Here is a 72,089-nt window from a genome sequence, read left to right on the forward strand (position 1 = left end):
TCCTAATAAGGACAGAATGCCTTATAGAGACATAACGCCTTATACGGACTGACGCCTTTTATGGTCTAAACCTTTCACCTCGTTCCATGTAGAGGGTGGGTTTTTCCCAATCGATATTGCTAAGACTTCATCCTTAGCACATATGAATAATTTATGAGAACACTCTCCATGGGGTCTACTTCACCTCTCCTATCTACGCACAATGTTTAATCCCCAACGTCGTCCTCATACTAAACAATGGCTAACACACGCACATGGACTGTATAAATACAGCACCTCTTGCTATCAGTAGGCAGGAGGGAACCGAGACTTCAAGGCCGACACACTGACCAGAGATGCGGAAGCTTCGACATGCAGTCGCTCCAGCTGACAGTGGTCTAACCATCCCTCGGGGGTGTCCAACTCGAGTCCAGGACAAAGTCTCACACTTTCACTATTCAGATAATGGGGTTCGACTAAATCCTAGCGGGATTCCTGGCTCTTAGGCTTATTAGGTCTTTCACACCTACTCATATGCTAGGTACACTTAGGTACATCTAAACCGGCATCTTAGGAGTATGTGCTTTATTTTATAAATGCATTTTATATTCATGTATATGTTCATGAAAATTGCAAAATGGTAGAACTTTACTATTCCTTTTTATTCACTATACTACTGATCCTATATCTCTGCTACTGTGTAGCAGTTGTAGCAGCGCATATATTTTACACGAGAAGAACAACGGTACAATAAATTATTATTGTAAACACGCTCGACCCTGAAGGAATTTCTGATGATAGCGGACTTAAATGATTACATTACGGTGGAAACACCAGACACCAGGGTGAGAGTCCCACATAAGTTTTATGAAATAACACTCCAGTTGGAGGGGGACAAGCCCAGGAAAGTAAAAAGCCTTTTTTGGAACAACTTATCATCTGGTTATGACATCCTGTTAGCAGAACAAGATTGGCTGCCTGCATTTGTAATAGAGTGCCCCAGGGGAGAAATTATAATTTTTCCTGCATTTTTCAACCACGTTCCAGTTCACCTTAACCCCTTCAGTGCCCATGACGAGCTGGACTCGTCATGGGCTGCGGTGGCGCTGTGCCCATGACGAGTCCAGCTCGTCATGAACTCCGCCCGCTAATGTTAAGCGCGGCACTGGGCGGGGAAAGGGGCGGGCATGCAAGGGGTTAAACATACATATGCACAGGAGTGGGCGGTAGCTCAAGCTCCAGCATTGTAAAAAAATCACGCTGAGTGGGGTGAGAACTGAACCTACCACGTGATCCCATTAAAAGTTTCATCTAATGCTCAGAGGCAATATCCAATAAAGCAAGAAGCTAAATAACAGGTCAGGGAGATCATAGATCAACTTGAATACCAGGGGGTCATTGAAAAATGTACCTCTCCAATGAACAATCCATTGTTTCCCGTCTCTAAACCAGATAATACATATCATCTAGTTTTAGATTACAGACATTTAACCTCATGCACAAAGACATTTGCTGTCCAAAATGCACATAGTGCCGCATTAATAAATAATATTGTGCACAAAAAAATACAAAACAACACTTGATATCTCAAATGGATTTTTCTGCCAAAATAATGACTGAAAGCAGGTATCTGACCGTATTCAGAGCGTTAGGGTCCCAAAGACAATTTTGTCGACTAGCTCAAGGATATAAGAATAGCCATGGGAAATTTTCAGCAAGAGTAACAGAGTTACTTTAAAAATTTGATAAAGAAGCGTTGTCCTATGTGGATGATATTTATCTAACGGATGATGACTTAGTGAGGCACTTGACCAGGGTAAGCACCATTATTATGGGATTTGCCACAGAGGGCTACAAATTCAACTTTAAAAAATCCAAAATAGCCCACCTCAATGTCCTATTTTTGGGATATGAGCTGTTAAGTGAATGCAAAAGTCTGGCAGCTAACTTTTTAGTGTTACTCCAGCCTCCAAAATCATTACAACATTTACAATCAATACTGGGATTCCTAATTTTCGGCAGGACATACATTTTAGATTACGCACAAAGGGGAAAACCTTTCTACGACTTAATAAAACCTGACTTTTCAGCCATAAATTGGACAAAAGAACATACAAATATTCTTCGTTCACTCCAGGAACACATGATTGCTTCCAAACATTTATAAAACACGCGTAAACGTATGCCACTTGGTGATCCGAATAATTGCGGGTCAATGCGGGTACACTTATTTGACCTTCAATGAAGGAGAAACTGTACCAATCGCATACAAATCACACCTGTACGCAAATGCAGAAATGCGTTTCACTTCAACAGAAAAAATCCTGACAGCCGTTCAGACTGCTGTAGCAAGAGAAAGAGCTCTGGCTCAGGGGAAACGCATTATTGTCGTAACTCCGGTACCGGCTTTAGGGAGCTGTTACAAAGGCCAGCATCCCAAATGCGAAAGCGTTACATGCAAAATGGATACAATGGGCTAATTCTCTTACTGCAACAGACGTTGAATACAGATTTGATCCAAGTTTAAAAACACAATAATTCCTGCAATATGAACAAGAATATCCACTACCAAATGAAATCTTGCCTCAAGATCAGTATGAATATATTATTTATACTTGACAGATCTGCTCAACCGGCCGTAGGAAGTAGGCAGCAATATTTTTCAGCGTGTGCTATCGTTAAAGGTCGCATGCGTGATGGCAAGTTCCATCCTAGTTGCACAAAAAAGCAATCTCTAGGAGACTGCACGGCTCAGTTGGCAGAATTAAAAGCACTGATACTGGCACTTGTAGATACGGATCACGAATTCTCCACGCTAATCGCGTGTGATTCCTTTTACTGTGTACAGTCATACAATGAGTGCTTACAGCATTGGGAACAAAACGGGTTTAAGTATGCAAAAGTTTGCACAATTAAGCATAAAATGCTATGGGAACAGGTAGCAGAGTTGAAAGCCGATCTACCGAGGACTCACATGATTCACACACTGAGTCATCAACGTGATGGGGTTCACGTTGCAGGGAATACATTGGCTGATGAAGCCGCAAAGGGGGCTGTTCACACGGCTTCCGTAGCCGCACTCACTCATTCAAAAACGAGAATAGACGGAGATATTATGGTAGCTGTCAACGCTTCACGCAAAGGCAGCACAGCAGTACCTAAAAAATGTCCACTCAAATACTCCTACAAGTTAGATGCACAAAACATTCCATATGCTCATATTCCTGGAGTGGGGGATAGAGTAATACCAAATATGGATTGTGGCAAAGGTTTAATACTAGCTGCAAACGAGGGTTTGGGCTCTGCGCACACAAGCGTTACAGAGACTATTTCTTTACTGTAACAGCGCTATTGTTGGCCAGGGTTAACTAAGCAAACTAAAGACTATGGGGTCTATTACGATGGAGGGTGGACAAAGTCCGCCCACCACCGCAACAGCAAAAGGGACCGCCCGCCATAGGTGTAGTGGTCCTGCCATTCAAATTAGCATGCGCCCGCCACACTGACGGGCGCATCCCGTATTTTTTACATTGCGGCAGGCGGTGCTGTAAGCATCACCCACGGCAATGTAAAAAATGCATGCAGTGCATTTGCAAGCACAACGTGACAGGCACCGCGCAGTGCCTGCCACCTTGTGCATGCAAATGCAGGGGGGTACCATAGGTACCCCCATGTGCACCCCCACCCCCCCAACAGCAAAAACCGTATCCCTTTCGATGGTGGCAACACCGTCATGGAAAGGCTGCTCTCCACCTACATCATGATATGGATGGCGTTGTCTTGCAGACACTGCCACCATATTCAGGTCCTTTTCCGCCCGGTCAATGAGTTGACCGGCGGAAAAGCGGTGAATGGTCTTCCCGTCAACCACGGACCCTCCAGCCATCCTAATGTGCCGGCGTCATTCTTGGAAGGATGGTGGGCGGATCGCCCCCACCAGGGTGGTGGTGGATACCGCCGGCCTGGCGTTGGCGATCCACCCGCCATCCTAATGGGCCCCCATGACTTGAATTGCGACATCTGCCAATAGATGAAAGGCTCCACCATTACACGCACAGCACAGATGCCATTACTAAAGTCGGACAAACCTCTCGCATGTTTGTACTTGGACCACTGTGGCCCCTTACAAATGGACTGGGCATACACATATATCATGTTTGCAGTGGATTCATGCTCGAGATTCCTATGGGTATGGCCTCTGCGCTCGTCTGACGCTCAAACTGTTATCAGAGATTTGCGAGTTTTATCGGCACATTCGCAGTTAGCACGTTACATTCTGACCGCGACCCTGCATTTAGCTCTCGGTTTACAAAGAGGCCATGGAAGGAATGGGCTTTGCATTGCGGTTCTCCTCTCTGTGCCATCTTGAGGGAAATTTGGTTGTGGAGAGAAAAAAATGGGACTTAAAGCAGTCTTTAACAGCTAGGGTATTAGGCAAGGGTGGTAGTTGGGTCACACACCTTTATGGGGTACAGCAGGCATCAAACTGCACCAATCGCGTACAAATCACACCTGTACGCAAATGCAGAAATGCGTTTCACTTCAACAGAAAAAATTCTGACAGCCGTTCAGACTGCTGTAGCAAGAGAAAGAGCACTGTCTCAGGGGAAACACATTATTGTCGTAAATCCAGTACCGGCTTTTGGAGCTGTTAAAAAGGCCAGCATCACAAATGCGAAAGCGTTACATTCAAAATGGATACAATGGGCTAATTCTCTTACTGCAACAGACGTTGAATACAGATTTGATCCAAGTTTAAAAACACAAGCATTTCTGCAATACAAACAAGAATATCCTCTACCAAATGAAATCTTGCCTCTAGATAAGTATGAATATATTATTTATACTGACGAATATGCCCAACCGGCCATAGGAAGCAAGCAGCAATATTTTTGGGCGTGTGCTATCGTTAAAGGTTGCATGCGTGATGGCAAGTTCCATCCTAGTTGCACAAAAATGCAATCTCTAGGAGACTCCCTGGCTCAATTGGTAGAATTAAAAGCACTGATACTGGCACTTGTAAATATGGATCACGAATTCCCCACACTAATCGTGTGTGATTCCTTTTACTGTATACAGTCATACAATGGATAGAGCCAGCAAACCTGGAATTGGTGGCCGGTATTTGCCACAGGTGGAAAAGGTGAGAGCCTAGGGATTCACGTTTTCGACGCCAGGACCGGGTGGCTCTCGGCTCTCAGCAGCCCACTGGCCCGCTACGAGTCTCCCGGAACAGGTCACCTGCTACGAGTCTCCCACCTGCTCTCTCTCTCACTAACCCGCTGGGCCCTAGCTCCACCCCGGCCCCCATTGTGGATGACAGTCTATCTGCCCTCTCCCTCCTGCTGAAATCAGGAGTTCCAGGGCGGGGGCACGGACACGGACAAGGAGGGAAGGTGAGCTGACTTCACCTCTGTTGCACTCCCGCCACCTGGAGGAGGAGGTGCCAAGGAGGCGAGGGCCAAGCACCGAGCAGAGTCGGGAGAGTTGTGTGAGATCGGCAAGGAACGAGGACGAGAGCCGACTGAACTGTGCTGAGCCGTGCAGGAGCAGGCAGGCAATACTGGGAATTGGCGGCAACCCAGCACGGAGTGCCGAAAGCAAGAGTAACAAGTAAGCGGGCGCATTACCTGGGCCGGGCAGGGCAGCCCTAGTCACCTCCTCTGTCCCCCGGCCCGCGGTCCGTTCTGATCATACCAGCTATAACTTGCTTGCCTGCCTGTTTGCTTGTGCCCCCTGTGGTGTCTTCACCTGCCTCCCCTTTGCCGTCCCCACTCATGGCCCCCATAATTACCCCATAATTACCCCACTATTTCTCCTATCGTTGGGACCTCACCTTACCCAAGCTACAGAGATTTACTGAAAGATTCGGTCAGGGGAGTGGGACATTCCAGATTAGCCTTTCTAAGGCTCAAAGAGAGAGAAAAGACAGACAGAAAGAATCCTTGTATGTGTTGGGAGGCAAACACTGCATATTCTCTCCTGGATCAACAATCACCTAGGACCTCAGAGATAACAGCAAGGAGGAGGGGGGCTCTGTTTGCTGTGTCTGCAGGTCGCCATACCCTGCTATACTTCCCTGGTCTGCTCTCCTGCCACCTATCTCCCCTGCCGCCGGCGTCGTACCTGCATACCAGCGTGGCCGCATGGAGGGGAGGACTACACTTCCCGGCATCCCTTGTGGCAGAAAGCCGCTCACGCCTCTTCCGCGCCCGGAGGCGCATTTAACCAGAGGAGAGCCCCCGCGTCGCGGGAACGTGCACGGGCGGCGCCGGGCTAAGCCCGGGCAAAGGGCAGGCCCTCAGAGGCCTGAAGAGACTGGACTGGGCCTGAGATTTGGGTCTTTTTAGTGCCGGACTTCATTCGCAAAGTGAGACTTTATTTGTTTTATCTGCTATTAGTGTATAGTTTTACTTGTTTTGTTTATTAACCTATTCATATCTGTCATAATGTCTAAATCGAAATTTGATAAAACTGCTCCCGTGCTGGGGACTTTGGATAACTACCTGGTGAAAAAAGTAAACCGTATAAATAACGACCGTAGGGCCTCCTTGGGACTGGGGAGCACATTAGTGGTACAGGAAGATACGCCCCTGCTAGTGGCAGACATAGATGGGGGCACTAACCTGGACATTAGAGATAGGGCTGAGATACTGGTTGTTGCCTAGGTGCATGCAGAACCACAGGAAGACCCGATGGATACCTCGATTGAGGAAATAGTGAAGGTACCATCAGCCCCAAGGCCGGTGCATTCCTGCAGGAAAGCACAAATAAAACGGGCTGGGAAGCATAATAAAAAAAGACTAGACCCAATTCAGCCAGTTTGCAGTGGCTCAAGATCCTCTACACTCAGTAGAAATAGTGAGGGTGATGTTAATTCAAATCTAGAGCAATTTACTCTATTGATTAACACTTTGGAAGTGAAGATAGAGGCTAAACTAGAGGAGATGTTAAGACCTTTGACAACTAAGCTTGACACTTTGGCATTGGAAGTAGATAGACTCGGTGGTCTGTTAACTACACACTTGGCATCAGCTATTACGGCTGGAGCTAAGGTTGTGGAAAAGGGGCAGGAAATTACGATAGGGAATGTACAGCGGATTCCTCAGCAAGTCGCTGTAGCAGTACCTGTTCCTCCTGTGACACTAGCCATACCTCCCCTGTCTACATATCCCATAATAGCCCTGGAGGGTAGACATGATCCCAGGCATATGAGGAAAAGCCGCTATCTTCATCTCCCACCTGATTGCGCACCACATGTGGCGGTGCTGACAAATGTTCCATCTTGTGATGACCACTTAGCTTTACCATATGGGGAATCCCATGCCTCATTAAAAAATAAAACAGTCGCATGGCTTAGCAAAAATTGTGGTTTTCCTGTTGCATATTCGGACCAAATAATAGCAGTAAGAAGGGTGAATTGGGTTGGTCCGTCTAGTAAGACAAGCAGTGGGGACTGTATTGTCGTTAATTTTAAGCATCCCCAAAACGTGGCAACAATTTTACTAAGAGCATCCACATTAATGTGTAATATGAATAGTATATGTGTTCGCCCATTGGGCTATTTTTATGCACACTTGAATAAAGATCCGCGTCCTCAAAAGAGAATTAGGCCAGCAAATCCAACTCAGACCCCTGCCTTGGATGCACCATATGTGTACAATGTTAATCAAGGTCCGCGTGGGCTCTCTGTAGAAACACAAAATAGATTTAATTTTGTTGGCCATTGCAATAATGGGTTTAACGTGGACATACAGAATAGATATGATGATCTGTCTGGTTTGGAGGAGTGCGACTGACGGGAGGCGTCTGTGGGTCTGGGTAATATAATACCAGCTGAGATATCACCCATCAAGATCACACAGGCTAAAGCTAGTTGTAATAATGTTATTTCCTGGATCATTGCAGGCCTGGCATCAAAGATGGCGGATGACAATTGGATTATGTACATTAAGCAATTGATGATCATCTGCCTGCAGGAGACATGGTCAGTGGAATGTGACTTTTTCCTCGAAGGGTATAAGGCCTTTTATGTTCCTGCAATAGCATCAAGTAGAGGCAGGCCTAAGGGGGGACTGGTGACTTTTATTTCCGTTACACTCTCTTGTAAAATTCGTAGAATTTTAACAGCAAATTCTGGATTTATGGGCTTAGTATTGAATGGAGAAAATTGTCTGGCTGGTTTGGTTAACTTCTATAATGCTGTCAATGTTGACACAGGTTCTAACCAAATATCTGCTCTAAATGTATTTATTAATTCTTCACTGAGGGAATGCCTCCATAACCTTATAATTATGGGAGATTTTAATGTTCATCCTTGCGGTGACCCCCTGTCGAAATGTTTAATGGATCTGCAGTGTGACCGCCTCGGCGGTTTGCATTTGGAACATACGATGGAAGGGGAACTTTTTAATGACTTACTGAGCTGTTTAGATCTTTCTTTGGCTATGGCACTGAGGGATCCCACAAAGTGTTTTGATACCCCAACTTTTAAAGGTCATGGGAGGGGTACTTTCATTGACTATGTGTTACTATCCTTGCCTATGCAGTCATTTGTGGACTCTTTTACTATCGAACAAAGTGAATTCAGCGATCATAACCCTCTCACTGTTCATTTGAAGGGTCCCTGGATAATTAAAGAAGATCGGAAATGCATCAATGGCAGGTTGAGCACAATCGACGGGAGACGGCGCCTTAGATGGTCAATGATTACTCCTGACCTATTATATACAAATATTAGGGAGAACTGCACGCAGGAAATTAAGAACTGCATTCAAGAAGGGGCAGACCCGAATCAGGTTCTTAGTGCTTTTCAAAGCTTGATGGAGAAGGTGTCAGAGTTGATGATGGTCCCAGTAAAGAACACAGAGAATGAGGGACCGAGATGGTTCAATCATGTTTGCTCCAAGGCAGCTCGTAATTTAAGGATAGCCTTGGCAGCCAACCCTAGAATAAAAACGAATGTAAAGTTGTGCCGCAAAGAATATAAGTCTGCCATTGCTTCACGCAAGGAGTTTTTAAAAGTGGAGGCCTGGGAGGAGATTCTTGACCCCTCTACTTTAAAATGTAGCTCTAGATTCTGGGCGGTAGTAAAAAAACATTTTTGGTCCAGGACCCGGGTGTTGGCCTAGAATGCTGCATAAAAAAGGAAGAATGGGAATCACACTTTAAACAATTGTATAGTTGTGTGGTGACTGAAAATGTCAACTTGCTCCCTGGTAACAGTGGTGGAATTATTACGTTTGATAGAGGCGAGGTTATGGAGGGCATAGAGGGACTCACAGCCAGGAAAGCTCCTGGCCCTGATGGGATCCCACCAGACTTATATAAGTCTGAACCTAGCTTTTGGGCTCCCATTTTAGAGTCTGTTTTTAACGCTGCTGCTGAAATTGGCTGTCCCCCTTCATGGGGAGTTTCAACGATTGTCCCTGTCTTCAAGAAGGGGGATAGGGGCAGTCCTTTTTGTTACAGGCCAATTTCATTAATAGACTCTATGGTCAAAGTTGTGGGGAGAGTTCTGCTGCAGAGATTGTCAAACTGGGTGCTAGAAAATAACATCATGTCCATTTCCCAGTATGGCTTCTGCAGTGGTCGTTCTACTATAACCCAGTGCCTTAATCTTTTCTTAATACTAAGTAAATACACTGTTGTCCAGAAGGGCACTGTCCATCTCGCCTTCAGAGATCTGTCATCAGCCTTCGACTGTGTTAATAGGGGAAGACTGTGGCAGTCCATGAGGGAGAAGGGTGTGGATAGTGGGATTGTTAATTTTCTGGTAGACCTACACAGTAACACTAGTGCTAATGTCAGGTATTCGTCGGATCTGTGCACCACTGGCAACTTTGATATTAAGAAGGGTGTGCGCCAAGGCTGTATTCTCGCCCCCTTTCTTTTTAATTTTTATATTAATGAGTTAGATACCGTTTTGCAGAAGGTACAGGCTGACTGTCCCAGAGTCGGTAGGTGGGGTATTCCTGTTCTTTTGTACGCAGATGATGCGGTTTTAATCTCTAGAACCGAGAAGGGTCTCCAAGCCTTATTAAATGCTTTTAAATTGTTCATGACAGAAAGAGACCTATCGGTCAACAATTATAAATCATTTATTATGCAAGTTGGCCTACAGCCAAAAAGGAACTTTGTATTTAAATTAGATGATGTATCCATCCCCATTTCGAAATCGTTGTCATATCTCGGGGTCCTATTTGATACCAAATTAAGTTGGGGCCCCCACTTGGTCAAAAAGAAAGGGGAACTGGCAAGGGTTAAAGCTTCCATTTTTAACTTTGCATCAAAATTGGGGAAGAAGCCCAACAATGCCATGATGAAACTTTACAATACAAAATCAGTGGCAACTGCTGTTTATGGCAGTGAATTATGGGGCTATGTGGCTGGAGAACAGCTACAGGTGGCTGAAAACGCCTTTATGAAGCGTCTTCTATGTGTTCCAATTGGTACATCTAATTTGGCAGTACATGAAGAATTGGGGCCACAATATTTATGTGACATTTTTTCACTGCGCCCTTTGACCTGCTGGGCAAACCTGTGGCTGAACCAGGACATTCCATTAACCCACTTGATTGTGAAAGATCTTTTGTCCCATGATAAGGCAATATGCACCCCCTGGTTAAAATATCTGAAATCCCGTTTCTCTCGACTTGGTTGTCTGGAGTTGTTTGAAAATCCAAGCGGGATTGTAAATGGGGATGTGGAGGCAATTAAGCGCGCCTTTAATATGGGGAGAAAGGTTCAACGAGAGGGAGAGGAGCTCCTGAAACCCAGTATCAGGAAATATGTCATGTTAAAAACTTGCGAGACAATGGAGCCATATTTGATGGGCTCATTCAGTTCCCATGAGAAGTTCCTGCTGTCAAGGTTCAGGTTAAATATCTTTCATCATCTGTTAATTAGACCTAAAAAAGACATTTTTAACAGGGCTGCAGCTCCCTGTGGCTGCGACAGAAAAGTCTCCACAGGACATGCTGCATTTTATATTTTTATGTAAATTTTATGAATACCCGCGCAAACGCTATCTGGTAGCTCTTTTAAAGAAACTTAATTTTAACCAGATCAGACCAGCACTAATGTATTTACAACTTTTGCACAGTGACAGTGTTCTCCATGTAACTGAATTCTTAAAACTGTCTGTTAAATTGAGAACCTGTATGGACCAATGAGGTTGCTTCTTCACTGTTTGACTGCCTCATCTACCTCAGGCCCTGCGTTTAGCTATCGGGCTTACAAAGATGCCATGGAAGGAATGGGCGTAGCATTGCGGTTCTCATCTCCTTACCATCCCGAGGGAAATTCAGTTGTGGAGAGAAAAAAACGGGACTTAAAGCAATCTTTAACAGCGAGGGTATTAGGCAAGGGTGGTAGTTGGGTCACACACCTTTATGGTGCACATCTGGCATTAAACAACCAACCAAGAAACTCTCTTGGGGTGTCACTCTTTTTTTTTTATTGAGCAGAGCATTAAGAACATGATATACATATTACAATCAGAGCAAGCATAAAAAACAATTTTTAACAATTTTTAACATTGATATGACAGCTTCTTCTTTCCATGACAATTCTTTTTCTTCTTTTTTTCCCTTTAAAAAAATATGGCTAAAGCAGATGATCAATATATAATCAGAAATAGTTGCAACATAGCAATGTGCAAAAAGTGCAATAGAAGAAAAGTGTGAGTGCTTTTTATATTACACTGCTGAATAGCAAAATACGAGTATTGGACTACTTAAAAAAAAAAAGAAATAATGTGACATATAAGCTATTATCACAGGCAAATAGTATTATCACTCCTTAGGTTTTCTAAGTTGTTTATAAACTTCCAATTTTTAGTAAATTTCCTGATACCTCCCACCCGTCTTGCATAAGCTTCTTCAAAATCTCATGTCCTTTTAATTTTATTAAGCCATTTTGCACGGGTAGGAAGATCCCTAGACTTCCAATTTTGAAGAATTAGAGAACGGGCTACAATACAAGTAATAAAAGAAAATCTGCCTCGGCCACTGCTAAATTCATTTTATTTTTACATAATCCAAACAGAGCCGCCGCAGCCTCATTCAATTCTCTTCACGAATGCCTGACCTAGGTCAAGAAAAATTGCCTCCGAAAAAGGCCTCAACCTTGGACATGTAAAACAAATATGATGCCAGCCCCCCTCTCCATCCACCTGGCATTGGAAGCACCTATTTTCGGCATCCGGGTATCTTTTTTCCAGTGTCACTCCATATGAAGTCCTCTTTGGGTCACAAATGTGGGTACCTGATCTTCATTGTGAAGGCGCAGTGGCGGATGAAAAACCATTTGATATCCATGATCGTTTGGCTGTTTTACCTGATCTAAATGATTCCAGGACAAAATGTAGCAATGTCCATCTAAAGCGGGCAGCCACTGAGGAAGTCAAGGTAGTCACGGCAAGACCTGTCTGGATTTCAAAAGTCAGGGATCTGGTCAGAGAGAAAATTGCGGACAAAAAGGAATTCGGACCTTCATACAGAAAACCTGTACCAGTCCTTGCAGCACACAGAACAAGAATTGTGCTGCTCCAGCCTCTTGCTGGAAAAAAGGAGAAAAGATTTGTCTCAATAGACTTAATCAAACCACACTATGTAGCCGATACTTAACAGTAGTCCTCGTGGACTCTGCTGTAGCAGACGCCCTTCTCTAGCTACAATCCAAGAAGTTCAAACAGAAAGACTCATCACGATATGCAGTTGCTCCAGCTGACAGTGGTCTAACCATTCCTTGCGGGGTGTCCAACTTGAGTCCAGGACAGGCTCGCCAAATTTTATGGCTATTTTTATCCTGATGAATGAGGGACCTGATTTTTTGGTTATGAATTTTTATAACTCTTATGATAGAGTTGCCACGACCGATCATCTGGCCGCGTTAAATAGTTTTTTAGCTGACTACATGGAGACTAATAAACTCAACAGTAAAAATTGCCTCACTATAGTGATGGGTGATTTTAACATCCATGGCTGTCCACACTTTTGTCTTTCCTCGGATCCTCTGGGACCGATTGATTCAAGTGCTGTACACTTTGAACATTCGGCGGCGGGACTTCTCCTTGAATCCATCTTGGCAGACTACGGTCTGTTTCTCCCGTCTATGGAGGGTGAAATTATTCCCACATTTAAAGGTACTGGGAAAGACTCGGTTATTGATTACATTTTTGTTAGTTCTATTTTGGGGGCTAACATTAAAAAATATGAGACTACCTGGTCCCATTTAAGTGATCATAACCCTGTAAACCTAATACTCTGTAACGTCTTCGAAAAACCGGCTAAACTCCCAATAAGAGTGGATAAATCCGATATTTGCCCATCAGATCAAGCACGTAGAATCAGATGGTGCAAAGTAATCCCTGGCGACTTTTATAACAACCTGAACAGCAAGGTTGGCTCTGAGTTAAAAATCTGCCAGGATCTCGAAGCAGGGGATAATGAGGTCCTTTTGGCTTACTCAGCCATCTGTAGTCAGATCCTTGCCGACTTGAGCCGTCCTGGGAAACACACAGATAAGGCAGAGCTAGGTTGGTTTGACAAAAGCTGTTCATCTGCCAACAGAAAGCTAACGGCCGCCCTGAAATCGAACCCAGTGAATAGGATTCTGGTTGCGGAGTTGAGAAAAGAATACAAGAAAACCTTGGACGCCAGGAAAAAGGTGATTAGGGAGGAAGCATGGGAAGAACTTTCCAGTGTGGACGTAATAAGTAACAGTGCAAAGTTTTGGTCTGTGGTGAATAAACCCTTCTTTTCCGATATAGGAAATGATCAACTAGACTGCGGTATCGGGAAACAATCGTGGCACTCACATTTTAAAACAGTCTATGAAATGGGATCTAGTGGTGAATCGAGCATATCTCCCACCACTGTGAACCCTTATACTTTATTAGTCTCTAAGCAAGAGGTGGTCGAGGCCATCAGTAAGATGACAAGCAATAAGGCCCCGGGCCCTGATGGCGTACCTGCGGACCTCTTTAAATCTGATCCTGAGACATGGTCCATAGTATTAACCAATGTTTTTAACCGGGTATGTGTTGCTGGGATTCCTGACACCTGGTCCAAATCAGTAATCATACCTATTTTTAAAAAAAGGTAACAGGGGGGATCCTAGTTGCTACCGACCTATCTCCCTTATTGACACAGCTGTGAAGGTTCTGGGGCGTGTGGTCCTGGGCAGACTAACTGATTGGTTAGAAGACACAGCCTCCCTTTCGTGTCTACAATATGGGTTTCGAAAAGGCCGCGGGACCATAGACCAGAGCCTGAACCTCCAACTTTTAATAGGCAAGTATACCATTGCTAAAAAAGGGGCCTTGTATTTGGCCTTTATGGACTTGTCTTCGGCGTTTGACCGAGTGAATCGCTCAAAATTGTGGGGGTTATTATTAAACTGTGGAATAGATGCCAACATTGTTTATTTTCTTGCAGATTTGCATAGAGACCTCTCTGCCACGGTCAGATATGACCGGCAGGGCAATTCCACGGATAAAATTGGAATTACCAATGGCGTTAGGCAAGGATGCATTTTAGCCCCCCTGCTTTTTACTTTATATATTAATGAATTGGGCACTACATTAACTAAGTCATGTAAGGATATTCCTAGGGCAGGCAAATTTGACATCCCAGCATTATTGTATGCTGATGATGCCGCTCTCTTAGCACGTACGGCTGTAGGGCTCCAAAAGCTTTTAGATTCTTTTGCTAAATTTATGATTGCACTCGATCTTGGAGTGAACTTCTCCAAATCCCATGTGATGTTCGTGGGTTCTATCCCAAAGAGAGTTAAAACCATGTCTTGTGAAGGTCATGTTTTATCTCGGGTCTCAAGATTCCCTTATTTAGGTGTCATTTTTGATGACAAGTCTACTTGGGCCCCACAATTGGCTGCCAAACGCAATGTATTTGCTAGGGCCACACTCGCTGTCCTAGAATTTGGACGCAAATTGGGGGTGAAGCCCATGCAAGCCATGTTGAAGGTCTATGTAGCAAAATGCACCTCCATCGCATTATACGGGGCAGACTTGTGGGGTTTTAAAAACATTTCTGATCTACAAGTTGTAGAAAATAGATTCCTAAAATCACTATTATCCCTCCCATGTTCTACTTCTAGCTACATAGTGCATCAAGAGTGTGGGATTGACTATTTAACTGATCGTATAGTCATTGCCCCACTTTTGAAATGGCTCTCGATTTGGCTAAATCCTGAACTAGAATTTAACCATGCCATTTTAACCCCTTCGGTGCTCATGACGGAATGGTTCCGTCATGACCCACGGTTGAGCTGTGCTCATGACGGAACCATTCCGTCATGACCACGCCCGCGCAAGATTCCGCCAGCACAGCGGCGGAATCTGCGCAGCATCGAAGGGGTTAAAAGATTGCCTATCCTTAGAGTATGGCAAAACCATACCGTGGCTGAACCATATTAAAATTCTAGCAAGGTATTTGGGCCGACCCGAGTTATTTGAGAACCCAAGCACCATAGTAAGGGGGGATTTAAAATGGGCAAAAGACACACATAAACAGAGGGCCATGTTAACAAGGGAGGAAAGAGAATTACTTAAACCCACTGTAAAGGCACATCAGCTGATTACCACATCTAACGGTTTAGAGCCTTACTTGGGTATTGTCAATAAGATGGACCATCGTTTTTTATTAATTAAGTTCAGATTGAACAAATTCCATCTTTTATTGACTGACTCCCCGGGCTGGACTAAGGAGAAGGATTTGGGGATCTGTTCGTGTGACGGATTCTCAATAAAAGACACTATGCACTTTATCTTTTTCTGTGAACACCTGTCTTCAATCCGTAAAAAATATATCATTCCTCTTTTAAAAAATAAAGGCTTCAGACAGGCGAAACCAGCTCTCATGCATCTTCAGATGTTGGGTTCTCCTTGGGAAATATTTAATATTGCCACTTTTTTAGTAATTTCAATGAGATTGAGGAAAAAGATCACATGGTTATAGTGTATATCTTTTTATTGTCTGAATAATTATTTATTGTAATTTTATGTCAACTGTTTTTTAAATGGCTGTACTGTTTTATGTTCAATGTACTTTTATGGTTTTTGCTATGAACCGAATAAAGTAATTTTGACTGACTGGAGTCCAGGACAAAATACCACACGCTCACGATTCAGGTAATGGGGGTTCGACTAAACCCTAACGGGATGCTTGGCTCTTAGGCTTATTAGCTCTTTCACACCTACTCACATGACAGGTACACTTAGGTACATCTAGACAGGCATCTTAGGAGTATGTATGTGCTTTATTTTATAAATGCATTTTATATTCATGTATATGTTCATGACTATTGCATAATGATAGAACTGTACTATTCCTTTTTATTCACTGTACTGCTGATCCTATATCTCTGCTACTGTGTAACAGTTGTAGCAGTGCATATATTTTACACGAAAAGAACAGCGGTACAATAAATTCTTATTGTAAACACGCCTGACTGTTTCTTCTGTGTATCTCTTGAGAGAAAATTACCAGACCCACAATGTATGTTATCCAAAAGCACAGGTCCTGCATGAGGGTACTATTGGAACAACACTACACCAGATCACGATATTTAAAATTTCTGAGACCCCCGCTTCAATGCAGGCCTTGATATGTGGCTGAAAGAATCGACGCATCACCAGTCTGAGGCTGAAAGAATCGACACAGCGCCTGTTTCGTTGCCACTTTATCAACCCTAGCGAGTACGGATTTCCATGCATCGCTCCTGTGCACCAAGTTTCTAAAGCTTTGCCCCGCCAAAAGGAGTCACCTCTGGAAATTGACGCACCGCTTCTCCTCGCAGTAAGGAATTGATGCAACACTTCTCCTGCGTGCAGCAGAACTGACACCTCCATTCCCCTGGGACTTAAGAACAGACACTATACTGATGCATTCTTCCATTGTGGTTGTTTTTTGTCTTGGATTTTGATGCATCATTGGTACTTTGTGATTAAATTAGTGCATCCCTAGAGTTCTATGGACAGAATTGCTTTAACCTTTTCAAAGTGATATTTTGAGTTATTTGTGTTGAATTTTTTTAGTTTTTAGTTTTGTTTAGTTTAAATAAGGATTGGTCATTTTTATAAACTGTTGTGGTGTGCATTTGTGGTGTTTTCACTGTATTACTGTATGTGTTATGTGCAACTGCTTTACACATTGCCTCTGAGTTAGGCATGCTGCTCGTGCCAAGCTACCAAGGGGGTGAGCAGAGATTATCTTGTGTGTGCAACTCTCTTACCCTGACTAAAAGGAAGGGTCTCTACTTGGACAGGGCGCATACCACTCCCAGCTAGAGACCTCTATTTTTCCATCAAACAGCCTTATCTGGCTTCTTAGCTACTTGTAGTTTTCCTCATCACACCCAATAGTGGATTGTTCTCTGTATTAATATTATATGCTTCTGAATAAGTGCTGTAAAATTGTGATGTGGAATCTGATTGTATTTAATTCAGACTCTCGATTTCCACTTCACATTGCTCGCAAGGATCAAAACCCACAATCATTTGTGGTTTGCCTCCAATGGGAAATAATCTCATCAACTATACAGGGCTACAACTCTCCCATATAAAGTTACTGCTGCATGGCGTGTTAAGCAGGTTAGCTGTCAATTTGTGGCATGACCAGTGCTTACCTAGGGTCACAATAACATACAACAATCTTACAACCACAGAGCCTGCATAGTGTAGCATAATAGCCTTGTGGCAAAGCACTTCAGCACCCCACACACAAATAGCGTTATATAAATGCTACAGTTCACTACAATACCATCCTAGGTAGAAACGTTTGAACCAGGCTGTTGTGCCTGTATAAGCTTCCAAGGAACCTTGCCAGGCCCAAGGGCCTCTGATTTATAGAAGAGGTCAGGATAGAGAAAGAGTGTCTGTGCTCCAATAAACAAGGTTCTTATATCTTGCTGTCATTCAGCTATTACTGGTATTTTGTGTACCGTACATTTTATTTGGTCACTGTGCAGCAATTTTTTGAGTGGTCTTATTTACACGACTTGAAATAAAGCTACAATGGCACAAGTTCCGTAGACATATCGAACAACGTAGGTCTGTTTTGTAACATAAAAAATATGCAGGAACAATCATTGGTAATCCCTCGCTTTCTCGTACGTAAGAATTATAAGCTGTTTTCATTAATCACTGTCCGGTATGAAGGAAAGAGCTCCCTGACAAGCATCATGAAAGTGGAGAGAATGTGAAGCAGCGGTCAGAGATGCTGACTCGAGAGCTGGGGATCCATGTTAGAGTCTTGGCTGTGCAACATCCTGGGATTCTGGGCAAATCACTTAGGGCCAGACGAACTACCATTTTTGCATGCGCAAACGAGTTTTTCTAACCCGTTTGCGCATGCAAAAACAGCATGGGGAATGTACAAACACTATTTTGAAAATCACAATTTTTTGCGACTTGCAAAATAGGGTTTTGTAACTCGCTGTCAGGAAGGGGTGTTCCCTCCCTAATAGCGAGCGCAACCTGGCGATTGAAGAATTATCAATCTGAATGATAATTTGGGTATCGTCTGCGTAGTTGTATATCTGGCACTCCCTCTGATTCTGTGCGGCTATCAAAGGTTGTAGATAGGCATTGAACAGAAGGGGTGACAGTGCCGACCCGTGTGGAACCCCACAGGGAAGCGTGCCTACGTTGGATACAGCGTCAGTCAGTTGTATTCTCTGGGAACGGCCATCCAGAAAGGAGTGTGAGCCATGCTAGTGCTTGTCCTGAACTCCTAGATCAGATGTCTGCGACAGGAGTAAGTCATGATTGACTGAGTCAAATGCCGCGGATAGATCTAGCAGAATCAGGGCGCATGTTTTTTTGGTGTCTGCCCTCAGTCTTAATCCATCTAACACCGAGAGCATAACCAGTTCCATGCTGCGGTGGGCCCGGAAGCCTGCCTGGTTAGTTTGCAAGAGATGATTGACTTCCAGGTGATGTGACAGTGAGAGAAGTACATGCTGTTCTAGAACCTTTGAATGGGAGTTGGGAGATCGGCCGGAAATTCTTCAGGTTCTTAGTATCGGCCCCCGCTTTTTTTAAGAGCGGAATCACACGTGCCTCCTTGAAGTCCTTGAGGACTTGTCCTGTCTCCAGGGATGCGTTAAGAAGTGAAAGGATCTCTGCCTTGATCCCAGGAAAGGCCATCATGAAGATCCTATGGGGGCAAGGGTCCGCAGGTGAACCTGATTTCACATGCCCTATAAGTAGAGCCAGAGAATCAGGCGTAAGCACAGGGAAGGAGGTGAGGGGTTTATTATAGAGGGGGACCTGGGGTGTAGGTTCTAAAAGGCAGGGGAGCGTAGGGATATGCTGGATTTCAGTCAGAAGATCCTTTACTTTGGAGGTGAAGAAGGCTTGAAATGCATTGCTGTTTTCCCTACAAAAGGAAGGCTTCTCTTCCTTCACTTGTCTAAGTTCTTTCAGGATCTTGAAAGTCTCTTTTTGTACATTGTTAGCCGACGCGATCTTGAGTTCATAGAAATCTGATTTTTTTTGTTAGTATAGCTTTTTTGTATGCAGTGAATTTTGCATGGTATTTTGATCGAGCTTCGGGATCGTATGCTTTCTGCCAGGCTGTTTCACATTGGCGAAGTTCTTGTTTCAAACTTCGTAGGGCATGATTGAACCAAGGAGCCCCTTTCCCTTTGTCCCTTATTCTTTCCCTATGTGCAGGTGTGAAAGTGCAAATAGCATTGTTCAGCCTTTGTGTCAGGGCGATACTTTGTGCGTCGGGGTCACCTGGAGTGGGACTTCGGGGGCTGGATTTTTTGAGGGTCGAGACCAGGTCCTCTGCTCTGATTTTATTCCAACTCCTAAGGACTTTCCATTCTGGGGGTGGAAGGGTTTTATGCTCCAAAGGTAGAAGGCGGCCACTAATGATATAGTGGTCGGACCAGGAGCAGGGCCTAATGACTGGAGGGTCAATATGTAGCTGGGAAGTCCAAACCAAATCAAGCGTGTGGCCTTTCTCATGGGTGGGACCTGTCACAATTTGGTGGAATTCCAATGCGGTCAGAGCCTCGTTCATTAATATAGCTTGGATCTCTTTGGGAGATTGCTCCCAGTGGAAATTGAAGTCACCCATTATTACCATATATTGGTACCGTGAGCGCATATCGTGGGTCAGTTCCATCAGGTATTCGACGAACCTGGGCGACGTTCTCGGGGGGCGGTATACAATGAGGGAAACAACGCAAGCTGTCTGGAAATAGAATTTTGCCCTTAGTACATCCGCCCTTCAATGCTTTCTGCAAAGAGTGTCTCAGCTTTGAGGGGATGCTTGTAGAAAAAGTGACCCCGCCCCATCTGCTCCTACCTGGTCTATTATGATAGAGGGCTGTGTAGTTTGGGCGCATGGCGGCTACCAAGTCTGGGGTTGAGGATTCCTCAAGCCAGGTCTCGGTGACACCTACAATATCTGTGGTGTTGTCTTGCAGTAGGGAGAAAACCTCTAGGTTATGTTTTTGCAAGGACCGGATGTTCAAGGTAGCAAAACTGAGTCCCGGAGAGTTAGTGTGCCCAAGTGGACTTGGAGAAAGATCTGCGTAATTGTGGTGAACCACAGATTTACGTGGCCTTAGTAGCCCTTTTGATTTGAGTGTGGCTGTTGTTAAGTGGGGACGCGCTGTGGAGCGAGCAAGTGCAGGATGCAATCAGGTAAATGACACAGATTAAAAGAACTGCTATTAAAATATTCTGTTTCCGTTTCCGTCACACAGGTCAGAGAAGAGTGAAGCTAGGGTCCTGATTACAAGTATAGGTGGTATTTATGGCACATGATAAATAATGTTATCACTGGGTACATTATTTATCTCGTGCGATAAATACGACCCATTACGAGTTGTTGGAGAATAACATGCAGATTTTGGTCTTTATAGCACCAAAATCCACGTGATATGGTAGGAACCATATGATTTTCCCCTGCTAAAATTTGAATGGTTTGCCCGGCTGAAATTGAATAAAGTGTGAGTTATTTAACACATCCGATAATTATCAGATGTGTTAAATACCTAACAACTTGTAGTTCCAACCTGTGCGTGAACAGGTGTTTACACACAATACAGAATTTAACAAGCAATTCGTAGTCAGGCCCTAAAACTGTCAAAAACAGTCCTACCATATCACTTCCATGCTGGTGTCCTAGCTGCAGCTATGGAAGCTGGGTAAGTCTGCTTTCCCCACACTGATTCTTCACTGTGAGATATGATTTTGCTGCTAATAGTGAAATCGATAACTTTCTGGGAGGGGATTCTAAAAAGTAAGGGGATTCCTCCTGATGAAAACTAGGAAGAGAACAAGGATCTTTTGCATCTAGAATAGAGAACGGAGCACACTTGGAGGAGTGAGGAAAGAAGGGTAGCATGGGGTGGGCAGTCTTCCTCAGCTGGGGCAGAAAGCAACCAAGGGCTTCCTGTCTGACCCTCAAATGTGCAAGGTTCTAGTGTTGCTAGGGTCTGAGCCATGACCTGATCAGACCTCATGAACTGTAGCTTGTCAGATTTAGGGAGCTTTCAGCAGCATAGGATGGTCTGGGCTTCCTGAAAATGTGTCCTCTTTTGGCTCAGAAGGAGTAGGTTATGTCTGGGTCTTTTTTGATGGTGCACCCTCTGTTTAGGTTCCAACCTTGACTGCTTTTCCTCCACGGGGTCTATTTGTGCAACAAAAGGCACTATCCGTGCCCTGAAATCTGTTTGGTTGCTGCTCTGATCACCAGCTTCTTTCCTTCTCCAAATCTTATTCTACCCATTTGGCGTTATCTTACCCACTTGATAGTATACCTGCCTTATTCAAGGATTACTCATCCCCCTGTGATTACCCATCCCCTTTGTTGTCAATGTAACACTCCGCTATCTGTCTGTTTGGGGTGATGTGATGTAGCAACCTATATACCTTAGTCACCCTAACTCTCCTTCTCCGAACTAGATAACCAATGCCCTGGTAGCTTAACAGTACCACGATGATCATTTGCTTTTGACAAGGCCCTTCACAATGTAAATACTATGGTTGCTTTGAGTGTTCGTTGAAGGGTAGAGTCAACGCAAACTGTGTATGCTCTGTTTCCAACATTTCTCCCCACTAACACTCTGCAAAAGAGTTGCAACGTAAGACAAGATAAGAGCACCTCGTTTGCACTCATGGTCGACACCAAAACTCTTCCCAGTTAAGCTCCCCACAGTATACACCACTCAAACAGCCACACACTGCTCACCAAGTAGCTTGGTATCTATGTGGACAAGCACTTCAATGCCCCATTCAGGGGAAGTTTGCGCTTGATAAATGTTATAATACAATAAAATACTTTGCAATATATTTACAAACTTGGAACGACTGGCTGTAAAAATGTTTCCTAAGGAAATGGCCACCCATGTGATATCATTTGGTAGTTATTTACTGTGCAGGAAGTCAGCAGAAATGTTGTCAATGGCAACAGTTCCACAGTTCAAAATCTCATGAAGATTATTGGTGGTAGACACTGTGACGCATCGAAACTTGAGGGAGCCCAATGCAAAGTACAAGAACCCCCTCCATGGACCAAGTCATGAAGCACTCAGGCCAGGGCCCTGCCATCCATACACAAGTCCAGCTGGGGCCCCCTGAAGTTCGGGGGCTCTCGCACACCGCAGCAGTTGCTGGGGCTAATGTCACTGGGTAGACAGATAACATTTTGTAGGTGTGATGCATGGTAAGTAGAGAATATGGGCAATAAATATACTGAAAATGCAAATGCCAATACACTTAACAATGCATGTGTTGATGTGCTGGTGGCAAGAAACAAACCTGCAGACATTAAAATATCATTGAAGAAAGTATACACAAGTATTGCTACTGAATGCAAATATTTCCAAAGAAAGAATTATTGGTTACCGGTACCTATCTACAACCTGTGCAGTGAATAGTTCAAATCAATTTGTGAGAAAATCATAGTCACTGAAAAAGTGGGAGAGAAAGCACAGCAATCTAAAAAAAAGAAACCCAATGGCCTCACAAATGAAAGTAAATGTTTAACTCTTGCGTCCTTTTACTGAGTCTCCTATAAAAGGTGTGCTGCCTGCTTTGTTGACCTCTTAAAATAAGCCAAATATATAAACAAAGCATTTATGATTATGTCACGACTATGAAGACTATTGGGGATCTAGGATCTAATCTGGAAGTGTCTTTATTAGAAACAAAACCTATGGTTTAATGATTTAATTATTCAACTAAGCTATGAATGTTTGTTCAAAAGGATAGAAATTTTCTTAGGTCACAATTACAAAGCCTATGGCTATTCCTGCAAGAAGCATGATGTGCTATTCGCTTTCAATTCACATATATGCTGATTATATGTAAAGGGCGATTCTCTGAATAATATTAGTGAAATGTAATTTTTTCTTTCTTCGAGGATTAAGGCGTGTATCTCATTAGGACTATGCTTAACAATGTAAAACATTACATTGTATTTTTTCACAGAAAATTAACTGGTAATTATTCTATCAAGCTTCGACTATAGTTTTGCATCTTTTCTCAGTTATTCGTCTGCCTATGCAAAAATACTCCAGAAATTTCACAATGTGCTCCAGATTCAAACAGGGAATTTGTGTTACAAAAGTGAACTTCACTCTGGCAAGTAATGACTTTGAAATATGCACAAAAAAATTAACTTCTGAAGCAGTAATTGTTAAGATCTTTACATAGGACAGGCAATTTCAAAACGTTCAAGTAAAACGTGCAACAGTTGTACAACTCAAGATATTCGCTTGCATCAAAGACAGTTGTCATAAGTTTATTGAGCAAGCACACAAGCTTGCAGGACGTCAAGATTGATTGTTTTGTGTGTGCCTGCACCCAGAGCGTCATAGCATTTAAATCAAATACAACACAATTTCACTAGATCAATATTTACTTCCTACAAAAGCTAGAAAATATTTGTAGTTTACAGATTAAGGGCCATATTTATGACAAGGTTTGCGTTGTGATGCAGGAGCGACGCAAACCATAATTCATATTCTTGAAGCCACGCAAAACCACTTTGTAGGGCTTTGAGTGGCACCAGAAATATGGAGTAACGCAGCACAACACCCTGCATTGCACTACTCTGCCCTGCATAGACATTCCTTGGGCGTTACGTGAGTGTTCCCATGCAACTCCCATGGCTTTTGACGCATTCCCAGATGTACAAGACCTTGTAAACCTGGAAATGCACCAGAAAGATATGCCTCCCCTGGGGAGGCGTAACAAGGAAAAATATGTTTATTTCTCCTCGTTTTTGCTCTTTCTAAGGGTGCTGCATTCTTCCGCACACATAGAAAGAGGAAAAGGCCTCTCAGGGTTGTTTTTGTGCCTGAATGAGCCCCTTCTGGCACAGATACAATCCTGCATAGCCACACTTGGACAATGGTGCAAGGATATCTGCGTTGGCACGAGGCTGCTGTAATGGCATCAGTACAAGGGGAAAGGACAGGAATGCCCCATAGTGGGGAAATACGGCACATCCGTGATCTTTCCCTGTGAAGCAGGGCAGCACAACAAGGTGTCCCGCTATGGTGTCCGGAACCACTAAACTCGTAAATATGGTCCTTAATTCCTAATCTGTGTGGGGCAGATTCACAAGCCCCTTGCGCCACTTTTTCGTCACTTTTAACATGGAAAAAGTGACGCAAAAGTGGCGCAAGGGGCTTGTAAATCTGCCCCTGTGTGGGTAGGAAGGGTTATCTGCCCTCGTAGCTTAATTTGTGCCGGTGTTGCAGGTGAAAGGCACCAGCACTTATTTTTAAATACCAAGAGTCCTTTTTAGTCATCCGATTTTGACACAAAGTAAACAAAGAAGAATGCAGTAAAGCAAAAAAAGGAAAGAAAAGGGAGATAAACAAAACAGCAACAAATAGAAAAAAAAGTCAAGAAAATAACCTGCATGGGTGAGATAAATATAAATAATGTTTAGGGTGATGGATGAAAGAGGCTTGAATTGGAATCATGACTAGGCAGGCTTGGTAGTCAGTAACTCCTGCCCTGGGCTGTACCAACAGGGTGTTCCTTTGAAAAACTTTAGGTTCTGCACTATTTGTTTTCTTTTTTTTTGACAAAATAAATACTGCCTGCCCAAAACAATGCTGACCTTCGTGCCCCAAAAGCAGAAACCTGCTTTCACCAACAGTACATAGGCATCAACGCTCTAGCACTTTTTGTCCTACAAATCTCATCTCCAAAACAAAGACAGTAACTAATAGATTTTGTGTCCGGGTCCTTTCAAGAGGCAATTTGCTTTCAGGAGTTATTTACTTTAACGTTGTACTTTTAGTCAAAGATCCAAGCTGTTTTCTCTCTATAATTCCAGCGTTTCTATTAAAACAGAATTCCCTCAAGTCATTTTTTCTTCTCCAAAATGTTCTTTTTACAAAATGAAACATTTCGCTCTGTGACTGACATCACGTTTATTTGAATATGGGCACATGGCACTGTATATATTGTTTTAATTAGATGACTTCATCTGCGTGGGTCAGTGCTGTGATTTTCTGATTGAGTTCGGCTGCACAATTGCTTTCCAGCATGATAACACTGTTGAATACACCTCCTCCTCTGAAAGAAATGCCCAGAGCACAAAGAGAAAGAATTCTAAAGTGGAAGATGTGTTTGCAGGTTAGCAAGTCAGGAACCTTGACAGACCGTAACTTTCCTCATCTAGGATGAAATTCAGAGCCACATTAGAATTCACATCACACCACACCTGGTAAGAATTAGTCTCGCGCAGCATCATCAATCATAGTGCGCTTGTCAGTTTTGACATCCTTTAGGTCGACTTTGTGTGCTTAATGGCTACATTACAGAAAATGTAAACAGACACCAAACATGCAGGTATGCCTTATTTATTTGCCATCACTCACTCTACCTTAGGAAGGAAATAAAAAAAAAGAGAAAAAAATTACCGAGCGCAAAATATATAAATATATATCCACGTCCAATTATGCAAAATCCTACCCCCATCAACAGAGATAGAGCATGCTGATATATTTGAGACTGTACATTCTCTGTAATCCTGGTTCCAGTATCAAACGCCAGTTCGCTCATGGGGATACCGAAGTCCTTTGTAAAGACTGTACAGAACCGGTATCAATAATTCATGAGCTGCTGGAAAAAAATGCCCTGGAATTGCTTAGAGACCAGACCGGAAATAAATACCTCATACAAGGATGTATACTTACAGTTTTTTTGTTATATCAAACAGCAGCTTCATTGTTACCAAATCCTAAAATGCCCCCCTGCTCGTATGTGTTTTTGATTATAAAGCTGGGAGGCTGTTAAAAAAATTAACATGTTTAATAAAAACAGGTCACATTCTACTACTTGGCACGAGCTCAGATTCCCTGGTCATGTGTGCGACTATTCAGTTTCCAGCTTTTTGCAAGCACTTCCTGTATAGACGACTGAGCCGGAAGTGACCATTGCTTGGTTTAGAGCTGCCGTTTTAAAGACTAGTGCGGAACCAATAATTACAAATAACTGGTACACAAGGTGCTCTTAGGCACTGGAGTTGGTACAATCTGAGGCACCTCTGAAGGAAATCATATTACTGTTCTCATAAACCCAGCCTACAGGTAAACCATGATCTAGCAAAATATATTAGTCAAAGTACAGACCGGATGTGAATTATTTGCCCATAAAATTATATCTCGGAAAATTGAATAATAAATATAAAAATGTCTCACGTGTTTTTAAAAATGGAATTTGAGATAAAGCTTTTTCTCAGTGGAAGAAGCATAGCAATGGTAAACACGTGTGTCTTAATAAAAAAGTTTAAACTAAAAGAAAAAAAGTGATCTAAAATGTTGGCCGATCATTTTTAAATATCGTCTATTAGTTTTGCAGATGAATTAAAGTGACTTCTAAGCAACAGAAAAAAAATCCAAGGGAATTAACCCCTGTAAATTTATACTGCTATATCGATTTTAAGATGACAGACCAAAGGGTGAATATTTACAGTTTTCAGATACAGGCTTTAGATTGCCCTGTATGATTCAACAGTATGTTAAGAGCACGCTCACCTGAGCTTATATAAGAACTAAATTGATCAAAATCAGAAATGATATGGCAAATTGTACTGTAGCAAGACATCTCTAATAACACATTCTCATTTCCTCAAAAACACGTTCTGTAATCAGGAGCAGACTAGAATTCACTTGATTTTGACGAGAGAACATAAAAAGGAGCTTTGAAGTTAATTGAAAAAATAAAATTAAAAGTAAATCCATCTCACTTTGAAACTTTCATAAGGAATTTTATTTACTTCTACTATACAATTTAGAGTTTTGTTGCAATAGTGTAGTAACAACACAACCCGCTCACAAATGGTAAAAATGACACATTAATAATAAATGAAAGTGGCACATTAAATTGAGATATTTTGAAAACATTTTATTATACCTTTCTCTATTACCCTTTTACTGCCTGAAACTTTCTGATATATTCAACATTTATGAAGATGGGCAGTGAAGCATCGATTGCATTCTGCTGCTTAGTGTGGGCTGGTTCTGTGCCTCAATGATCTCCAATAAACAAGATTTTGCTGAAAATAAAATGAAATAGAACAGTGTGTTTATTCGTTTCTAACAATGCTTTTTGGAATATCACTCGGAATAATATCCCCTATATGTATTTGCTCGTTTATTGGAAGGCAGTTGTACTATCATGATTAAGTCTCATGGGCAACCCCACAGACATGGACAGACAGACACACACATACACTCAAACACACACACACATGCATAAACCATCAAAGGAACTGACACATACAATCATATGCAGACAGTCACAGAGAAGAACACAAGCAGGCATACACACAGGTGAGCACAATATAGACACATTGTCCACATACAGTTACACACAGGCATGCACAACACATACCCACATAGATAAGCAGATATCTATCTATATGTCTATCTATCTATCTATCTATCTATCTGTCTATCTATCTATCTATCTATCTATCTATCTATCTATCTATCTATCTATCTATCTATCTATCTGTCTATCTGTCTATCTATCTATCTATCTACCTGCCCATATACCAATTTCCCTTTACTTGTAATAATTATAGTAACTCAATAGATCAAATAAATACTATTGTCATTTTAAGTTAAACTCTGGAACTTAGTGGAGTTAAAATCAATGTACTTCAAAAAATTTCACTGTAAGGCACTGCAAATGTGCTTTTAAACTTAATTCACTATTTAGTGTACGAAGGGCATCCTTATAAATAATTATTGTCATCAGAACACGCATAATTTCTTGCATGTCAGGTCAATATTTAACAGTATGGTCAGTTAATATTCTATGGAGGTTATTTTCTCTCCTAGAGATCCCACAGAATTTTCCCAAACTATACAGTGAATGTTTTTTAATTTCTAAAACTCGATTGGATGGCATACAGAAGCACCACGTTTGTTATTCGGTCACAACACTTTGAATACATTGAGTTATTTTATAAAGTAATGGTTAAAACGAAATTGTACTATTTAGCAAAGCTGAAGAAATATATCATTAGTTTCAATAATGTAAAATTCAACTTTAAAACATGTTAATTTGACTACTGTATTTCAAGTCTCGCTCGAATTATTCATCTAGGGTTTTGCCTGAGTGCTCCACAGAGAGAGGAATATGAACACGTGACCATGGTGTTTGCCACAATAGCAGTTTAGCTGGCGACATTCACCTTTAAAATCATCGGTTAATTTAATTTGACCATCCTGCATGCAAGGCTAGCCACTGCTTGGATTCACTTCAAGAAGCAAGGCCCGCCAAAAAAATAAAAATAAAACGCAAAGTATATTTTAAAGCTGCAAATTAAAAATGAAATGAGAAGGAGACGGTTTGACAGCGTCCTTTCTCTAGAAAGTGTTTTTTTTTCTTTTTTAAAGAAAACGTCAGCATCTTGTTCCCTGGTCTGGAAGTAAAGTGTCTTTTTTGCCTCACTGCTCTTTCTCGGAACACTGGCAAACATTTCGTGAAAACACACAATTTACAGCGTGCTTCCGATGGCAGACTGTAAAGAATTCATATTTTATTGATTGGGGGCTGCAGAGAAGTTGCCCCAGTAGTACAAAAAAGGGGGCACTTTGTTCACTCTTAATAAGTAGATCTCCAATTAGAAGCAGAGTTGAGTCAAAAGCGCGCGATCCCTTCTATTGATAGATACCCTTTGTGTGTTTTAGCATTTTATCCAAGCGCCTTCAGACGCCTCAGGCCCGAAGGGGGAACTAACAAATTGCTCAGCTGGTGTCTGACAGTGGCCTCGAAGAAAGCAAGCAAGGAGCACTTTGCTGTCTTTCACAGGCTCTGCACCAGCTGTCACCCAGCTCTGGGTGCTGAAAAGCCCCTGTCACTTCATCCAAAGGGATTTACTTGGTCAGAGAGAAAATTTAAATACAAAGCATGCGGCTAAGAAGCAGTGAAAGGGATTATAAGTGCACAGGAGCACATGTGTATCAGACACTAATACATCTTTAGGAAATTCCAGATCCCGAAAGCCCGGATTACTGCCAGAGGCAGGGTGGTAGGTGGGGGAGGGGATGCGGGCGCTTTACTGCTTGCAGTTATTATCTCCCAATTATTCGGCTGCTTTTTGCCGTGCCCTTTTCAGCGCCCCGGTCCCCCTCAACAGGGAAATATGGAACACTTAATCCCAGAAATCACCTGCATGCAAAATAAAAAGTTTATTGTGAAAGGCAGCAAGCATTGCGGATGCACCTCAGAAAAGAACATTGCGCATTTTTTATAAAGTGGCTCTCGCTAAGCTACAGTTTCAGGCCAGCTGTATTAAATTTCATTCACTACCCGATATATTTCAAACCGAGGCAGTGGGGGTACATCTGTGTGACGTAGCCCCTGAGGTGCGCGTCAAAACATGGCGGCTCTGTTAATACCTTACCATTAGCCACCTTTCTCTAGATTCAAGTTTTGTAAACCGTGAAAACTGAACAGTTCTCATATTGAGCCCAAGACTGTGAGGTACTAAGTGGTAGACTTGCCTTCCTTTATTTCTATGGCACGTATTTTTTTAAATAGTTTTAGCTGTCTAGTTTCAAGGCCATTATGCGCTGTTGGGATTCGCCATGGCCTGTTTCTTCTGGGGATTTAGGCCTACATTTGAAAATCCCTTTTCGGGAACCCCTGGATACTTCCTGTGTTTTAGGGAAGAGCATACAGTCTCTCTTCTAAGGCAAATAATAACCAGTTAAGAGTAGATTTTCAACAGCACGTTTCGCACAATTGTTACAGAAACTGAAAGCTTTTCGTGTCACATGTTTAAATGCACAAAGTACTTTTAGAGTTCCTAAAAAACATGAAACACTGCCTTTCAAAGGTCAATGTTCAGTAAAAGTTAGTTTTTAGTAAACCCTTTCTGATAGTTGAACCAAAAAAGCATAATTAAACATAACTCATAATAATATTACATTAAAAGATACAGCCATCTAACAACATGACACAACATGGCACAACTATATAACATGCTATAGCATATTTATACATAAGGACTATTACCTGAAAAAATACATATTTTAATGTGTAACTGTCCAGTTTCCAACTCTACCAAGTCCATAGTAGAGGACTAAGTGTACTTTTGAGACATAAAATAGTCTCTCTTGCATGGCAGTGCAAGGACTCCATCATAGGCGGTCTGATGAACCAGCCAATAGGAGGAGTTGAGGGAGAAATACTCCTCTGGGATGAGGCAAAACAAACGATTGGAGCATATTTATCAAACTTTCACGCAGTGCAATACAGCAAGACACCTTTCTGCCCTGCACTACGTGAAAGAGGGAGTGCAAGAATGGTCCATATCTACCAAAGTGCATTCCTGTCCTCTGCCTGCGCTTGCACACAATTAGCAGCCTAGTACCAATGCAGGCACAATTGCGTCATGGTGCAAGGGTGCATGCCTTGTAGGCAGGATTGTTTTTGTGTAGGAAGGGGCACTTTCCTGCACAAAAACAATCTTCAGAGGCATTTTCCTTTTTTTATGTGTGCTGTAAAATGGAGCACACATATAAAGAGGAAAAAACAAGAAGAAATAAAGATATTTCTACTCGTTATAGCTCCCCTCGGGAGGCGGAGCATTTTGACACATTCCCAGGTCTATTAGTAATGGTGAATCAGGGAATGCACCAAAATCCATGGGTGGTGTATGGGAACACCCATGCACCAACATTCACCGCAGAAAATGGAAATGCTTGTTTCCCTACTGAGAGGACCCATCCCCAAATAAAGGGCGAGCCCCAAAATGCATTGGGGGGTCTTCATGAACAAATGGGAAAACAATATTGACTTTGTAGTGTGACTGCTCAACATTACCATTTACAAGAATGAATCAAATACCATTATACCTGATGAGCTACCTTTGAACTCTCATATCATTGGATGAATCATTGTTTACAACGCTGAAAGTATAAGGAACTAAACACTGAGAGTGTGCCAAAGGGGATGTTACATCCGTTGCTGGAAAACGCTTCATTTCAGTTTGTCAATCCACGCCCACAGATCAGAAGGCGAAACCCATTGGCACAGAAAAAACTACTTACATTCCTTACAGTTACAATTACCAGGAGAGCGATTGTCACCATATTAACCTACTTTTTAACACCAATGTTCCGCTCAGGAAACACCTCCCTGGGGCAGAGTAAGGCAACACTGGGATTTGCACTATGTTGCGGTACTCTAGATTTGTCAATCCACCCAGGGTCAAACAAGGTGACCTTGGATGGCTTGATAAATCTAAGTTGGTAGTTGCGTCGCCCTTGTGTCCTGTGACACAACTCATTAGTAAATATGCCCCTATGCATTTTAAAGAATTTGATAACAATAGATATTCAGGCACCTTAAATGACAAGCCAGACTTAATAGGAGGAGTTTCATATACTCAAAACACTTGTGGTACACATATCTGGATAATTCAGGTGTAAGTTGCAGAGAGGATAAGCGTGCGAAAATACTTGAAATTTATGCGAATACCTCTGGTACAGACTCAGGCACGCAAAGACCATTCAGCCCCCCACCCCGTCGTGTGTGTCAACTCGGGCTGAGACAGCTTCCTGGGCAAACACACCCCCGCACCCGACTACTTCATAGGTCTTTAAAAGACCATTTATGTGTTAACGAGGCTTTGTTGTTTTTCACCCCTTCTTAGACTCCCTGCATCTCCACTCTGCATATTGCTAGAAGAGTCAGCCCCCCCGAAATATTTAGTAGCCCCCCCCGAAATGTGGCTCTAGTTGCGCCTCTGTACAGACTCGTTGGGTGTTCGCCTCATTGGCATTTATCACTTATAGGATTGCCCAAAATTCCTCCTTGAGGTGACATTTTTGTTTGCACTTAAGTCATACATATTCTTACAGTGCTTAATTTGCAAAAGAATAATGAATGTATGAATAAACGAATGGAACGAAGAAGGAATTAATAAGTGCAGGGCTCCAAAGCTCACCAGTGCCCAACGACTGGCTTGCCGAAACACCCAGGCTGCCTAGCCCTGAGTCCACCTAATATCTCTTTCTTACACCACTATATACCTCCTGTTTCTCTACCTCCGTATTGCAGGTTCTTTTTCCTCTTCGCTCTCGCTCTTGTGTCTGTGCAAATCAGACAACTTCTGAGCTGTGGTCTAGGCAGTATCTCGCTTTCTGTTATCAGTTTGGACCACTCGCTTTTTTTCACTCAAATATGAAATGCTAGTGCCTTACAATTAACATTTCTATGCGAAATGTTATGATTAATATGATGATGTATTTAGGATGTGGTGTCATGGGTTAATATTGGGAATCATTACTTTTCCTCCTACCTTTGTCTCTGTTTTCTAGGTTTCTCCTGTTTTTTCCCTTGTTTGCTTCTCTCTCAAAGTATGATGCTGAAAGAAAAGTTGTTAGTCCCTTGAAATGAGTGCTGATGCCCAACACCTGGCACAAAATAAGCACTTGCTGGATAGCTCCATGGACACATAAACCACTTAGAATAGTGCAGGTTAAATATCTAAATCCTGACAAAGACAGTTCAGCCTTTCATCCTTCTGAAGGTTAATACTGATTTGACTTATTATCCAAATGCCTATAAATAATTCAGTGTGTGGGTGTACACTATATAAAAGCTACTTTTACTTCTTGCATGGAAACCACCCATTTCCAGGATCGAACTGGCCTATAGGGCAATCTGGCAGTGCCTGAAGCGTTGGTCTGAAAGATCAGTGCATGGGCAGTTTTGGGGCCGGTTTTATGGTTTGGTGGGACGGTTTTATTGTTGATTTTCCTGATATTGGAGAAGTGTGGCTCAATGGTTAGAGCAGCAGACCCTGATGCAGAGGTCCGGCCTGAGACCAGGGTTCAATTCGCGCTTCGGTGGGTCTTGGGCTTAATTTCCTCGGACCTGATATTTCTCGTCTCGGTGCCTATTCTAATCATGGGTCCCACTCTGCAACTCTGGGCAATAGCTTGCTTAATCTCCACAACGGCCCCAACAGCACAGGGGATGCCTGGCTGCACCTTGGCGGTGCCCAGGAGTGGACACTTCACAGGGAAAGCCAGGATGGGCTCCTCTGCGGTATAAGTACAGAGCCGGGACACCTCCGTTGGTAGGTAGCTGCGCGCTTTCCAAATGCCAGATTATTATTATTATTATTAATATATTAGCACAAGAATTGCCTGCAAAATGGGAGTCATATGTGAAAATGAATATTGCTATAAGAAGAACAAAAAAATGAAAAACTGGGAGACATTTATATGACATATGTGTATTAATATTAAACAGTGGCCACACAGCAGTCAGTCAAGTGTAGTCAAGAAGTTGTACCTCATAGATTGTTGCACACCCTAGTCTTTGCACCTAAAGCAGTCTGGCCGGAACTCAGCTGCTCCTGACTCCTTATACGGGCTAATCCAGCATGAGCTATCCACATGGAAGAGCATGGTGCCTACTTTATCTATGTCACTTCCGCCTATGACGTGCCACAAACAGAATGGCGCGAGGCCTGGCAAGGCGAGAATGTTCTAACATGAAATCGTATATAGTTTATGTAGTCGTTTAATGTGTGTCTTATTTACAAGCCTCTTGCGCTGTCGGTGCGCCACTTTTATTAGGGAAAAAAGGAACGTACTGACGCGCACGGGGCTTGTAAATAAGTCCTACTATTTATACCCCAGACTTAACGTATATCAACTGTGTATAATTTTTTAGGCACGTCGCGAATCTCGCCTTACTCTATTTAACGCGTACATATGCTTCTGACTCTGTTTAAACCCCAGGCCAACGTAATTCAACTGAATGCATTTAGCTAAACCATTTCTCACCCTATACTTTATTTAATACTCATGTGAGTCTGAACCTCAGCATATCTTACATCATCTGTATATAATTAATTAGCGCAATACCTTTGGCCACCATGGACGACTACTCTATTTTGATAATTTAAAGACTCCTCCATGAATATTCCCTTCATGTTTACCTTAATATTGGATACAGCATAATATGCGTCTGTTGCATTTTAGACCTCGGTGACGTATATGAGGCACTCTACTGCCCTCGTGGTGGGTGTGTTTGTGCTGCATAATATCACAAATAAAAAAATATTAGATACGTACATTTCCAGCTGATTCATAAATCATCACAAACCATACCAATTATAACCAGAAACTGTGACAAACGTAGATTCATACTTCACTAGCTGGGTTGTAGTACTATTACCTGGCTTAGGCCCTGGGAGTCCCCCATACACATGAGAGAAATGAAGGAAAACTGGGTGCGCAGCTGCCATCAGTGGCCTATAGGGGTCAGTAGAACCCCACCGCAGGATTTTGCAGCGCTGTTTGAGGGATTAGGAGGCTCAGCTGAAGGTTCGTGCATCCGCTACACACTTTCACTGGATGCTGGCTGCTATTATCTACATTTTTTCACATAGACTATCATGTATCTATCCCAGCAAAGCTGATTAGGGAAGCAGCTTGACTCTGACACATCCTTTATGCCAGGCACAAGCTGCCTTCCACAGCTACCTTATTCACTGTGGAAGCAGGCCCGGAGCAAGATTGTAACACAACAAAATGCAAATGAGATGAGCCTTACACCACTTAAACTGAGATGGCTGTAATGTGTAGCAGCTTAATGTGCCCGCAGAAGTGATTGATGCCCTTTTCTTATCTGTAAAGAGCTTCATTTAGGATGCACGCTTTCAGACTGTGCGTTATTCTGCGTTTTACGTCTTTGTGGTAAAATGTGCTTTTGTTTTGCACTGGATATGAAAACTGTATTAGTGAGCGCCTTTTCTCTCCAGAATGATACTAGTGTCAGTCTCGGCGTTTGTCTGACTTGTAATCATTATTGTTTTTTTAGCTATTATTGTACAATTTAAGACATACATAAGGTACCCTCGCTTGCCCTGCATTTACCTAGTACTTCTACATAGACAGGTCAGAGAATTTAAGAAACTAGGAATGAATGACTGTCTTGCATTATGACTTGTCCCCTGCTTTTCATTTGATTTCCTTCCATTGGGCCAACTAATGGACGGACAGCGCCTTTCCTCTAACATGCACGCCTTTAAGTGTTAACATCATTAAACACTCGGTCCACAGAGAGCAGCGCTGCCTCTCCCATCCAGCATTAGTATTGTAAGTCAGTCCCTCTCTTTTAATTTGCTAATCCGCCCTTCTCTTTCTTCATCTCTCTCCCATGCTCTCCTCTAATTTCCTAATCAACCCTCCCACTCTCTTCCACTCTTACACGCAGTTTTACAGTCTTAAATATTTGTTTCCCATTCTTTTCTCTAGACTTCCTAATTCTCTCTTTCTTTCTCTCTCTCTCTCCTCTCATTCTTCTCCATTCGCCTTCTCTTCCTTCCATTGTCTCTCTACCTTCACATTTGCCCTTTTTAGGTTGAGCCTGAGCCAGTGCGCAAGCACTGCTCTGGCGATCTTTATTGAGCCAGGTGTGGTAAATAATTTAATTACCGGGACTTAATTTGATACGGAAACATAATAAAAATAGCTCAGTAAAATAAGAGGCAGAATCCGTGGTATTAGAGGTTCGGAATGGGCTTTATTCCAATGGACGATTCGAATCGTTGACTCCAAGTTCCATCACCACGGAGGTTCAGGAAGTGGAGTACGTACTTTATCGATAAGTAGACACTTTTATACAATAGGCATTACAGTGAAGCAAATGCAGGAGGCGTAACAATTGACAGTGAAGATAAAAGATACATGCGTAGCAAAAGTAGGCGTAACTGGGTGTAACTAAAGAACGTCATCAGGTGTGACGTCATAATGGGGTGGTTCCATGAAGGAATTTCGCAATGTCAGCAGAAATACTTGGCAGAAATGCGCGCACAGCAGCATGACGTGTGATTGACGTGCAACTAGGGGGTGAAGGGGACTTGACATTTAGCTCTACATGTGGCGACAGATGTCTGGAGGGTCAAGTCAACCTAATCCCAAATCATATCTAACATCCTATGTTTAAAGAACTATGTTATCCAAAAGAGAGGTCTCTTAGAGTAGAATCTTATTCTATACTGACTATACTGACTGTTAGTGCGTGTACAAGCGTCTAAGTGTCTACACTAGATGCGAGGGCAGAAGTCTTCCATAATAATAGGGCTATGAATTACTTGCATAAAGACAGAGAAGCCGGGCCTTTGCTCGGTAGCTGGAAGAATGTTTACTTAAACTACTAGACAGGAATGCATAGGGCAGGGAGCGGAGCAGATAATTTCGAAGGTGAAATACAGTTTTTGGCAGGCAACAGGCTGACGTCAGGCATCGTGAGCCGCGCAGAGAATGAGACAAAGTTCATGGTCACAGATGCAGGCTCAGACTGGAGCTTTCAGAGGCAGAAGGCAAGTAAAGCTTGATGACAGAATCAGGGCCTATTTGCCTGGACTGTAAAATGGCATAAGTGAACCATATAAAGCCGGTGGCCTTTCATACTTAGAAATGGAATATCCAGCCTATTCATGGCGGATCTGAAAGAGGACATGTTGACGGTGGACGCACATGTGTTTGCGTCTTCATAACTGGAACTGGAGGGAACATACATGTACTTGTGATTCATACATGAAACCGTTGGGGTCCAAGATAGGGGACATAACTGATCAGAAAAATCCATATTTCCACATTCCCTCCTTGTCCCCTACTTGCCCGTTAAGAGATATCAATCTTCATCAATCCGTTGATCTGTTCATATAACATCATTTGTTCTTCTTTTTTCTTCTGGGATGAATGAAATCCTGGCGGTGGAATACACGATGTGGCACACAGACCACAGATCGCTGGTCCACATTGTAGACATAGACAGCAACTGAATAGTATGAGAAAGCCAATACCTAGGAAGGATAGGACCTTCCATCCAAAGGTAGATAATACACTCCAAAACCAACCGGACCAAGTCCAGGTGCCTGGATTCTGGTGTATCTAGCTTACAATCTTGTGAAGGCGAGTTATGGCTTTATACACAGATGGCGAATTTTCTGGTATGAAAATGCAACAACTTGATCCGATGACCCTACAAGCTCCGCCCCTATCGGCCAGGATGACGTCAAGGACAAGACGATTTTGAAGCACAACAATCCGCATAGCAGACTGCTCTTCTGTTAAATTGCCTAAGGCGGAAATAGTTTCGTTCACTACTGCTTCAAGGGTTCTAGTTAATCTACGTATCAGCTTACTATTAGTAACGGTACCTATATAGGGAAAAAGACCTTTATTGAAATCTGTGTATTTTTCCCATGCTGTTTCAGTGTAATCGACTATTGGGAGATCTCTCCTTTCTCTATTGTGTACTAAATGAGTATTTCTATGATAATCAGGAGGAGCTAGGAAAACAGGTGGCAAAAGGAATCCGATGTAGCAGGTACCATCCCAATCTAGAGGTAAACGTACATATGCCGTCTGACCACATATGAAATAGGAATGGCGGGAAGCTCTAAATGTAGACTTGCCTTGATTACTAAATTCTATTACAGTGGTGCATCTACTATGGCCCATATGTATGGAACCATTCTTTCTTACACATAATTCACCTTTTACTGGGAATATTGACATAGCGGGCAAAATTGGAGTAGCTTCGGATTCGACATTTAGGATCATAAGATTAAGTGTAAAATTACCTAATCCATACACTTCATTTTCTAGATCAGTTCCTGTTCTTTTGGGAAGTCCCTCCTTGTTAGGGTAGCAGGCTTTAAGTAAAACTAAGTTCAAATTTCCCCATACCCCGTTGTCTTGATGAACTGCAGAATTCGAATCTAGGGAATTAATTAAACTAAACCATGCTCCACAGGAGCCGTTGTGTGTGAACGGGTATGGAAAGAGAGGTAGAATTCCTTTATAATTCTGATAGGGAGGGAGTCGGCCACATATCCAACAATTTGTAGCATTGTTAACCTGATGGGAATGATGTAACATACTAATAAACGTGTTATTGCGCAGCGCAAATCTATAAGACAACTCATGCGGAGGTAATTCACTAAAAGAATGTTCAGCAGTAATATTATAAACATGTCTAGAAATAGGATAATATATGTGCAGCAATATACTTGCAGTAATTATTAAAAGACTTAAGAAAAACAAAATTAATAACGTCACTGTGCAATGACTACGCAGTGATTTACAGTACGCATGTCGTTTCAACATTTTTCGGGTTTTTTCTCTATTCAGGTCTAAGGGATACATGTCAGAGACAAATTCAACCGCTTCACCTTGGAGAGGACTTAAACAATCAAATTGCCTGACTGGTTAGACCTGAGCTTTAGTCTGTATTGTTCGTGATTACTTGATTCAACCAAAGGAAGTTTTGAGTCAATGGGTGAAAACGCACGAGGTGTGGTATTTACATCCGATGGTAGTCCATGAAATTTCTTGATATGACTTGAATGCACCCAGCCTTTCCTGCCTTCGATCTTCACGGCTGTCCTTGTGGTGAGCAGTACAAGCTGAGGTGACCTCCACCTAGGATCCAGCTGAGACTTCCGATCAAAGTTCCTCACTAAGACCAGGTCCCCCGGAACTACGTCATGGGGTTTCACCTCAGTGTTGTCGGGAAAAGCTGCAGCTACCTGTGAACGACAAGATTGTAGTGCAGACATCAAGGAAGCCAAGTAATCTGTCAGCATATTACAGTCAATATCAGTTATTTTGCGTGGTATAGGCGTCCCCCACATATTTGGTGGTCTGCCAAAGATCACCTCATACGGGGATAGCCCTGTTCGAGAGTGTGCTACCATTCTCATGTAAAAGAGTGCAACTGGTAACGCTACTACCCAGTCGACACCTTTCTCCCTGCATATTTTGGACAATCTAATTTTCAGGGTCTGATTATGTCTTTCCACGAGACCTGCTGCCTCGGGGTGTCGGACACAGTGGAATTTCCACTGATAGCCTAACAAAAGTGAAACGTGTTTCATTAGTTCGGATGAAAACGGCTGGCCGTTATCTGAGTAGACAACACGTGGTAAACCGTATCGTGGGAAGAATTCTCGAACCAACTGTTTGGCAGTAGTCGGGGCAGTGTAATCTGAAACCGGGTATGCCTCTGTCCAACGGGAAAGAGCACAGACAACTACGAGAACATATTTGAATCCTCGACTTCGTTCCATCTGGATATAATCCATCTGGAGGACTTCAAAAGGGTGATCAGGAGGCTGAAATCCACCCTGTTCTACGGGAATGCTTTTTCCTGGGTTAAACTGACAACAGATCATACAGGTACGGACCTTTTGTTTAGCTGCTGCTCGTAAATGTTTGTTGAACCAAATGTGTTGAATGCTGTCTAGCATAGCTTTTTCTCCTAGATGCGCTGGACTATGTACAGTGTTAATAATGACTTGGACCATTGAATCAGGGAGGAACCACACAGATTTTTCCTTCGTCATCCATCCTTGATCCGTTTGGATCCCTCCTAATTCAGTCCATTTCCCTATTTCGTCTGGTGTAGCATGTGTCTGTATGTCAATTACGTCAAGAGCGGGATCTTTAACCGTCATACAATGTGTTGGCGTCGGGACTATTGTCTTTGTCATGTCGGATGTTTGAGTTTGAGCAGTCTGTTTAGCTGTTCTGTCAGCTAGATCATTGCCTTGAGAAATGATATCAGTAACTTTCGTATGAGCTTTACATTTCATAATTGATATTGCAGTGGGTAGGTGTATTGCATCTAATAAGGCATGAATGAGGGGTCCGTGCTGAATGTGGGCACCGTGAGAAGTTAAATAACCTCTCTCTCGCCACAGCACGCCGAAGTCATGTACAACTCCGAATGCATAACGTGAATCAGTGTATATGTTGACTTTTTTATTTGTGGCTTGAATACAGGCTTGTGTCAGAGCGACGAGCTCTGCGGCTTGAGCTGACAAGGTATTTATGCAATTTGTTTCAATGATTTCAGTGTCTGTTGTGACTGCGTAAGCGGCCACTAACTCTCCTGTACTTGTTCTCATACATGAACCATCTACATACAACGTCAGGTCTGGGTCTGACAATGGGACATCTGTCAAGTCTTGTCTGGGTTTCGTCGTGATTGTAATAACTTCAATACAATTATGAGCTAGTGGGTCTGTTCCGTTTACAGGTAAAAGTGTGGCAGGATTCAATGTATTACAACGTCTTATTTCTATATGTGGCTGAAACAATGTTAATTCGTAACCAGTGAGTCGTGCTATAGTCAAGTGTTGTGTTTGCGTTCGATTCACAAGAACCTCTACTGTATGTGGTACTTGAACTGTCAATGGATGTCCTAACACTATGGCATCGCTTTGTCTGATTGCTAAAGCTGTTGCTGCCACTGATTTTAGGCATGCAGGCAAAGCCTGAGCTACGGGGTCTAGTGTACTAGAAAAATAAGCACATGGTTTGTGTGATCCTGCTTGTTCCTGTGTGAGTACTGACAAGGCAGTACCTTCGCGTTCTGTAACAAAGAGCGTAAAATGTTTACTGTAACATGGTGTTGCTAAAACCGGTGCTTGGCATAAGGCTTTCTTTAGGCTTTCAAAAGCTTGTGCATGTTCCTGAGTCCAAGGGAGAACAGTCGATGTGGCTGCCTCCTGTGTTGTCAATTGAATGAGTGGTTTTGCTAGAAATGCATACTGAGGGATCCACTGCCTACAATATGAAGTGAGGCCTATGAAAGCCCGCACCTCCTTCTGTGTCTTGGGTATTGGCATATTAGCTATTAACTGAATGCGGTCGGGTGTAAGCTGCCTTCCCTCCTTGGACAGCGAGTGTCCAAGATAAACAACTCGCTGGACACAGAATTGCAGCTTGGAAGGGGACACCTTGTGCCCCTTTTCGGCTAAAAATTGTAAAACTGTCAGTGAGGCTTTTTCACATTCACGTTCGCTTCTAGCGGTGATCAGCAGATCATCGACATATTGAAGCAGGGCAGTGTTTACTGGCATGTGGATACTGTCGAGTTCTCGTTTCAGTGCTTGGCTATAGATGCTGGGGCTTTCTGTAAATCCTTGAGGTGCGCGTGTGAATTTAAAGCTACGTCCATTTAAACTAAATCCGAACAAGTATTGGCTTTCCGGATCTATAGGGACGCTGAAGAAGGCATTCTTGAGATCAATTACAGTGAAGAATGTTGCCTCGGAATCAATAGCTGTCAGTAATGACGAGATATCTGGGACCACAGGGAATTGTGGCACAATGCATTTGTTCAATTCGCGCAGATCAATAACCAATCGATATACTGGCGGGGCTTTTGGATCTGTTCGTTTAAGAATCGGAATTATCGGGGAATTACATACATTGGAGTCTGTTTCCACAACCACTCCTTGGGCAATGAGCTCGTCAATGATTTGTAGTAAAGCCACTACAGCATCTGGTGGTAACTTGTATTGTCGCATTCGTGGTAGTACCACTCCTGCCTTTAGCGTAACTCGATATGGTGTAATATTCATGCAACCAACATCAGTAGGGCCTTGTGCCCATAAATGTGTAGGTAAAGTCTGCAGTCGGGAATCCATGTCTCGAGACACATAGTGACCTTTGAAATCACGTAAAAACAATCTTACTCCTTCCGGAGAGCAACATATTATAGCTCCTAGAGCTTTCAGTGTTTTTATACCTAACAAGTTTTCTGGACATGATTTGGTAAGCAATAAATCTGTAGTTCTGGTCAAGGGTCCTATCGTAAGTGGAAGAGGCTGTGATACTTCATTAACAATAGGTTTTCCTGAAAAACCAAGGGAAATATTCTGTAAGCCTGAGAGGGGTGCCCCTGGAACTTCACTACGTTTTATGGTTGTTCGACTTGCCCCTGTATCAAGTAAAAATTTTCTATCTTGGCCTAATAATTCACTATGTACATAAGGTCCTTCTTGGTCTACAGGGACCTCGATAAGGGGTAAGTCAACTTCCCTCTCTAGGCTGCTTCATGCGTATCGTTGATAGTCAGGATAGTCGTACTGTGCGGTCTGGTACAGCTGTCGTGTCGTGGTTTGTGTGGCAGCAACAGGCAGCGCTGGTGCAGCTGGCACAAACTGTATAGACTGTTGTGGAGCTGGCATGGACTGTGCATGCTGCGGGGCTCCTTGTTCATTCTGATCCTGTCTAGGTGGCCGTGGTCTTTCCTGTGTTTTACCTGTGGCAATATTACGCTTCAGGACTGGGCAATCGTGTATGTAATGACCTGGTTGTTTACAATAGTTGCATGTCCCTTTTACAGGTCCTGCTGAATCACTGGACTGTGTCGTACCCTTTTTATGACCTTCAGCTGGAACTGTCTGGGAGACTAGCATTTTCATTTTTGTGTCTTTCATGCGTCTTTGTTCATGTTCTTGTTCCTCTCTAATTCTATTGTGATGATACTGTAACATTTGTAACATTTGTGATGGGGTGTTACCTTGCCAGGTACTCTCGAATTTTAATACTCTATTCTTCACTTGGGGCAAGGAATTTTCAACTAATTTTGTCACAAACAGATGTGGATACGATTCGCTACTTGCCTTTATGCCACTATTTATACCAAAACATTTTTCAAATCGGGCATAGAAATCACTAGTGTCTTCATCTTGCTTTTGTTTACAGGCTGAGATTGCACCCCAGTCTTCCTTTTTCGTAGTTAATAAACGTGGCAGTACCTGTACTAATAAACCTGGTAGCGCTTTAGTTTTATCCCCAAGCCCTGAACCTGGACCTCGAGCTTTTTCTTCGTTTTCTAATGCTGTCCAGTCTATCTTTTGGTCTCCCACCTCCCACTCTTTTTCCTTAAGTTTTTCATAAATGCCAGCAGGCATTAATACCTTTAATATGGTCATAATGTCGGGATAGGTATACTCTCCCATGAGTAACATGTCTTTAACTTCACGGTGAAAACCCGCTGGGTCTTTGTCATGACTGGGTACCACTTTCTTCATTTCTAACAATTCTATTTTTGATATGGGTGTATATACAAATACACGTTTAAACTGATTGTCCTCGCCCTTTATTGGGTGTACTTCTCGTAAGGGATTCTGTCTGTCCATGTAATACGTCGTTCTTTCCTTAATGGGCAGTGAGACATGTTCTGGGCATACAGAAAGAATGTACTGCTTTCTTGATTCTAGTATTTCTCTAATTAACTTAGTACCTGAACCTCTCCATCTATTCGTGAGTAGTTCAGTCAATATATCAGGTAAGGGACCAGGATCTGAATGTTGGCTTTTATATAGTATACGAAGTTGTTGAATCATATAAATCCCAGCTAAACGCTGTTCATCTGGGGTGAGGTTCAGAAATGTGTGTGCTACTGTATCATCACCATATTTTCCGGGACTGTCAACCCAATGAACGGCTGACCTGGCTAATTCTTGTTCATCCATAGAATCGAGTAAATGGTAACCCCTTCGTTCTCGGAGTAATTTGTCAGCGGCTTGGAACGAATGCTCGGGTGACCTTATATTTATTATAGGTGTTTGGAAATTCCTGTTATTATCTGGACATATCGGACGTATCGGGTCAGTAGAACATCTAATACTATTACAGGATCTTCCTCTACCTACATAGGCTATGGTTTCTGACTGTCCTGTGGGCAGTCCTGATCCTTCCTCCTCCTCGTTTTGTTCAAACTGGTCTACCGCTAATCTCTCTTCGTGTAGGCGTTCTATTTCTTTACGGATCTTTCGACACATGGCTATTATACATTTTTGCCTATCATGTCTCCCTTCTGATATATTCTGGCTCCATCTGGTAAGAGTTTCCATTGTTTCCGGATCTACCCCCGGTCGGTCTTGATTTCTGATCACACAATTTATGAGGAAACGTAACAATTCCCCCTGTATCTCCACTTTCTGGTATTCCATAGCTCTGTTAATACATTCAGAATCTCGCCCTGTTTGGACAAAATGGTATATATTATCTAGATGCATAGTCATTCCTGGTAACTTCCCTAAATACACCGCAGCTCGTCTGATACGTAATGATGCCAGGATCATTTCGTCCTCTTTGCCGGGCACAGGGTCATATCCACAATCTACAAGAAGTTCCTTAAGCGTGCGGGAATTTATGAGTTTGGGGGTACGTGGATGCGCTGATTCTTGAAAAGTAAGTTTATTTATTCTGGGTGGCGTAGAAAAAGTGTTAATAGCACCTCCGGTAGCCCCGTCTGGGGTATCGGGCGTGAAAGGATTCGTTGAACGTGATACAGCAACTATAGGTGTGGACACAGCTGTAGAAGTAGCTGTAGGGACAGATGTGGAAACAGATGTGCTTGCCGGAACTTGTGTCAGGATCTGTTGCTGTAGAGATACAGATACAGGATCTTGGCGTTGAACTTCCCCGGCAGACGGTCTATGGGGGGCGGTGTTAGCATACTCGGGAGCTGCGTCATCTAAATATGAGGAAAGAAAAACATCTTCTGCGGTTCTAGGATGCCCCTTAGGATGCACTTTTATTGGAAATAATGGGGTTGGCAAGTCTTTTGGTATCTCTGGAGTAGCCTTAGGTAATCCTTCGGCCAGAAGGGGATACATACCATTCATAAGGGCATTTCTTTGTCTGTCTACTTGTTCTGATTTCACTCGTGTACCTTCTTCAATTAATAGATTTTCTCGGACTTTATTTGAATTCTCCTTATTTTTCTCCTCCTGTCGGAGTGCTTTTTCTGTACGTCTATGAGATTCTTTGCGCCATAACTCAACGGCGTCTTTCTGTGACTGTCTAGCTTTCCTTTTCCATAACTCTTCCTCTACTTTCATGATGCACTCTGCATCCCAGGTCCCCGCTGCGGGCCACCTCTGACTTTCTGGTAATTCCTTGGTGTAGTCTACCCATAAATCAAGAAATAATATAGCGTCTAAGCCGTGTTTATGATACATGAAGTACCCTGGAGTGTCCCTAGGAGGAATAGGAACAGCTTCTTCGAGTACCCCTTTTCTAGTTGTGATCTGTCTTAATTTCGAAAAGAGCGGCATATTGAGAACTGATCTGATACTGGATTTTGAACAAAACTTAATGAGAACTGATCTGATACTGGATTTTGAACAAACTTAATACAATAAACACAATAATGAACAGTCATTCATACCACAATATGCAGGACGTATTAACACATTTAACATTTAACATATAAATGAGCAACAATGATGATGATGATCTAAGGAAACTTAATCACTAAACATAATACTCGGCATTAACTGAAATATTCGGACTTTATATACTTGATATACTAGATATACTGCTAAACAGTACAGATACACTGCTAAAACAGTGCAGACCGGATTTGTGTACCCAAACCCGTCTTGACCGGCACAGTTTATGTGCACGTCAGAACGCCTCCCCAGTAATGGTACTCACCGGGTAGCTCGGAACGGAAGGCCTCGGAACGGAACTGAACTGGACTGGACTGGACTCGACTCGAAAACTTCGGAAACTTCGGAACATCGGAAACTTCGGAACTTGGTGGGCCTCTGTATACCTCGGATCTTGCTCTCTCAGCTAGGCTCTGGTCGGGATACTTCGCACTTCTCACCGCCTCGTCTGGGTGTTGATCGCAGCCTCAGTCGCCCCCGCTTGACCGGAGGGAGATACAGGAAATCCTGCTGGTACGCGTTGTTGTCCGTCCAGCTGTGGCAGGAGACCGGGCCTGCAACGCACCGCCGGCGCGTGAGATGAGAAAGTGTCCCTGTTCGGGCGCCATTCATGTGGTAAATAATTTAATTACCGGGACTTAATTTGATACGGAAACATAATAAAAATAGCTCAGTAAAATAAGAGGCAGAATCCGTGGTATTAGAGGTTCGGAATGGGCTTTATTCCAATGGACGATTCGAATCGTTGACTCCAAGTTCCATCACCACGGAGGTTCAGGAAGTGGAGTACGTACTTTATCGATAAGTAGACACTTTTATACAATAGGCATTACAGTGAAGCAAATGCAGGAGGCGTAACAATTGACAGTGAAGATAAAAGATACATGCGTAGCAAAAGTAGGCGTAACTGGGTGTAACTAAAGAACGTCATCAGGTGTGACGTCATAATGGGGTGGTTCCATGAAGGAATTTCGCAATGTCAGCAGAAATACTTGGCAGAAATGCGCGCACAGCAGCATGACGTGTGATTGACGTGCAACTAGGGGGTGAAGGGGACTTGACATTTAGCTCTACATGTGGCGACAGATGTCTGGAGGGTCAAGTCAACCTAATCCCAAATCATATCTAACATCCTATGTTTAAAGAACTATGTTATCCAAAAGAGAGGTCTCTTAGAGTAGAATCTTATTCTATACTGACTATACTGACTGTTAGTGCGTGTACAAGCGTCTAAGTGTCTACACTAGATGCGAGGGCAGAAGTCTTCCATAATAATAGGGCTATGAATTACTTGCATAAAGACAGAGAAGCCGGGCCTTTGCTCGGTAGCTGGAAGAATGTTTACTTAAACTACTAGACAGGAATGCATAGGGCAGGGAGCGGAGCAGATAATTTCGAAGGTGAAATACAGTTTTTGGCAGGCAACAGGCTGACGTCAGGCATCGTGAGCCGCGCAGAGAATGAGACAAAGTTCATGGTCACAGATGCAGGCTCAGACTGGAGCTTTCAGAGGCAGAAGGCAAGTAAAGCTTGATGACAGAATCAGGGCCTATTTGCCTGGACTGTAAAATGGCATAAGTGAACCATATAAAGCCGGTGGCCTTTCATACTTAGAAATGGAATATCCAGCCTATTCATGGCGGATCTGAAAGAGGACATGTTGACGGTGGACGCACATGTGTTTGCGTCTTCATAACTGGAACTGGAGGGAACATACATGTACTTGTGATTCATACATGAAACCGTTGGGGTCCAAGATAGGGGACATAACTGATCAGAAAAATCCATATTTCCACACAGGACAATGGCGGGTGCATGTTTGCAATGCCATAGGTCTCGCATTTAAATGCGAGACCTATGGCATTTCAAATATTTTTCTCTTATCTTTCTTCCAACATCCAGCCCTATCCCTTCCTTCACTCCTCCTACCCTTTCTTTTCTACCCACCTCTGTCTCTACTCTCTCTGTCTCTGTATCTCTGCATTTGTGTCCAATGCCTAGCTCTTTCCCTCTCTTTCCCGCTCTACCTGATTCTCACTTTCTCCTCACCTTCTCCCTCATCTTTTGAATCTCTATAGTTTGTGTTACTTTACAACTACAAAAAAATCAACATTTGCTTTATTAGTTTTTATTATTTTTTTTATTATATTAAACAGGACATAATTGATAATTTATCAGCTTTTTAAAGGAAAAACAAATGACCACACCTATTGTGAAAGAGTGAGACCCCTTCCCGTACATCAAAACCCTATTTTACAGCCTCTTGATAAGTCAAAAACAATTCGAATTTATATATGAGTTTTAAAAAGAAAAACAAATGAGCACCCTCATTTAAAGAGAGAAACTATCACCGAATTTCACACCCAAAATAGCCCCTGCTCACCCCCTTGGTAGTTTAGCACAATGAGTCAGGCTTATCTCAGAGGTAATGTGTAAATTGTTTGTACAATGTTTATCTAAACCAAACAAGTCCAAAATGGCAAAAATCTAACATACAGAACTTAAAATATCACCTTTTAAAGGTTTAAACAATTCTGTCCATAGAACTCTATTGATGCAGTGATTTTAGCCCAAAGTAACACTGATGCATCAAAATCCACAAAGAAAAACAGCAGCAGAGAAGAGAAGCTTCAGATAACATAGCGATGGTCGGTTCTTGAGTCCCTGGGGAAGCGATGCGTCAGTTCTGTGATGTGTCAGTTCCAGACTGTAAGGAGAATCAATGCGCTGAAATCTGAAGGTGGAGTCTTTTGTAGCAGGAACCACTGCCAAGGGCCCAGAACTGGAATTGGCACCACTTGGCAGGTCAGAACTCCCAGCAGTGGAGTTCAGGGATGCTGCAGGTGCAGTCTTTGATGGCCCTAAGACTTCTCAACAGGAGGCAGTCACACACAAACCCTCAGAGAATCTTTTCAAGTAGGACGCAAACAGCAAAGTCCAGTCTCTCTCCTCTCCAAGACAGAAGCAGCCACTGCAAAAATGTGTGTTTACAGATCCAGTACTTATACCATCCTGCCTTGCCCTGCCTTGGCTCCAGACACACTACAGGGAGGCGGTGACAGCATGTGAGAGGCCAGGCCCATCTCAGCTGCCTTTAAAGCCTGGGCGGAGTTTGCGGAGTTCTGCGAAACTCCCCGAATTGCAAAAAAATATCTGCCGCGCTATATGGAGCTCCACAAGCAGCGGAGTGTGTTAGATACATGCTGTTCACTGTGATTTTCAGTGCTGGGTGTTTGTCCGCACTGTGCAATCATCGCAAAGTGGGTGCACTTGCCAGGTCAACATGGCAGTTTAAAACTGCAGTGACAGAAACTGCAATGGTAGGTCAGAGACAAGTTAATAGGGCTACTCATATGTGTTGTACAACCAATGCTGCAGGCTCACTAGTAGCATCCAATTTACAGGCCCTGGGCACACACAGTGCACTTTACAAGGCACTTATCAGTAAATCAAATATGCGAATCATGGAGAACCAATCAGAATTACAGTCTACACAGGTAGTACTAGTAAAGTGTCCAGAGTACACAAACCAGCAAAACGAAGTCCAGTATATGGTCAAAAATACAGGGGGTAGAGGCAAAAAACCAGGGGAAACCACACCAAGGATGCCAGGTCTAACAATCCATACTTGAGTAATGTGTATTGGACTGTCTCAGTTAGGGAGTCCTCCTGTAACTCTTTCAGGAGGCAATGACAAAGTAAGTGATGGGTAAGGAGTGATTAAAGCCCCTTCTTCTCTAACTATCCTTTTCAAAGGGGGGGGCCATTGCCTCAGATCAAGAATTTAAATATTATTAATAAATAACAAATTCAGACAGAACTGTTATATCGGTTTTGAAGGATAGGCAGGCAAATTTGACTCTCCCTGGTTGTCAGGATTCTAAAAATAAGAAATAAATGGTGATGGGGCAAGGGAATACCCTACTTTCACGTGACTATTTAATAATAAATGCCCTTTGACTTGTCCCCTTCATCCACATCGTTCTGTGGCCATTGCATCACCTTAAACCACTTAAATTTGCGCTAGATTATGAGCTGTGACACTAATTTGTTATAAGTTGACCCAAAGCAGATTCTAGTTGATAGTGTTCGGAATCTCAACATAGTAACTCTGGGGCATATTTACTAACATGTCACACAATGGAGGGCAGCAAGCAAAGTTGCTGCACTGAGTGAAACAGAGAAAGCAGAGAGGTGCCATATCTACTAAGATATGGCTCTCTTCAGCTCTCTCCAGGCACTGGCGCTCTTGAGGATTCATAGCACCCAGACAGGCACCCTTGGGTCCTGCTGCAAGGGTATTTGTGTTACAAGCAGGATTTCTTTGTGTGCAGGAAAACATACCTTCCTTCAAAAAAGCAATCCATAAAGGCATTTTCCTTTTTCTCTGTGTGATGCGGAATGCATCAAACCTACAAAAATGAAGCAAAGAGGAGCATTAAAGATATTTCTCTTACTTGAGCCTGGGTTGGGAGGCAAAACATTTTGGTGAAGTCCCAGATTTATTGACCTTAGAAAATCTGGGACTGTGCCAAAATCCATGAGTGGATTCATGGGATTGTCCATGCTCTAACAATGGAATGCCTCCCTGATACAAAGTAACGCAAGGGAGTGCTATGTGCTGCCTTGTGTTACTTTGTATTTACTAAACCACGCAAAGCCACTTATTGAATCCCAGATGACTTGTGTTGCCTTGTGATGACTTGCATCACGCAAGGACAACGCAAGCCCTTAGTAGATCTGGGCCTCTGTGTACATCATTGAAGTACTACAGCATAAATGATCATCCTACTGTTAAATGGCACAGCCTATGTTGAAGAGTAGGGATTACTAAACTCTAACTACTCTCATTCACCCAGTCTTTATGAGCCCTATGGACTGCTTATTTCTCTTTATTCATGATATAGCCAATATATATATTTTTTTATCTCAGCCCGTTTGTGAACCTTGTACACCATTACTGTACAAAGTGAGTATTTCGTGACACAGACGAGCCCTTGCATCACTGTTGCATAGCGCAAAATGATCCAAACAATGCAACGGTTTAAGTGAGATTTACTAAGCCACGCACAGCCAACCTGCTTGGCCCTGCGTGGCATAGTAAATCCAGAGTAACACAAGAAAGCGCAAATCACTGCCTTGCATTACTCTGCATTGGGATGGCTTTCCATGCGTGAAGGATGGGTGGATTTTGATGCCATTTCAAATTTACTAAGGTTAGTGAACCAAGGATTGCAAGAAAATTGTCCACCTTCCCAAAAGAGGCATAACGAGGAGGAATATCTTTATTTCTCCTCGTGGTATCCTCTTTCTATGGGTACTGCAGCCTGCAGTACACATAGAAAGAGGAAAATGCCTCAAAGGATTGCATTTTTTAAGAATGGTATCCCTTACTGCACCAAAACAATCCTTCCTGTAGCGCAGGCAACTTTGTAACATGGTGCAAGGGTGGCTGCACTGGCACTAGCCACAGTGAGAGTGCAGGATTGCATTCTATCTTAGTAGATATAGCACATTTCTGTGTCTCCCATAGCGCAGTGCAGCAAGTTGTCTTGAAGTGTTGCACTCTGTGACTTTTTAATAAATCTGCACCTATGTCTGCTGGCATTCTTCTCTGGATATACATCTAACAATAGTGTATACAAGAATGTTCCCCTCTTCATATAAGATTCCTCTGCCAGGTACTGTGCACATTTGTAAGTAGGTCAGTCGAAAATTGTTGCAATTCAATCCATTTATCTGAACTTGTTTTTATCTTGGACTTTACAATGTGTGATTTAACTTCTAAAAAATAATGAAATTATACTTCCCATGGTGATGTTTCCATGTTACATCCACTTTAAATATATATAATCTTTGCTGCAAAACTCTATTAATTAATCTATACATTTATAAAAAAGATATTTTTTAATCCGGTTCAATTCGATAGGTAAAGGCCTTATTATGAGTTTCCCGGTGCGGGAGCGGGACTGCCCCACTTCGACACCACCAAAGTCCGTGCAGGAACCGCCCACTAAATCAGGATTTGTCTCCTGTCTGGTTGGCAGTTCTTTGGCATTCCCAGGGGGGTGCTATGAAATAGGCACCGCAATGGGAACATTGGAGGCAGTACCTGCACAGCATGGACTGTTGTAGTCATTAAAGGCAGTACCTGCACAGCATGGACTGCTGCAGCTCATGCAGTGCAGATACTGGTGTGCATGCACACAGGGCGGGCTCATGCTGTGCCCCCCTGTGTGCATCCACATGGCGTGAGGCACCAGGGGACCCTGCCACACTTTTCATGGCAGTCGCACCACCATGAAAAGTGTGGCGGTGAGGAAACTTGTAATATGCAGCGACCCCGCCAAGCATATTGCGGCCTCAAGTTGACCGCACCACAAACAGGGATCTCTGATCCCAGGCAGTAGTGGTGATCCTAGGGTGGCCCGAATGCCCTGGTCTTAATAGGGCAGTTGGAAGACCGTCAACGCTGTGCCCCCTTGAGTCACTGCCAGACTCGTAATAAGCCCCTAAGCCTTTCCACTAAACATTTCCTTTCCACTGACTTCACAAACAGTGAACTGACATATCCATATAATAGAGCACCGCTCCTAAAAGTTATTTCGCGGAGGTGATACACATAAGTGGTCACCGAGGTGTGAGTGACCCAAAATGACAGAGCATGTTGTTCTAAAGACAACCTGAAACAGAGTCCTTCCCCCAGGCACTGTGTCAGGTTCTGTTCATTCCTGACTGAGATAGGACCCAGGTTTTGGCTTGTACCAAAAATGGTTAAAGCTATTTTTATGCAGGTAGTATAATTTTTTTATTTCATTGAACATGTTTAAATATTTACTATGAGATTTATATGCTTGGTATGTCTTTCCTCTCGTGTGCCTCATGCTCTCCAGTCTGTGTCGCTCGATTCTGTGTTAGAGTGTGGAATGTTCTTGCTATATTCTGTTATGGTTGAGAAACAGGGACTGACAAAAAAGAGGACTCTATGTAGGGTTTGTGGTTGCCCAATTTCACATATGCTTTTCTGTCTTCAATAAAGTATCTTACTTGAATCATGGCATTAGATCTTCTATTATAACAGTGTTGTTTTAGTTTTACATCATGTGCATGTCTGTTATTGTTTTAAATACATTATTGTCTGAATTAACTTTAGTATAAATGAAAATTATAGACCTTTTAGCTCACATTTTTTGTATTTATCTTACATAGGCTTTCTTTTGTGGCCTTTCTCTTGACCTTCAGGATGTCATTACAAACCTCACATTAATCCCAATGATGCCAGTTGTTGCTCAAATATGATTTTACCTTAAATAAATGAAAAGGCTGAAGGTGTTTGGCAAAACAATAACAAATTGGTTTAATTAATTACAGTGGTCGGGAGAGTCTTGATAGGGTGTGTCTGAGAAAAGTCTCAAAGTACAGAAGTTTGGCCCGCACATATATACATTTTGTGGGTACAATAAAACACTTTAACTTTCTTTGAAAGGCATCATAGTCATAAATAACACTTTTTGTCATCTGATAGGCGACATAGATGTGTCTTGACCTTGAGGAGAGTTAGTGTGGGCCAGTGTGTATATGTCCAGATGTCTGGTGTGGAAAACACATGATCCCTACGTGTGGTGTGTATGTTGTGTCCTGATTGGCTGAGTGTTCTTATCGACATGTGGCACCTTCCTTTGTTGCATTTTGGGGAATGCATGCCTTTGGCCAAACGTGGTTTATTGGGGCCAATTTCCTTATACCTGTTTGTGGTGCAACCATCAATCGGTGGGATCGATCAGGAGATTCCCTGGGTTCGTGTTTATCTTTGGGCTATTTGAGATCCCACCTGTGACCTGTCACTTGATAGGTTTGGGTCACAGGACCTCTCTGACCATACAGCTCTGACTTGGGGTTGATGGGGAGGTCACCTCAAGTGAGTCCGACAGCAACGATACAAGTTCATTAGAACTTCTGAAAATAATATGGTAGTCATTGATATAATTTTTACCGACATTCTTAACCTTGTGCGTACAGTTGTCATAGCCTACATCAACATAGTTTTTATGGATATTGACATAGTTATACATGGATAGATCTACATTGTATCTATTGGAAACAACATTGTTATGCAAGCATTGATTATGGCATACGTTGACATTGTTACTGCCGGTATCAACACTGTTGTGCAGGCATAGTTTATGGCATATAGTGACATTGCATTTATGGGTATTGACATTGTGATGCCGGCACAGATTATAGCATAGGTTGACATTGTATTTATTGTTTTTGCTGTTGAAAGGCCTGCACATATCATGGTATTCATTGACTTTGTATTAACCCATTCCAACATTCCCCCCTCCAGTTTAAATTTCAATGACTCTATCCTCCTCATATGTCATGACCGTTATAATATTCAAAACTGTGCGTGTCTGTAGTGTCTGTTTTTTTCCCCAAGCTATGTGCATACGACCTAATTTGAGGACTGCATTTTTAGAGCAGGAATCCCCCACTTGTATGAAACCTCACAGCAGAAGTACAACCATGAAAACATGAATTAGTGACGTAAATAGTTTGGACACCCATAGGGGGATCCACGAAAAGATACAATGCAACCAGTCCTCCTCTGGGGCACCTCCCTCCTAGCCCCGCAGCCCCCCTCCTGTGGCCACTTAAGGCCCCGGGGACCCCATCCCCCAGGGCCGGCCATTGTTTTATATATATATATATTTTAATTTAATGGGGGAGGGGGATTGCGTGTCCCCCCTCCCGGGCCACTTCTTGCCCCAGGGACCCCATCCCCCAGGGCTTGGCCTCTTGTTGGAGACCGTGGGGGGGTCCCCAATCCCCCCACGGTCCCGGCTGGCTCCCCACCTCCTGCGGGAGCCGGCATTGCTTTTCAACATGGGGAGCAGCTAACATGCTGTTCCCCATGTGGAAAAGCAATCTGCTTTGCTTCATTGAAGCGAGAGCAGGTTTCCCTGCTCTCGCTTCAATAAAGCAAAGCAGTTTGCAATGGCAGGGCGGGAGCTGTGAGGAGCCAGCCCTGGGGGGTGGCGGTCCCCAGGGCCTATGCAAGGCTCCAGGATGGGGGCCGCGTAGCTCCCCTCCCACATGTACAAGTTGCCCCGGGGGTGGTGGTCTCTGGGGCTGGGGGGGCCTGAGAGCCCCCCCACATCAAATTGTTTTAAGCCCCGGGGGGTGGCGGTCCATGGGGCTGGGAGGGCTGCGAGCCCCCCACCTATGTTGTCGAAGCCCCGGGGGGTGGCGGTCCCCAGGGCAGTGTGGGGGGGATTGGGACCCACCCACACTTTTTTTTTACTCTGCCCCTGGGATTTGGCCCCCCGGGGGCAAATTACCATATTCAGCTGCCATCCCCCAGGGCCTGCCCCCAATTCTTATTTATTAAAAAAACAAATCAGGAAGTCTATGCTTCCTTCTGCACTGCTGCTTAAACTGCGGCCATGTGGTGACACAGGATCCCTTGCACCATGGTGCAAGGATATCTGTGTCGTGTGGAGTTTGTTTTGTGCAGGTAGACACATCTTTCTGCACAAAAACAATAAGAAAAGGCATTTTTCTCCTACAATGTACGCTGTGCATTGTAGCATATATTGAAAGAGAAAAAATGAGGAGAAATGAAAACAATTCTCCTTGTTGTGCCTTGCTACACCAATTGGAGGATGGTGCAGCATTCACACACATCTCCAGATTTATGATTTATGATAAATCTGGAGATGTGTCTTGTTCTATGAGTGTTCTGTGCAAACACGCACAGTAACACCTATAGAACGCCCTTTCAACGCAAAGTGGTGTGTATGATGAGGTCGTATTTACATGAAGAAGAAAAGGTACACAGAGTGACTTTTCTTCTCTTTGTAAATATGAAAGAGTGTCTTGCGCTATAACTATGTTACAAAAAGTGACATATTTTTGGCACAGGATGCTTCTAAATTTGCCCCATAAGTGCTTAGGTATTGGCAGACTGTTACAATAAGAACAAAATTGCATGAGAATGATAGGCGGTAAGCACAGAGTTATGTCTCCAAAGATGCTCAAAGAAGAATGATTGAAATGATTGCGGTCCTTCAATAGGTACAATGGGAAATATATATTTTTTTCAGGTCACATGATATCCTATGACAGGGAGATTCCAAAACTACATAGGTATAAACTGGGTGTTTTGAAGACTGTATTAATACTTTGTAGCTTCTTGAAGATCTGCTTGCATAGTATATAAAGAAATTAACTTGTACTAGGTTTAATGGCTAGGCCTATCCTTAACTATATGACTAATAAATAGAGTCATTTCAGTACTGCAAAGAGAGAACAAGATACATTTATAAGTACTTAGGTTTTGACAAAGTGATAGGACATGTTTATAGAGTGGTGAAGGGAAGGGATGGGGACTGATGTGACATGTGCAAACCCACTCTGTGACGTGTTTTAAGTTGAGGAATTTAGTGTCTTTTAATCCTGAAAGACCCTGGGCCCTACTAACCCACCATGTCTCTTTAATGAACACTATACAGATGCATTGCACAGAGGTGCTCTGAAACCATGTCCCATTTTATACCTCTCTGCAATGCAAGTCTTTGGCATTTTCGGCACATATCTGGGGGGTTAGTTGGCCCCAGGGACACTCAGTATTCATGTTAACTTTATCCTGTAACTTAAAACACCCACAGAGCATCTTTACACACATATCTACTCCGTCCATCCCACCTTTCTTCACCAGTGCAAACCCAGCCCATTGTGCATATTAATACTTAGTTAAACTTACCTTCACAGTAATAGAAATAAAAAAATGCTCCACATTTTTTTCAGTTTTTTAAAAATAATTTAAAGTTTTGAAAATTTAAAATTTTAGAATTAGTGTCTGTGAAAGTGAAGAAAAAATATATAATATTATATTTTTTACAACACAACATAATTTTAACATTTTATAAATTATTTTCTTTGCCTTTTTTGCTGTTCTCAGAATATATTGAATTTCACTACAAACAGTGATTTCAATCGTTCTCATCACATAACAGCGGGCAACCCCCCCCCCCCCAAAAAAAAAATACATCTAACATATTTATCATATATCCAACTATTTTTGAACATTCCACAAAACTACATCCTCAAAACAAACCATATAATACAAATCACCCATATGTAAAATGCTTTCTTCTAAGAGACATTTCTAACTTGAATATGAAAGAAATCAAATAATAATATGATAAACGATTATTTTTAATTTTCATACACTGTAAATAATGTTCTTTAAAAATATATGGTGACAGAATGTGCAAGAAAAAGTCATTAATTCAAATAAAATATTTTCCTCTAGGGCAAATAGTATTATTGAAATCATTTATATTGAAATTGTTCAATAGTAATCGTATTAATACATATTAATAAATTCCTCAGAGGCCAAATCATGTTCCTAATACCTTGGTTTTAAAAATATTAGGTAGGAATTTGGTAATTCGCTAGGCAAACGTTGTTTAAAAACCAACTGAGCATCATTACAATATGTCCATCCTTTCTTGCATTTTAAATAGGCAGTGTAATGTCCAGATGTTGTAGAAGGATCATCATGGAAAATTATTGCTACTGCTACAAACGTCCTTCCTGATATTGATAATTGACTTGCTACAAAATGTTTTATTAAAGTTTCCAATTTTCTTCCATCAGCTGTACAGTGTTGCATCATTAAAATTATAAATTGTCCATATCTTTCTATAAATAATGTTGATAACATTTCTGACTTGCATTGGCTACTCTCCATGTTTTGATTTGCTGCTTTAACTAGTTTGTTGAAAGACAGCGATTTACAGTCTGGTAATGTCAAATATATAAATCTTTCAGTGTCTATGTTAGTGGAACATGTAAACATACAATTTTCACATTGATGCTCCCATTTATAACGAAGGCCAAAAAGATTTTCAATTTCTATGCCTTCATTTTCCAATACGGTAAGCATATACATTAGAAATTCCTGAGCATCTTGTTGGATATTCTGCGTAAATTGTGTAGATCCAGATCATATAGCCAAAAGATTACGAATATCAGAAATGCTTTATCAGTTCTCAATTTTTCATAAACAGAATGCAACAAGGAACAAAATATTTTTTCCCGATTCTCCATAATTTGCTGTTGCAAACTTTCTAGAAAAAAAACAACATTGACCACTACGTTAGCATAGTAGTTGATACCTGAACTATTTTCAATCTGATAACCAACAATCTCATCAACCTCATATCTTCTTTTTCGGCCTACCACGCGCTTTTCAAATACAGGATATTGACCTAAATTGGGAGCATACGCTCTTCTTAACCTATTATACTCTTTTACACAGTTTGCATCTGCAGTAAACTTTGACTCATCAAAATCAATCAAAAACAAACCAGATAAAGTTCTGACTAGGGACAAAGCAACATATGCCATACCCTCTTTAAACACGGTACTTCCAATGTTCACCAAAGCACTGTCTACACTTAATCCTTGAGATTTATGAATAGTCACTGCATATGCCAGAGAAAATGGAAATTGTTTTCTATGGACATATAAATCTTTAACAAGCAAAAAACGAACTGAACAACAATTTCTTTTACTTCTTCATTTTGATCAAATTTGATTTTTAAAAATTGAATTCCATTTCTATTTTGATAATTAACAAAATCAACAACTTTACCCATTGCTCCATTTACTAAACCTTTTACTACATCCAATCTATGCCTTAAAATTACCCGACAGTTTATACAAACCAGCAGTTTTAGATATCGATTGTTCGAAAGAAGCCAAGTTTGTTTTAAATTTTCCCATCAAAATAATAGTGATTCCTTCATGCTCTATTTTATCAATGGCTTCCATTTTTATTATTTCTTAATTTTCTAGCTTCAAAAGTTGTTCATTAAATAGAGAACACTCACGCAGTGTTGGCATTAAGCAGATTATAGATTTACTTTCTGCAATTTTCATATATATTTTCTCAGGAACTATATTTTCATTTGGAAACAAATTCGAAAGTAATTGACTCTGCAAAGCTTGTTTGCCATGTTCTGTCAGTACTCCAATTCTTATATCTTGAAGAATAGTTCCATAATCAACATCATTTGCCTGTCGCATATTTGTAATGAGTTCTTTGTATTCAAAATATGACCAAATATTAACGCTTCCAACACTACCGAAGACTTTCTGATGTCTTCATGCGCAAGTGTTTTAAATACTGGTTGTCCTTTTACGGGAGTAAGTTGGAGTAGATCTCCAAAAGCTATGACATATTTTCCTCCAAACAAGACATCGGATTCTGTTTTAAGAATTTGCTGCATACTTAAATGCACAAAAGCAAGCATTAAGTTTGAGACCATGCTTACCTCATCAATAATCAGAAGTTTCATTTTCTTTAGCACTCTTGAAACTTCATAACAACCTTCTCCAGAGAGCTTGTGATATTCCAATATGTTTTCATGCTCCACAGGTAGCATAAGTAAACGATGCAATGTAATTCCTTTAATGTTGTGTGCTGACAACCCAGTTGGAGCAGTTACAACACAAGACAAATGTGAGTCAGTTGTTTTCTGCAGATAACTGGTGATTACTTTAATTAAGAAACTTTTACCTGTTCCAGCTTGTCCACTCACATACATTCGTATAGGTTGAAATGAGGTGCATGTGCATTCTTTCTTTTCATGAAGTAATCCATGGTCAATCTGTTGTCTCACTTGCTGATATAATTCTTTCTGTTCAACATTTAGTTGTTATTCCAAGTTGGCTAAGTCCATAATTTCTTCTTGAGCATGATGCATTGGTGTTTCCACCTCATTCATGGTGATTGCTGCTTCATTTTCAACAATTGGTTGCCCTAGTGGATCTTGACTCAGTGCAGCAGAGCTTTGACTGTATTGAGAACTGTCTCTAGCAATCTCAGCTGCAATAGTAGCTTCTTGATCAATTTCATCGTTCAACATTTTCACATAAATTGCAAAAACAGTACATTCTATGGTATCTTTACAATCATTGAAGGAATCTTTATAGCTGTGAAAACCTCCAAGTAATTCCAATGCTGAACACCACGGTTTGAACAGTTGCAAAAGTGCTAAATAGTAAAATTCCATTTTATCAGGAGTGTCGCAACTCAGTTTCCTGTGATTAATTATATCTCCTTTCCTTTGTTTCACCAAACATTCTTCGGAACCAATCACTGCATATTTTCCATCATTGATGTTTTCTGTAGTATTCTGCTTAAAAGTGAAGTTTTGCAGCACTTCATAGAGACATATGTTCTCAAGATGATGACTTCTATTTGGATGATATGCGTCCAACATATTTATTTTCACAATATCTATACTTTCCGGTTCATTTAATGCTAAATATTCGATTTTTTGTTCATATTTAAGTACTCGATTTCGCATTGCAGCAAGACCTAGACTCACCCAAATGATTCTTCTAGATTTGGAGTATAAACTTGCAGATGATAACCGATCCGAGCATCCATACGCTCCAATTTCTTGATAGGATAACATCTTCAAACTGAAACTGTATAATTTCTTACTTAGACTCTTCTCGTGAAAAATCTCTTCCCACATTTCTTTCAATTCCGTCTTTTCTGTTTTTGTAATGTAGGATGTTATGTACCGAGTGACAGCAATGGAATTATCCGCTACGTACTGAATATCCATGTCAGCATACCACATAGAGAAAATAACTGGATTGTAATCATTTATGTATTTTGATTCTTCACATCTTCTCAAATTGTAGGTATTATTTGTAGACTTTCTAGTGATGGTATGTCTCATAGCTGACATAAAACTGTTTACTCCTCCTTTGGATATTACAGGACGTGGAAATCCAAAACAACATTTGGTATAAAACGTTTCCTTAGACTTGTACTTTCGTAGACCATATTTTCCACATCGATGGCTTTGGAATCGTAAGACTTGTTGTCTTAAGTTGTTTTCTTCTGTGCTTTTGGGTATGGCACATTAGGCATATTCTTCAATGAAAGACAAAACAGTATCATCGGAATCAGTTCCGAATTTGGAGGCATCCTTGATCCATATGAGCATATGTATGTGAGGAGCACCTCAAGCTTGATACTCCTTTCTCCAAAAGAAACCCACAATTTCTCCAAGAGGAGAATTCTTTTTATTGCATATAAAAAACATCATAGCTTCAAATCTATGATTGAAATACCTGCATACATTAACAGGATCCAAAGAGCACAATTCTCCCGGTGTCTTGTATTCGATATTTTTTATATTCGAATTTGCCTCTCGAAGAAATTCAAGTAAATCATCCCAAGCGTATTCAGCACAGCTTAGGGTAAGGAACCACGTAGGAGTTCCTAAGTTCCTTAGCATACATTTAAGTTCTCCATGACGACGGTACAAATACTCATTAGTGCCACGCTAAGATGCCATCAGATTAATCAGCTGAGATTCTAAATGATCATCTCTCTAATGTACTTTATCCATAAATTCCTTTGCAGCAACATTTTGAAGATGTTCTCCTGTTTTCAATATGTGATTCACTGCATATGAAAGTCCACACAAGTCACTCTCAAACAAAAGATGAAATATATATGGGATACATTGTCGAAATCTTGGATCTTCTGCATACAATCATGTTGTGCGATATTCAGATGCAGGAACCTGCACAGGTTGTCATCGTATCGTCCACCTTTTCCTGTTGGGAACAACTGCGGAAAAATACGAGCTTCAAAGCTTTTTTCCCATACACTCATGGGACTTCCCTTTGCTTTTTTCATTTGGAATAACTCAATAGTATTCCCCATCACTTCTTTGGAATGAAGTGGATGTACACTGTAATGTTCATAGATTTCTTCATTTCTGGATATTTGCCTTTTTTTCAATTTGTCCACTTGACATTTCAGTATCTTCTGCTGAAAGTATTAATTCTTCTCCCATATACACATTTTTATAGTACTCATTGTTTTTATTCAGATACAATGTTGCCTTCTGCACTTTCCTAACATCCACTAGTTCTTGACAGATTTTCTTACTCTTAGTAGGAACGCCATTAACTAGAATAACTAGTGCTTCATTTTCCACATTCTCTACACCAATAGTTTCAATATTTTTCTTTAAATCTAGAGCTAAATATACAACTCTTCCTTTTAATCCTCTCTGTAAATCTGAAGGAGGCAATTTACCTGTTTTAGGCTCCATTCGAACAATAGCCTGAAATGGGTGCACACACTGAATGAGAATAGACTCATAGGTATTTAAATCTATCAGTTCTGGAGGAATAGTTACCAACTCTAGATAATTACGCACAGCTCTAGCGGGCATTTTATTCTCATCTAATTTATTATAACAATATTTACAAATACGCTGATCAGAACACAAATCAAAAAAATTCTCTACCAACAAATAACTTGCAAATTCCTTCCACTTATCATTATTTTCTCTTTCACTTTTTAAATGCAGATCAGCAGTCCTAGTCTGATTTTTATAGTGAGTTCGCCGACAACAAATACAAGAATAATTTGGCCTTTCACCTGAAATCCCCCTAAACTTTGTAATTTGTTCTTCAAAATTATTTGTAGTACTATCTTGCACATTCTCTTCAACATTTTCTTCTATTAATGTGTTAGTTTCTGCACTCTCTTGTTCAGCACCAAAGTAATAAAACTCAATTTCATCACAAATCTTCTTCACATCTGATACTGATCCATGCAAAAGAGCACTGTTCAACTCATTTAACATTAGTGCTGGACTTTTTGCATAATACAATCTTCTGACTAACTTCCGCATCTGAGAATGATGTACTGCTAACATCCTGAAATGGTGAAAAACACTTTGACATACTTTCCTACAAAGACAAACCAGAGAATGACCTTTCAAACCAATATTTTTCTCACTCTGCAAGCGTCTAGTCCTTGCAATATCTTAATCTTTTGTTTAACACTTTTTTACTATATTCTCATAAAAAATTGCGTAAAATATAAATAGATTCTTGTCGTACACTACAAATACTACTGCAATCCCAAGTGTACACTGGGGCTTTAGGACGTCTCCCTAGAACTTCATCAGCTAGCACTTCTTCTACATTTCTGGGAACCATCTTCTCCTTCTCAATTGGACAACCATTTCTAACCTCATAAGCTCGACCACTGGTATCAACTGCATGCAATAGATTATTGGTCTGAAAATAACTCTCTTCATTAAAGAAAGGTTCTGAACTTGAACTGTGTTTCCATTCACCCAAAAAAACATCACAAAAATTAGTTCTGTTAATTACTCTTTTCCTCTTACTTTTGGCCTTCATTAAATGGATTGGTTTATCTAATGATCGAATTCTGTTTAAAACTAAAATGAATAGTTTCCTTTTTACTTCAAAAGCCTTTTGAAAAATGGATTCAATATGCTTCTTCTTTTTATAAAATAGTGCCCTTTTTCTATATTTTTCACATCTTTGAGCAAGTTAAAAACCACTCTATTATAATTTTTTTTAACGTATTTCTTTATACTGGTTTTGCCTTCTTTCACCATACATCGAATCTTTTGAATTTAAATTTTCTTTTTTTCCTTTCCTGTTATTAATAGTCTTTTTTTGTGGTAGAACCATTCTCAGTAGTGTGCACATCCTGCACACTGCTTCAAGGCTTTGAAAGTTTTTTAATGAATGCTTTTGTTGTCTTACCGGAAGACTTTTTCTTTTTTTACCCACATGATGTTGGTCATCCAATACTTGTTGTTGAATTTTCTTCAAATAATTGTCCTTTAACTGTTCTATTCTCTTTCTTGATTTTTCAGGCATGATAACTTTATTTTAATGATGATAAACAATATCTGTAAAAAATAAACATAAATAAATGTATTTTAATAAGTTTATAATCTATACTTTTCTATTATTATACAAACACATTCTATATAAAAACCATTTAACCACTTTCTTTTCTCAACACTAATTGAAATTGTAATTCAAGGTGTATACATAACTGTAGAAGTGATTACAGGTCTGCATGTGTAATGGACAAAGGTTTGTACCAGTGTTTGTGTGAAGTCCTGGGACATTATCTGAGTACTTAGGCACTGATTGAATGATTACAGTCCTGTAAGGAGGATGCCTGGGTGAATGTATAAGTGGTTAGGTTTTGCCGCAGTGAATGGATTAGTATATGGTGCTGGATGAGTCATTATAGGACTGCACTGGGAATAACATGGTATTTGCTGGAGTGTATGGACACTGACTGGGGAATTGAAGATATGGAAGACAAATGTCTAGGTGCTTAGAGGACTGTATGCATAGTGGATAGGGGTTTGAAGCAGTCCATGTGCTAAAGCCCTGTATCACTCCATGAATACTTGGGTACTGATTAAATGATTAGAGTACTACAAGGAGAGACACTGGGTGAATTTATAATTGGTTGTATTTTACTGCAGTAAATGGATTAGTACATGGTGTTGTATGGGTCACTAATGGAGTGCAAGAGGAGTAACAGGGTGTTTGCAGGAGTGTATGGATAATGATTGGGGAATTGTACACCTAAAACACAAGTGTGTAGGCGGTTAGAGGACTACATGCATAGTGCATAGGAGTTTGTAGCAGTCCATGTGCTAAGGCCTGGCTTGCTGCATGTGTACTTGGATACTGACTGAATTATTAGAGTAGTATAAGGAGAGACACAGGCTAAATTTATAATTGGTTGTGTTTTACTGCAGTAAATGGATTAGTACATGGTGCTGAAAGGGTCACTAGAGGAATGCAAGGGGAGTAACAGGGTGTTTGCAGAAGTGTATGGATAGTGACTGGGGAATTGTAGGCCTGAAACACAAGTGTGTAGGTGGCTAAAAGACTACATGCATAGTGCATAGGAGTTTGAAGCAGTCAATGTGCTATGGCCTGGCTCGCTATATAAGCACTTGGATACTGACTGAATGATTACAGTAGTATACGGAGAGACACTGGGTAAATGTATAATTGGTTGTGTTTTACTGCAGTAAATACATTAGTACATGGTGTTGAAAGGGTCACTAGAGGAATGCAAGGGGAGTAACAGGGTGTTTGCAGGAGTGTATGGATAGTAAATGGGGAATTGTAGGCCTGAAATACAAGTGTGTAGGTGATTAGAGGACTACATGAATAGTGCATAGGAGTTTGAAGCAGTCCATGTGCTAAGGCCCTGGATCACTGCATGAGTAATTGGATACTGACTGAATGATTAGAATAGTACAAGGAGACATGAAGTTACCAAATGCTTCTCTCACAATGGTTGCCCAAATGCACACATACTCACAGTGTGATTCTAGACAAGCAAGACTATTCCTGGACTTTAGCAGAAGAGACTCACTAGTCTGGAAGGGGTTAGGTGGCTGCATACATTCTACACAATTCACTACAGCACTGTTACTGTGTATGCCTGACTCATTCTGCGAATGCATAAGCAATGACTGGCTTCTAATTCTACCAAAACTTGAGAACAGGATAGGTTTTTAAGCAGTTATTTATCTGCAAATACATGATGTAACCAAATGCTTCTCTCACAATGGTTCCCAAATGCACACAGACTCACAGTGTGATTCTAGACAAGCAACACTATCCCTTGTACTTTACCAAAAAAATATTTACTAGTCTGGAAGGGGTAAGGTGACTGCACACATTCTACATATTTTAGTACTGCACTTTAGTGTGGAAGCCTGACTCATTTTGCAAATACATAAGCAATGACTGGTTTCTAATTCTATCAAAACTTGAGAACAGGATAGGTTTTTAAGCAGTTTGTGTCTGCAAAGACATGAAGTACCCAAATGCTTCTCTCACAATGGTTCCCAAATGCACACAGACTCACAGTGTGATTCTTAGACAAGCAACACTATTCCTTGGACTTTACCAAAACACATTCACTAGGCTGGAAGGGGTAAGTTGACTGCACATATTCTACATATTTCAGAACTACACTCTAGTGTGAAAGCCTGACTCATTCTGCGAATGTATAAGCAATGACTGGTTTCTAATACTATTAAACTTGAGAACAGAATAGGTTTTTAAGCAGTTATTTATATGCAAAGACAAGAAGTACCCAAATGCTTCTCTCACAATGGTTCCCAAATGCACACAGACTCACAGTGTGATTCTAAATAAGCAACACTATACCTTGGACCTTACCAAAACACATGCACTAGCCTGGAAGCGGTAAGGTGACTGCACACATTCTACATATTTCAATACTGCACACTACTGTGAAAGCCTGACTCATTTTGCGATTGCATAACCAATGACTGGCTTCTAATGCTAATAACACTTGACAACATGACAGGTTTTAAAGCAGTTATCTGTCAGCAAATACTTGATGTAACCAAATGCTTCTCTCACAATGGTTGCCCAAATGCACACAGACTCACAGTGTGATTCTAGACAAGCAACACTATCCCTTGGACTTTACCAAAACACATTCACTACTCTGGAAGGGGTAAGGTGACTGCACACAAGCTACGTATTTCAGTACTGCAATTTAGTGTCAAAGCCTGACTCATTTTGTGAATGCATAAGCAATGACTGGCTTCTAATGCTACTAAAACTTGACGACATGACAGGTTTTAAAGCAGTTATCTGTCTGCAATGACATGAAGTATCTAAATGCTGCTCTCACAATGGTTGCCCAAATGCACACAGACTCAGAGTGTGATTCTAGACAAGCAACACTATCCCTTGGACTTTACCAAAACACATTCACTAGTCTGGAAGGGGTAAGGTAACCGACACATTCTACATATTTCAGTACTGCACTTTAGTGTCAAAGCCTGACTCATTTTCCGAATGCATAAGCAATGACTGGCTTCTAATTCTACCAAAACTTGAAAACAGGATTGGTTTTTAAGCAGTTATGTGTATACAAAGATATGAAGTACCCAAATGCTTCTCTCACAATGGTTGCACAAATGCAGACAGACTCACAATGTGATTCTAGACAAGCAACACTACTCCCTGGACTTTAGCAGGAGAAACACATTACTCTTATTAAAAACAAAGGCATCACATACAACCCCTCACAAATGAATAACTCATCTTTCAAATAGATTTGTAGATTAAGAAGTATGTCAGTCACACACCAGATTTTCTTATACAGAATATCTGTACTGCAATGCTCTTAGCAAAACTAAAAAATGGCAAACGTTCCCTCTCATTCTGCACACTTATACATGTAAATATCAAATCACATTGCTTCACACCTTAATTCAAAAGATAACACACATTTCTATTGGTTACACATTTCAACCCTTTCCAATTGACATAAGTTTGAACCCTACCCCCAATCTGCTTACTGCCTGTTACCACAGTAACAGTTCATGGAACACTCAACGGAGAACACAGGTCACAAGTTCAGCACACAATGTTGCTAATCCAAACAGCAAGTGTGCTTGACTTTTCAAAATATCAGCTTATCCTATGTAATGTTCCTTTCAAATAGTTTTTGTTAACCAATAGGAAACATGCTTTTAAAAAATAGAAACGTACCCTACATTTCAGTCTAGAATGTTCTCAAACAGCCAATCATGTCTTTTCTTTTTTCAAAACTACATCTTATCCACCATTTTAGAATAATCGTACTTTTCAAACTGCCATTTCACATACAGACACCTTCTGAGTGTATCCAGACCTCCTTTCAAGATGCTTAGAGTGTGGATTGTGAGACACAGCTATATTTTGTGGAGCCAAAGGTATACAGCACACAGATGTATTGACAAAGACCTAGCTTTGCCAAATGTAGACATTACATGGATTGGTCAGAGAGGATTAAAGTGGCACCAATTGATGCCATTGGTTAATTACTTTTTGCATCTCCAACACCCTGACCTCATAATTGTGCACTGTGGTGGCAATGACCTAGGCACTTTGACTGGGGTAGGTCTGGAAATGCCTATGAAGGACACCTTTGGAGAATTGATGTCACTTTTCCCCCAATCTGCCTTTGTCTATTCCAACATATGCCAAAGACAGAAATGGAACTGGTCCAATCAATTTTGTCCACACATTGAGAAAGCTAGAAAACATGTCAATGATTCTGCTTTTCTCCGAGATTATAGGATGGGGTCCACTTACATCATCAATCTTTGTTTCAATATGGATGGCATCTATAGGAGAGATGGTGTACATTTTACAGATAAGGGTAACAGAGTCTTCCTCGTCAACTTTAGACTCTGCATAGGTACTTACTTATAAGTACCAAAATCTCTCAATAAACACAACAGCTCTTTTTAGAGCCACCCAAGATCTAAACACATAAGCTTTATGTATATCTGAAAAATATAACTTTTTTTTGCTTGGTGTTGTGCACCCAACATGTTAGGAGTTGCGAACCCAACCCGAGAGGAGTTGGGCACCCAACGCGTAGGAGTTGCACACCCAGCGTGTGCACACCAGGGGGCCGTGCTGAGCGCCGCGCTGGGTGCGCGACTCCTAATTTACCCGTAATTTTTTTTTAGCACCTATCACTAATTTCTATTCTCCCCGGGGACCCCATCCCCTGGGGCCTATATACAACGTTGGGGACTGTGGGGGGAGCCCCAATGCCCCCATGGTCCCATCCGGCTCCCCATGTCCTTCGGGAGCCGGCATTGCTTTTCCAAACGGGGAGCTGCTAACATGCAGCTCCCCATGTGGAAAAGCAATATGGTTTGCATTTTGAAAGAGAGAGCAGATTTCCCTGCTCTCTCTTTCAAAATCCAAACCAAGTTTGCTATGACAGGGCGGGAGAAATTTGCATATTTCACACACAAAAGTAGAATACCGCTGCACCCTAGTCTTCCAGTGATATGCACAATATTTTAGCGTTTTCTAATCACTATTAAATTGTCCATATCGCTGAAAGACTGGTGCGAAGTGCCATTCTTTCTACTTTTGCAATAAATGAATAAGGGGATCTGGTGTACCTCCACCGTTAGTACTGACAGCAGCGTGTGCTGCTGAATCACTCTGACTGCCATGTATTCTGATATATATATCTATATATATATATATATATATATATATATATATATATATATATATATATATATATATATATATATATATTCAGTGAAAAAAAACCATAAGTTTAAAGGCACGTTATAGTTAGGAATTGGCATTTAAAAAACCTTAGAAATTCACTGAAAAAACCATAGGTTTCAGGGGCGTTATAGTTAGCTGGACTTTTCACTCGTACAAAACCATTGAAATTCCCCCGTTATAGTTAGTTCAGGTAACTATAACTCGCGCGCCCGCAATGCACTGCTGATGACGTCACATATTACATCACTCATGACATGGTCAGTGACATCACTCATGACATCACTCATGACATCTCAAATGAGATCACTAATGACATCATCCAGTGAATGTAGAATTTCAAAGGTTTTTTAAATGCTAATTTCTAACTATGCCTACAGAGATAGGACATGTGAAGAAAGAAGAAAAGACGCACAGAAAGAAAAAAAAGAAATGCAGAAAGAAGCAACAGAAGTCCTCAAAGACGAAGAAAAGTGCAGGAAGAAGGATAACGTGCAGAAAGAACAAACAGAAGAGCAGAAAGAAGCCTTGTTGCAAAATCATCCTGTACCCTCAACTTTTTCAGACGGATACTGGTAGTAACTGAGTCAGACTAACCAGTCCTAGAGCCAGTGCTATCTTAAAAGACACTCATAATACAGTGAAAACACCTACATACACTAGGGAACACTATGCGTTGGGGTCCCCCTGTGATCAGCATGACCTCCTCTGTAAGCCCCTAGTATATAATAGGGCAGGGGATTAAAACTACCTCTTAAAACGCGCCACAGGTCGTGTTTGCACACGTCACCTCAGGCCCCGTCCCCTTCCTTCCCCACTGTGTAAACATGCCCTGTGGACGTTTTTTAAGTTGGGAGATTAAGTCCCCTTGAATTCTGAGGATCCCTAGGGGCAAAATAGCCCACTAGGTACGTCCAGTAAGTGCCATTGCAGAGAGGTGTAAAAAGGGGCACGGCCTGCACCACCTCTCTGCAACGCAGAGCAGTGGCACTTACTGGAAGCACCTGGTGGGCTAGTTGGCCCCTAGGGTCCCTCAGGATTGAAAGGGAATTATTTCCCCAACTTAAAACGCGCCACAGGGCGTGTTTGCACACGTCACCTCAGGCCCCGTCCCCTCCTTTCACCACTGTGTAAACACGCCCTGTGGCCGTTCTAAGTTGAGAGATTAAGTCCCCTTGAATCCTAAGGGTCCCTAGGGTCAAATTAGCCCACTAGGTACCACCAGTAAGTGCCACAGAGCTGCGTTGCAAAGAGGTGTAAAAAGGGGCGTGGCCTCAGAACACCTGTCTGCAACGCAGCTCCCTGGCGCACACTTGAGATACCTGTTGGGCTAGTTGGCCCTCAGGGACCCTCACTATTGAAGGGGAATTAATTCCCCAACTTACAACTGGCCAGGGGGCGCGTTTGCAGAGTGCTGCAAGGAGGGGGCGTGGCCTCCAGCGCAATGCCGGTCTTTTATTTATTTTATTTTTTTAAGACGGAGGGCTGTGTGGCCCCCCTTCTTATTCTAATTTACTGGCCCTGGGGACCCCATCCCCCAGGGCCAGCACCCTAATTTGTTTTGTTGAAAGAAAGAAATTTGGCCCTCCCAAGGCCTTAATCGGCCCCGGGGACCCCAAACCCCGGGTCATGGCCTTTTTTAAATTTAAATTCTTTAGGAGGGGGCTGCGTTGCCCCCCTCCTCAGGCCACTTATGGCTCTGGGGACCCCATCCCCCGGGGCCGGCCTTTGTTTTTTATTATTTTAAAAATATATATATTTATAGAAACACCTAGGACATGCTGGACAAACCGTATGTACCTATCACCATGACGATTTGCGTGATATTCATTAAAAGGCGACTATGCATAGAATGAATCCACACGGAATGTATTTACACCGCTAGTGAAGCTCTGACGTGTCTGACGCCCTACCGTGCCTAATCGCGGCGCCCCCACCGGTGGGTACTCTCCAAGTAGACACCCTTGTCGTTTATTTATACAAACATGGGTAGCTATTGACGGGCACATTTAATATACACGCACACCAAGCCATTCAAAGGGGATTCAAAAAAATTTGACCAAACTATGCAAGAAACCCCCCTCACGGTTAATAAAAAACACATCCACCGCCGGATGTGTAATACTTTTTATTTTACTCTCTGGAAAGGAGACGAACCTCACTTGAGAGTCACAGCGTGCTCCTGGCTGAGCCCAATGCTGTGTTACACCCACCAGTGCCCGCCGATTGCCTCACACCTCTGTGTTGTATTCCACCAGCTAGTGCGTATGCTATGACACTCTCTAGCCCATGTGCACTGTAACACCAACCCGTGAATATGTCATGCCACACTTTCCTTCGCACAGGTTATATTGCCCCATCTAACGTGCCTTCCTCGATGTGTATGTTATAACGCACAGCGCTATGCCATACATATTACAATCTGGGATCCATATCTTTGTCACAGTGCATATGCAACGTTACACTCCCCAGCACATATTTTATATTACAACTTTAGAGACTAGTTATGTTACACAACACTGCCCTGTGCATATTACACTCCAAGGTGCATATCGCATAGCACGCGCTAGTGCCTGTGCTATCTTGCGCTCTCCAATGAATCTGTCATCGCGCACAATGTATTGCATATTATATTTCACGCCCCGGTTCATCTTATATCACACTTTTTGGTGCATAGTTTATACCATATACTACACCTAGTTATCAATTTCAATCGTGCTCTCAGGACTATGTTCTATATAACACTGCGTCCACCTACCCTTTTCACAGGCATTACATTTTGCGATGGGGGTGGAGGGTCAGGGGGTGTTTCTGCCAAGTGAGCCCGGAGTCACAGTCACAAACGTCCTCTTCTTCCTGAATAAAAGTGAGATTATGCTGCATACTTGTTCATATTTTAAGTAGTTCGCACAGACACACATTTTAAAAACAATAAAGTTCCTAATACCCACCTTCTCTGAACAGTTAGCTTGCTGCCCTATCCACCTCCTCCCTATCCTCTGTTGTCTGAATCCATGGACTAGCCTCCTCCCTCCTGCCATGCATGGTCTGATGTTCTGCCACTGCCCTCCATTTAGCATGATGTACCAGTCCACTCCTCCTGCCCTCCATTTTCCCAATTCTATGGCCCATCATTGACCTCCTGCTTAGCCTCTGTGCTTAGCTTGCTGACCCTATTCTCCTTCCCCCTGCCCTCCGATGTCTTTGTGCATGCTCCTGCTCCATCCTTTTTGCCCACTATGTTCCATGTACCTGCCACTCCTATCTACTCTGAGTGTTCTCTTGAGCTGACACTCCCCTTCCACCTGCCTAGCATTGTCAGATGACTGTAACCTGTCCCTGCCACCTCCACCCTACCTGTACACATGCCATGCCCCTATCCCCTTCCTCCTGTCCTCCATGGTCCATTTTACTGCCACACCCTTCTGCCCTCCCTGATCTGTTGTGCTGCAACTGCTCCTCCTGCCTGCCCCGCGCGGTCTGTTGTGAGGCCCCTTCCCCTGAACTCTCTTGTCTGTGCCCAGGTCCTGACCCTCCCTTCTATCCTCCATGGTCCTTTGTGCATGCCCCTGCACCCTCCTTCTT

This window comes from Triturus cristatus, chromosome 8, assembly GCF_964204655.1.
Source record: "Triturus cristatus chromosome 8, aTriCri1.1, whole genome shotgun sequence".
NCBI lineage: Eukaryota > Metazoa > Chordata > Amphibia > Caudata > Salamandridae > Triturus > Triturus cristatus.